General features: G+C 43.6%; 3 protein-coding genes and 1 non-coding gene across 7 annotated transcripts in view; all 4 read right to left on the reverse strand.

Moving 5' to 3' along the window:
* Positions 1-2,360: 2,360 nt before the first annotated feature.
* Positions 2,361-18,762, reverse strand: lrp3 (low density lipoprotein receptor-related protein 3). Of its 2 annotated transcripts, none has more exons than XM_061765216.1 (7): positions 18,504-18,762; positions 16,758-16,893; positions 16,370-16,593; positions 12,543-13,159; positions 11,081-11,289; positions 7,756-8,155; positions 2,361-7,049 (listed from the first exon to the last, which is right to left on the reverse strand). In XM_061765216.1, the coding sequence occupies exons 1-7, from the start codon at positions 18,571-18,573 to the stop codon at positions 6,369-6,371; spliced, it is 2,337 nt and encodes a 778-aa protein (XP_061621200.1). In that variant the 5' UTR covers positions 18,574-18,762; the 3' UTR covers positions 2,361-6,368. The 2 variants fall into 2 exon arrangements, with proteins under 2 accessions (XP_061621200.1, XP_061621199.1); XM_061765215.1 differs by having other exon boundaries at positions 16,758-16,896.
* A 541-nt stretch (positions 18,763-19,303) lies between these two features.
* On the reverse strand, positions 19,304-19,377 carry trnat-agu (transfer RNA threonine (anticodon AGU)). Its single transcript has one exon. It is a non-coding gene; the product is annotated as a tRNA-Thr (tRNA).
* A 530-nt stretch (positions 19,378-19,907) lies between these two features.
* On the reverse strand, positions 19,908-46,957 carry dnaja2a (DnaJ heat shock protein family (Hsp40) member A2a). The gene is made up of 9 exons (XM_061765218.1): positions 46,780-46,957; positions 45,627-45,686; positions 36,683-36,912; positions 35,361-35,441; positions 35,148-35,281; positions 33,317-33,513; positions 21,247-21,391; positions 21,036-21,163; positions 19,908-20,725 (listed from the first exon to the last, which is right to left on the reverse strand). Exons 1-9 carry the CDS (start codon positions 46,855-46,857, stop codon positions 20,537-20,539), a joined length of 1,242 nt encoding a protein of 413 aa, XP_061621202.1. The 5' UTR covers positions 46,858-46,957; the 3' UTR covers positions 19,908-20,536.
* Positions 46,958-55,206: 8,249 nt separating this feature from the next.
* The window catches only part of LOC133473632 (neuropilin and tolloid-like protein 2), a 24,460-nt gene continuing 7,577 nt past the window's right edge, over positions 55,207-72,089 (reverse strand). The window contains exons 4-10 of one of the 3 annotated variants that reach the window (XM_061765237.1): positions 70,294-70,542; positions 69,505-69,552; positions 69,280-69,407; positions 62,584-62,812; positions 61,574-61,687; positions 59,218-59,348; positions 55,207-58,725 (exon numbers count right to left, since the gene is read on the reverse strand). In XM_061765237.1, coding sequence (XP_061621221.1) covers positions 58,039-58,725; positions 59,218-59,348; positions 61,574-61,687; positions 62,584-62,812; positions 69,280-69,407; positions 69,505-69,552; positions 70,294-70,542 — 1,586 coding nt within the window. In that variant the 3' untranslated portion in view covers positions 55,207-58,038. Of the gene's footprint in view, positions 58,726-59,217; positions 59,349-61,573; positions 61,688-62,583; positions 62,813-69,279; positions 69,408-69,504; positions 69,553-70,293; positions 71,259-72,089 lie in introns of all 3 variants that reach the window. The other 2 variants (XM_061765243.1, XM_061765245.1) reach the window with 2 other exon arrangements.

The following is a 72,089-nucleotide window of genomic DNA, read 5'->3' on the forward strand; positions in this document are numbered from 1 at the left end:
ACACACATTGAATTTCCGAAAGCAACGTAATTGTCTAGTCCTGTCCTGCCTCAAAGCCAACATGCTAACATGCTAGCACATTGAGTTAATGTGGTGAACATCCATCCATCCATTTTCTTTACCGCTTATCCTCACTAGGGTCGCGGGCTGCTGGAGCCTATCCCACCCATCTTCGGGCGGGAGGCGGGGTACACCCTGAACCGGTCACCAGCCAATCGCGGGACACAAACAACCATTGTGGTGAACATTGTTTCGTAAATAATAAGGGTGGGACTTTAATGCATTAATCGCAATTCATTCATTACAAATTAATTAGTTTAAAAAATTAACACATTGGAATCACATTTTGTATGTGGAATTGGATGAAATAGCGTTGCTCAGACATATGGGGGGCAAATTTCATAAAAGGAAAGGAAAAAAAACAAAACCTGATAAAGCCTTGATATAAGCATGGTTTTGTGCAATTTGGTCAAAGAGGAGTTTTCATACCACTGAAGCACTTCAACCCGCCGACGTGATCCAACTTTTCAACTGCCACGCAGAAACTATTTCATGCAGGGATGTCAAACTCATTTTTGTCAGAGGCCACATTGTAGTTATGTCACGTACGTGGTTAGGGCGAAGGCGAGGAACGCAAGGCAAGAACATGGTGGACCCAATTGCAGGGAGGCAAGGCAGGAGTGCGGGAGTCTCAAAATAATATTTAATCTTCAAAAAAAGGAAAACAAGGATATTGGATAAAGCAAAACTGAACGAAGTCCCACAACAGATAACAACCAAACCAAAGTAACAAAGAAACACTTGAATATCTAAAACTGGAAACAAACTATGACCTGTGAGTAAGACGTGGAATAGATAGGGAAAATGACACCTGACAATGACATACCACAATGATAAAGACAACTGGCGACTATGACAACTGGCGGCTATGACATGGCAAAGACATGTGACAACGACAAGAACTGAAAAAAAAAAAAAACAGGGAACTAAATACAAACAAATTGACGAGGCAACGAGGAACACCTGGACAAGACACGAGTGGCTGGAGAGAGCTGATTGGTCGACACAAAGTAGACGAGAACAGGTGGACATAACAACCTAATGAGCACACGACAAACATGGAACACAGAAAAACATGGAACAAAACAAAACACAACCCAAACCAAAACACAGACCATGACAAGTTATGGTTTCCCTCAGAGGGCTTTTATGACTGTGATAAATATATAGTATATACAGTATTCATATAAAATGTATAATATAGATATATAATCCCCTCATCATGTAATTACATATACATTTGAACCTTGGTTTTCGTATGCCCTAGTTTTTGTATGATTCAGTTTTTTATGTTTTTTTTCTCCAAAATTTTGTCCCAGTTTTTGTACATCTGCTTGGTTTACGGACACCTTGAAAATGGTCCAAAGTCCAATCGTGAAACGCATCTGCCTGCCCACATCACTCCTTTCTTATTTTAAAATGCTTGCAATTTTCAACGTTATTATAAGTGATGACAATTTGAAATCTTTGTGGGCCGGCCACTCCTGGGAAGGTTTACCACTGTTCCATGTTTTTTTTATGTAAGGATAATGGCTCTCCCTATGGTTCGCTGGAATCCTAAAGCTTTAGAAAAGGCTTTTGTACCCTTTCCACACCAATAGATGTCAATTACTCTATTTCTTGACTGTTCTGGAATTTCTTTGGATGGTGTCATTTTGTTGCAGATTTTTTAGATCTTTTGTCCGACTTGATTTTGTCGGGACAGATTCTGTTTAAGTGATTTCTTGATTGAACAGGTCTGGAGGTCTTGTGTGGGATCAGTGAAAATTAACCAAAAATTGTGATTAGCCACAATTAATTTATGATTTAACAAGGGGGTAATTACTTTTTCACACAGTGCCAGGTACCTTTGAATTTTTTTTTCTTAATAAATGAAATCACCATTTTAAAAAAAAGAAAAAAAAGGATTTAAAGTTCACTTGGGTTATATTTGTCTGATATTTACATTTGATTATCTTAAACATTAAAGTGGGGAAACTGCAAAAATATAATAATTTGAGAAGGTGGCCATTACTTTTTCACGGCACTGTACCTGTCTGTATCAATTATTTCATTCAGTCTTCCACTTAAATTCATCTAAATTAAACCATGTTGCTTTTTAGGACAAAAATTGTTTCACGATTAAAATGTGATTGAGAATAATTACAAAACTTCTAATTAATTAGATTTTTTTTTTAATTGAGTCCCACCCCTAGTAAAAAAAAATAACCAACCAAAAGTCCCCTCTGTAATATTACATGATAAGACAAATATTATTTGCTAAATATTGTATCGTTTAAGTTAAAAAATATCCTGTCAAAAAAGGTTCAAAATGTTCACTTTATTTATCCCAGGCACAGAAACAAAAGGCTAATCAACAATAACATTGTATTTTTTACAACAATCCAACAAACCCATGAGTAAATGATCATAGCTTAACTCTTTCAGCCCAAATATAGAAATATATCTATCATGTATTATTTATACTCTTCCAACACCATCACAGTGTGTTTATTTACCTGTTTGCTAACACTACTAAACAATCCCAAGTCTGTTAGTTTGTGCTGCATTCCATAAAACTGGGAAATCAGAAAAGTCATGGGGGAAAGTGCTTTTGAACTTTGAAGTACAATCACGCAACAAGTTATTTTACATCCACTTTGGAGGACACATTTTGTCCCGACATTTACGAATGGACAATGTTTTTTTTTCGGAGATACAGTTTTAAAAACAACATTTTTAAATGACGTTTGCCTCGGGGCTTTGAAGTTGTCAACTGTGACATTTCAAAGTTGCATAATTCCCAGTTTTATTGAATGCAGCATAACAAACATCCCCCTGAGTGGAGAGATGTCATCTCTCCTACACGTTTTTATGGTGACAACAGTCAGGAAAAGAAGCATTTAAGGCATTTTCGGGGATACCCAAACTACTAGAAGAGCAACGTAAACATCAAAAGACAAGGCAAAGCATGGAAAGGTGGTTCACCATTTGATATCCCTGCTATGCATTTTAAGGTCCATGTACTAGTATGCCCTTCGTCCTCACTAGTCAGACAACTTTGGCAAACAGTGAACCCCTGCTATTTGCAGGGAACAGAGACTGAGCCCTGCCGCGAATAGCTGAAATCCGCGTGTAATTGACGTCCTCCCAAAAGGTTTTTAATTGGCTATTAGATGCCACAAGATGGTGGCAAAGGACTTTTTTTACAATGAGATAAACGAAATGAAGCTCCTCCCCTCACTTCAAAATAGTGGGTTGACCCCAAGTGGACACAAGATGGTGCCAAAGCAATATTTTTCTATTAGACATGGCTGTGGCCTGAGCATAAATACAGCAAATATGTGAGTTTTTCAGCAAATAACAGTATAACTTTGTTCCTATATATTTAAAAAAAAAAAAAACAACACATGAATGGGTGAATTTGAGAATGGCCAACTGTGAATATGTGGGGGTTAACTGTACTACTAGGAGGCAAAAGTGCACTATTTGACAACTGAGTGCCACTAGTACGACTAATGACGTTGAATAGTTTCTCCGAGTTACCATCTCGGCCTTCACTTGTAGTAGTGCATAGAAGTCTACTTGTGGAGAATTTGGCCAAAGCTGACCGAGTAGTGTGCAAAAATGTGATGTAGTAGCGGAAGGCAATAGTGGATAATTGTTACTTGCGAGACAGTTCTACTCGTGTGCCCGTTCTTTTACTCGTGGGTTAAATTGTCATTTTAGTGAGAACAAAGAGTATACTAATACTGTACATCGGAATCCTTTTTATTTGCCAAGTATGTCAAAAACTCACACGGAATTTACATCGACCTAAAGCTCAATATTTGAGTTTGAATAAATGCTCAAATGGCTTTCTAGCAAAGAGCTTGAAGTATAGACACGAAATAAGAACTCATGGCACATAGTAGGCATCTCTAATGGTGGCACAGTGCGTAAAATGTCCGCCGACGCTAATGATAATTTAAGATAGTTAAATGTACAGTACAGGCTATTTGTCAAAAATACATAGCACACTTACATGTAAAAAAAAATTCTTAATAAGTAGTAAGCAAGCTAATTGCTGGTTAATGGACGATGACATGAATTGGACTCGACCGTTTATACTTTTGAAGGAGGTGGTTGTTCCATCACGACTGAAATGTCAAAAAGAGAAATTACACAAACAAAAGTAGAAAAAACTACAGTGACCTGGAAGCAGCCTGCTCACAATTTTTTAAGTTGTTCCCCCCCCCCTTTTTTTTCTTTACAAGGAAGTGTCCTGTATGTGTATTTTGTGGTGAGCATACTTTATTTCGTATGACTGTTGGTAGGATCAGTTTACTTTCTGGTTCATGGATGATTAGACAACTGAGAGTGGGGGGACAGTTCCATCATGACTGTAACGCCGACAAAGTCTGTGTGAAAAGTGTGCTTTGTTTATTTGGTAGCAAGCTGGCAGGCTACTTTCTGGTCCGTGAATGATTAGAACAATGGGACACTACCATTTTGCATTCACTCAAAATAGTACAATTCCCCCCCAGCTGAATGCAAATGGTAAAGTCACATCTAAACCAGGAAGTAGGACCTACTAATAGCAAAAGAACGTACAAACTAAAATACGACACACTAAAATTATTGAATGTATTTTCTCTGGGGGGAGTCGCAAAGAAACTGCCCTCCCCCATGCAAAATTAAAATGGTATAGTCCCATCAAAGCCACGACGTTGGACCTACTAGCTAACAAACAAACCGTAGAAACAAAAATATGATGCTCTAGGTTTTACAAATCAATCTCTTTTAGATATTTGAGTCACAACATGACACTTCACCGTGCACCAGAATGTAAATGGTAGAACCAGGAAGTAGCCTGCTAAAACCTACAAAAACAGGGCGCGCTAACCTTTTTTTCTCCACATTTTTAGCATCATTAATTTTCCCTTTACACCATTTTGATTTTTCACCATTCTAAAGCCCCTTTTCCATTGTACCAGTTCTACCCCCAACCAGCCTGGTTCCGCCCTGGGTGGTTGCTTTTCCATTACACTTTTTCGAGGCCGGGCGGTGACAATGGCACTGTTCCTCAAAACCTCCTCCAACCTGGTTCTAAAACACAGGCCGAGGAGGGCCGTGACGTCACTGTCATCTGATGGGCCAATACATATAGGCATTTCTTTAACGTGACGTCACTCCCATTCGATTGGCCAATGGATGTTTGCACTTCTGAGCGCAGTTTTCATCCCCCCAAAAAATGAAACAGAGAACTTGTCACTTTCACAATTATGGTGTCTAAAGCAGCTTTTGTTCCGCGGTCGACTGAGGAGGTGCGGGCATTTTTGTCCGTATTGGCAGAAGATGAAATACACCGAGATGAAAGGCGCATTACTAGTTGTACATAATGCAATACTTATTACTTGCTACTATTACATTAATTTGTTACATAAAAATACACAAACACAACAGCTGTGTTTTCTTGTCTTTTTTAGTGAATAAACGAAGATTAATGAAAATTTTACGGAAACATTGGCAGGAAATTACTTTATCGTCACCGCAATCTGGCACTTACAAGAAGTAAATATTTGCGCAGATTTTAACAGTTGTACCGACTAATATATTAAATTCCACCCCATTACATTACTTCAAGTAAATTGCCCAACATGTTTTTCTTACAGCGAATTAGGCACTACTAACTTACTCGGATGGGTTGTCTCCTTCAAAGCCCCATTTCATCTTTGGCAGCGTACTGCTTCACGACCTCAAACAATTTTCGATACTTTTCAACGGTATTCCGCCTCACTGCTTGTAAAATTATTTGCTTTCTTTGCCTCTCCTCATTCCTACGCTTGTTGAAAAGCCAAAGAAAAAGGAATAAATACATCACTGTCCCCGCAATGCACCTTCTTCACCGCACCCCCCCAAATCCCTCCCACTTCTGATTGGTGCCTTTTGTAATGGAAAAGCAACGGAGGCCAGTTCAGACCAAGCGAGCCCGGGGCAGAGCGGGGCCAGGCCCTTCTGGAACTTGTAATGGAAAAGTGCTATAAAATGGTACAGTCAAAGTTCAAAATCAAAAATAGTATGATCAACTTCCCTAAAGACAAAAAATGTCTGCTTCCCCAATTATAAAACAATGATATCTTAACAACGAGCATTAAATACACTGGCGCTACTGTAAGTAGCGACTCAAAGGCGGCCATGGAGTCACAACCTGTTAGCATTTAGCTTGTTAAAATAGTTTGAATAGTTTGTATTGAACTCCTGGGTGTTTGCAATCAGCTAGAATTGACATAAGGGGGCACGGGACTCAAGGACACTTTGTTGCCGGGTGGATTAACGGGCATCACCCGTCAGCAAGGCGTTGTTTGTTGACCCAAAGGGTCGTCGCCAAACCTCCTCTTCCTCCTCCTCCTCTTCCTCTTCTCCCGACATCTCATCTCTGCCGTCCGACTGTCGGCATCGCCTTCCGAAGACGAAGACGATGGGGGCACGCTCCCTAGGGGGTGGGGCAGGGTGGCTGTCGCTAGGGAATTGGCTGGCGAGAGAGACCCGAGCGGGGAGTAGCGTCTAAGTGAGACCCCTTTCAGGTTTAGCGCCAGATCCAGAACCAGTTTTCTAGAGGAGCGAGGGTGGGGCCCAGTAAGAGGGGGCGGCCCTGACACGTCACTCGGACCAGGCACCTCCGGAGACAGTGCCGTGCCCTCTGGGCTGTCGCCTGATTGGAAGGAGAGAGGAGAGGCGGGACTCTCCGACGTGCACCCTGGGTCAGTGCCCTCCGAGTTGCCCCGGTCAGGTTCAACATCCACGTTTCCCCCCCCTGTTTGGTAGCTGTGGAGCCCCAGGTTGACGTGGGTGCTGACCGGTGGGTCCAGAAGTGGGACATGGCCTCTGGGGCGGCCTTCGCGGCGGAACAGACGATGCCACAAGTGCCCGAAGGGGCGCCGCAATGATGAGGAACCTAAAGAGCGCCGGCTTGTGTGTCGTCTGAGTTGTCGGCTCATGGCCAAGCGGATGTTCTGTAACACAGAGGCCTGAAAAAGAGGTGGGAGAAACAACTAGAATCTTAGCGAAGACATTTTTATGTTCCGATACACAGACAGTGACCATTTTCGTAAATTCCACAACTCAAAATAATCAAGATGTCGTGTACGGTTTTTTTTCTCTCACTAAATTGTGAGAATTTTTAACGAATTAAGTTTATTGTGGACTTGGGGTTACTCTTAGTCAGTGTTGTTGACCACTAACTTTAGTCAGTGAACTGATAGAACTGAATTTTTTGAGTCAACTGTGTTTCCGAAGAGTCAGTCACCGAATTCAACTGAATGATCTGAGTGTGCGGTGTTTCCGGTGTGTTCGCTAATTTGAATCAGTGAACCCATACAACTGAATCATCAAAGTCTGCGGTGTTTCCGGCAAGACCTTAAACTTCTTCGGTGAACCCATTCAACGGAGTCAACCGGGTGCGTTGTTTTTCTGGTGACCCAGCTAACTTTAGGCAGTCACCCATTTTAAATGAATGAACTGACTCTGCGGTGTCTCCAGTGAATCTGCTCACTTGAGTCAGTAAACCGATACAACCAACTCATCCACGGCTAATCCAATGTGTTTCCGAAGAGTCCACCAACTCGAATCAGTCACCTGATTTAACAGTTTCGAATTTGTGGTGTTTTCCAGTGTGTCTGCTAACCTGAATCAGTGAAATAAATAGTCTGCATTGTTTGTGTGTATGAGAGTTACCTGTGTGGGATTGTAGGCGGGGAAGTCCTCCACAGGCGGAATTAGTCCCTGTGCTATGAGCTGCCCATAAGACGGTGGCGCCTCCCTCTGTACAAACTCAGCCTCCATGCGCGACATCTGCGTCTCGAAGGCTCTGTACTCGTGGCCACGCAGAGCGTGCAGCTTGAGGGCGCAGCCGAGTGCCACCACCAGCAGCAGGCCGCACACTAGGCTGCCGATCAGCGCCGCCGTGATCACTTTGCGTGGCACTGCGGTGGGGCAGTCGTGCTCGTCGCTGCCGTCCGGACAGTCCTCTTGGCCATCGCAGCGCCACGTCTCGAAAATGCACAGGTTGTCACCGCAGTGGAAGTTGCCCGGCTGGCAGTCATAGCAGTTGTTCTCGTCGGAACCGTCCAGGCACCTTTCGCAATTGCAGTAGTGGGAAAGTAACAAATGACAATTGCAATTAAACCTATTGGAGAAGTAGTCTTTGTCTCGCCGCCTATTTGTGATTCCCTGCCCACGAATTCACCTATGAGCAGATTTTTTGGGGGGGAGGATCCTTTGACTATACATATATGTTTATATTAGTGGTGTAACAATTCATTCATTGTATCGATGTATCGATTTATATTCCTAATATTCAACTGGATCGATCTGTGCTCAAGAAGTTAGCCTTCCGGACATAAAGACAGCGATTTTAATCATTTTCAAAGGTAATCAATCGATTGTATCAATACTAGGAAATAACGCACCGGATTTACGCACGGGGGGCTTTATATGGAGTACGTGTTGTATTTCCAAGAAAAAAGTTTGTAATTCCTTTGACTTTTCAGTTAAAACACAGCATTTAGCACTGTCACGGCTACTTTCTTCTTCCTTTTCTTTTCTACGCCACACTTCTAGTCACTCCGTAGTTCCTCGTGGTTGGATGAGACACCACAGTATGTGTGGATGTGTTCTATTTTAAGCACTTTTTTTTTTTTTTTTTAAAGACGTCCATCTGTCTGGTGGATGGCAGATGAGGACGAGGCTGGCGAGAAATTACCATTAATGATGTCTGTGTGTGACTTGCAGCAAATCGTCATACACTTTGAAGCCTTTCAATCTGCTTAGCTTAGCTTAGTTTGCTAGCCGCTAACAACGATAGCAAAGTACCCTCGAGGGGAAACAGGCGTACGAGAGGAGAACCACCGACAATGTCAACTAGTGGTGACATTTTTCCAACAACCCCATCAAAATTCTAACACCAATTAAACATCTTTCTTTGGAAAGAAATATGGCAAAACAATAAAATCATAGCTGAAAGAATATAAATAGCAATAAGTTGCTGTTTCCCCCTTTGTTTTCATTGCAAAGCTATACAATCAATCAATTAACTTCTATTAAGCAGACTCATAGTCCAATAGAAAACACACACAGTACAATACAGTACACAATAAGACACATAAAAGTAAAGTACATCAGGAAAATCTATATATTCAATGACCATAATTAGTTTTTACCCGAGAAACAACAAGAATCTAAGAAATTTGACCTGCACTGTCCAGTTTGCAGGTATTCAGTCTGGATGCATTTTTGGCTAAAAAGGTACTCAATCGATTTCCAGCAACTGAATATTTTCCGATCGTGTCGTTCCAAATGAACCAATATCCTGAACCGAATCGGCAACCATGAATAATGATACAAATTCATCACTGCTAAAACTAATCGTTACACCCCTAAAAGTTATAGACAAGCACGTTAAAGGTACAGGCTGTAAGACCATCTCCGAGCATCTTGATGTTCCTGTGATGACAGTTGCACATATTTTCCAGAAATTTAAGATCCACGGGACTGTAGCCAACCTCCCTGGATGTGGTTGCAGTTGGAAAATTTATGACAAATTGGAGACATGGATAATACCAGTGGTAACAAAAGAGACCAGAACAACTTACTGAGAAATTAAAGGTGAACTCCAAGGTCAAGGTACATCTGTGTCAGATTGCACCCTCCGTCATTGTTTGAGCCAAAGTGGACAACAACAAGAATCCAAGAAATTTCACCTGCACTGTCCAGGATGCAGGCATTAATTTCAGTGCCACACTGGATGATTGTTTTTTTACTAAATAGGTACTGAATCGATTTCCAACCAGTGTCGGATCGTATTGTTCTAAATGAACCAATATCGTCCATGAATCAAATATATATACTGTACTTCAGGTACCGAAGTTTTGTGGGTTGGATCTGTGACTTTAAGGGACGTGGCCTCGTGAGTTATGTCAGGAGCTGGACTTGGTTAGTCTGTGTGCGTGAGTGTCTGGGCGTGAGTTGTGGCTTCCAGCAGCTATTGGTAAGTGTTCTTTTTTTTCTATTTGTGTGTTTGACTGTTTGTCCCTTTCAATAAAGGGTTGAAAGGGCATTGGCAACTGTGACTCTCCTACGTACGTACGAGGGCATTGCAGTACCTTAGTTGCTGTCCTTTTTTGTCACCTAACACCAGCGGCATCGTATCTGGCTCGGAACACAAAGTAAAAAAATCAACCAAGCGACGGCTAGTATCTCAAAAAACTTGTACGCTATGGCACACGTAAATCAAGGTACCAGTGTATTTATAAATTTGGCGGCACTTGACATTTTCCAAGTAAAATCTGTATTTCTACAACCCCTATTCCAATGAAGTTGGGATGTTGTGTTAAACATAAATAAAAACAAAATACAATTATTTGCAAATCATGTGTCAACCTATATTTCATTGAATACACTACAAAGACAAAATATTTAATGTTCAAACTGATAAACTTGATTGTTTTTAGGAAATAATCATTAACTTAGACTTGTATGGCTGCAACACGTTCCAGAAAAGCTGGGACAGGTGGCGAAAAAGACAGAGAAAGTTGAGGAATGCTCATCAAACACCTGTTTGGAACATCTCACAGGTGAACAAGCTAATTGGGAACAGGTTGGTGCCATGATTGGGTATAAAATGAGCTTCCCTGAATTGCTCAGTCATTCACAAGCAAAGATGGGGCGAGGTTCACCTCTTTGTAAACAAATGCGTGAGAAAATAGTCGAACAGTTTAAGGACAATGTTCCACCAACGTACAATTGCAAGGAATTTAGGGATTTCATCATCTACGGTCCATAATATCATCAAAAGGTTCAGAGAATCTGGAAAAATCACTGCATGTAAAAACAATAAAGTCAGTTATCAGTTTGAACATTAAATATCTTGTCTTTGTAGCGTATTCAATTAAATATAGGTTGAACATGATATGCAAATCATTGTATTCTGTTTTTATTTGTTTAACACAACGTTCCTATTTCATTGGAATTGGGGTTGTAAGTTGATTGTAGTAGACTGTACCTCTTCTGGTTGTTGCAGCGCTCTGACGGTGGGTAGCAGGCGTCTGCCACGTCGCCACCACACGGGAACTCACCGTCAGGACACGCCGGACAGGATGCCTCGTCCCGGCCAGACGGACAATGCCAGTAGCCATCACAGCGCTGACGTTCTGAGTAGCAACCCTGCTCACTGCCGCAGGGACGCTCGCCGGGGAAGCAGTAGCCTTTCACCTGTAGGACCACAGCACAAATATGGAGATCTTTAATGCATTTTAATTTGAAAAACAAAAACGTGTTTTCATTTAAAAAAAAAAAAAAAAAAAAAGACTTAGCTGAGCCTGCTAACTCGAGTCAGAGGACTGAATCATTTGAGTCTGTGGCGTTCTTGGTTCGTCAGCTAACTCAAGTCAGAGAACAGAATTATCCGAGTCCTAAATGTTTCCAGTCAGTCCACTAACGTCAGTCAGTGAACCAATACAACTAAATCAACTGATTCCCAGTGTTTCAGGTGAGTCCGCTAACTGGAGTCAGTGACCTGATTCAATAGAATCATTTGAATCTGTGGTGTTTTCAGTTTAGTCTGCTAACTCAAGTCAGTGAGTCTAATAATCTGTGTCGGTGGTGTTCCCAGTGAACCGAATCCTCTGAGTGAAGTTTTTCCAGCTAGTCTGCAAACTTGAGTCGCTGCCCATCAAAGCTGCCTTTTACCATGTGAATCTTCTGTATGAAAGGTGCTGATATGGAATAGTCTTGATCCTTTTCAGGCTGGGATAACTGCTATGTAAATGGGAACAGCAGAAAAAAAAAGTTTCACACTGCCTGCCAGGCTGCCACAGCTGGCACTTTTCCATGGTGCTATTTTTCTCCCCAACAATCTTTTTTGGTGTATATTTTCCATCAATTTTTTTCACCCCTCATCTTTAGGTGTTTCCCCGCGAATTTATTTTCAGGCATAATTTTTTATGCTAATTTTATCCCCGCCAAAATGTACAGACTGTGTAAACCACAGATATATGCAAGTAGATACGACACGCCCATTTTGAGCTCTGTGCCGATGTCAATGCTAAGCTAGGGAGGTCAAAATCGTCACTGCATTCTATGTGTGTTCTCAGCAAGAAAATGCCCGTACATTGTGCTGCACACGGTTGCGTAATGCGGATGCAGTACAATTAGGGAAAAGGGAAGTGGGAGTCCCTTTCACATATAAAACTATTTTTTGGGGGGCTTTTTTTCAAATGTTATGTTTTGATACCACCTGCATAGGTTACTGTGCGTAAAACTGTTCCAGCATTAAAGGGAAACAGATCCTCCTTTCTGTGTAACCTAACAACCGAACAGGACAAAAAAAAAGAAAATGCACTATATGAATACATTTGCTTTGCTTTTTTTCCAGAAAATTATTTTTGTGCCCCCACCCACCCTTTTTCAGGCACAATTTCTCCCCAATTTTTCAGGCATATTTTAACCCACCAAATAGATGTTACCTGGTAGGTGGCGTTGAACCCGTGTCCAGGACTTTGCAGTTTTGCCGTGTAGAGGACGCTCATCTGTCCGCGACTAGACTCCAGCAAGGTGGGCCGACGGTTGTTATGGTAGGACAGCACCTGCAGGAGGTTTTCAGCCCTATGGAGGGTGCCGTCATACACATGCAGCGCATCGCCGGGCCCCAGCCGCAGGTCCAACCGCAGCAGGATGGGTTTGGGGTCCCGCGTGTCCACCACCCACGAGCACCGCAGTTCGGCCACTGACTCCGGAGTGGAGCTGAAAAAATCGGGCGATGCGAAGGAGCCATAGAAGTGACCCAGATGTTTTCCACACGCTGTGTCGGGGCAACCAAGCTCGTCACTGCCGTCTGGGCAGTCCTGAGAGTGGTCGCAGCGCAAGGCGGCGGCGAGGCAGCGGGTGGACCGCCCTGAAGCGCAGGGGAGTGTGCCGCGCGGGCACGGGCCTGGTGGGGCCTCAGTGAGTGGCGGCGAACAGCCTCGCTCGTCAGTGGCGTCACCGCACTCATCCTGGCCATTACACTTCCAAGAATGCGGCACACATTTGCCGTTACCGCACAGGAACTCGTCCGGCTGACAGCTGCTCTGACCCAAGTGACCTGCACATGATACACGAAATTAAACAAAAATTTGAGGCAAACCTATTCCCCCATTTTTTTTTTTTTCACCATACGCTGCCACACCCAAATTTTACGTGTATTCTCCAACCCCCCCACAACCCCCACCGCCACCCCACTCTCCCCAAATTTTGATCTGTATTGTCCCACAATTTTTAGGCATATTTTCCTAAATTTATTTTGTACAAAACACTTTTGAAGCATATTACCACCCACCCCCATTTTTTCTGACATTAAATCAGACTAAAATGTTCCTACATTAGATCAATTAGGATTACCCAAATTATGCATACAGTGGAACCTCGATTTACCAGACCCCGATTTAATGGCTATCAGAAGTAACATCTAGACACTACATGTGTCCAAAAATAGTTTTCAGTTGTCACTTAAAGCAGCGTTGACAGACTGTTAGTTCCAGAATTGGCCGCTGTTGTTTACTGGTGCTGTGGCACAATATAGGCAGAGACTCGGACACACGTATTTCCAGGTCACAGATATACAATATGACTTTTGATCTAACCGGTAGAAGTGCCTCCCGTGCCTATGTGATGGCCATGTTGTATGTGGCGACATTCCATCAAAGGCAATGCATTGACATTTGGTGGCCATGTTGAATGTTGAACATTTGCAGGTCATGTGTTGATGTGGCGGCCATGATGGTAGGAGTTCTCTCTGTTATTGCATAGAAGTCTGCGCAAAGAGAGAGAGGCATGGCGGCGGTGTTAACTTTAAGAGGACTACGAAAACACAAGGAGTCTGGAAAATGCTACAGTAAATTTTTTTTTTGTCAAACTGTTCGTCTATGGCAATAGATTTGGAACTAGGAAGTACACTAATTCCTCGTGCCTCATGAAAGCCACCCGCCTTGACTTGCCTATGAGTACGTCAACAATGTCACCATCAAGCACACCTGTGTTGTAAATTTGGATTTAAAAAAAAAAAAAAGTACACAACAATAATTTTGTACTGTACAGGAATATGGGTGCATATGGCCACAAAAAAGTGCTTCAATATAATTCTCCCCCCGCCGCTGTTAGTCCATTAAAATGACGTGCCACTGTATTTGCTAAATACCAATATAATGAGAGAAGGATCTTTTAAGACAGTTTTTCATTACTTTCTTCAAAGTCAGAAGTTTGCATAAAGTAAGACTGCTATGCCTTTAAACATTTTATGAATACCCAGATGATGATGTCATGTCTTTAGAAGCTTCTGATAGGTTTGACAACATTTGAGTTAATTAGAGACATAACTGTGGATGTATTCGACGGCACACCTGGAACGCCAGGCCACACCTGGAACACGCTGCTTCTTTGTGTAACATCGTGGAAATAAAGTCAACCAAAATCAAATCAGCCAAGATATCAGGAAGATACAGTAATTGTGGACTTGCACAAGTGTGGTTCATCCTTGGGTGCAATTTCCAGATGCCTGAAGGTGCCACGTTCATCTGTTCAAACAATTATACAACCCTAAGTATAAACACCATGGGAATGTCCAGCTCTCATACCACTCAGAAAGGAGAAGGATTCTGTGTCCCATAGATGAATGTGATTTGGGCTGAAATGTGCATATCAACCCAAGAACAAAAGCAGAAGACCTTGTGAAGATGCAGGCTAAAGCCAGTAAGAGTGTGTCATTGTCCACAGTGAAACAAGTACCGTACTGACATGGGCTGAAAGGCCACTCTGCCAGGAGGAAGTCATTACTCCAAAAGAAACATTAAAAAAATCCAGATTAAAGTTTACAAATGCATACAGGGACAAAGATGCCCTGCAGTCTGACAAAACTCAGATGGAACTGTTTGGCCATAATGAGCATCGTTACGTTTGAAGGACAAAGGGGGAACTTGCAAGCCTGAGAATACACTCCCAACATTTGAAATAGTAGAACCAAACTGACCAAAAATATGTCTTGTAAATTTGACGCATCACAGAAAAGTCAGAGAATCAATGAAAGAATAAAAAAATGAAATCAGCCTTCAAAGTGATCAAGATCTGAGACATTTTTTCAGCTTGCTGACGCCGTGGGCATGTCGCTGAATGCTCTGAAAGCCCCGCCTCTCCGGAACGTTCAGCTGTCAATAAAACACATATCTCCTTTCACGGCTCCTAAAAGGAGAGAGGAGAATTCCCAGCGACTGACTTACACATGCTATCGCGGACTGTAGAGAAGCAGCTTCTGAGCCAGCATAATGACCAGCAGCTGAAATTCCCTCCTTTGAAATTCCTGTTGTAGGATTGTTTTGGTGCTGTTGGGACAAGAGCACTTCACAAAACGTGTGGAATGTGGAAATGTGGAATTGCTGAAGGAACATTACAAGACATCAGCCAGGAAGTTAAGGCTTGTGTGCAAATGGGCCTTCCAAAAGGACAATGACCCGAAGCATACTTCCAAATTGGTTACAAAGTGGTTTAAGGATTACAAAGTCAATGTTTTGAAGTGGCCATCACTAAGCCAAGACCTCAATTCTATTGAACATTTACGGGCAGACCTGAAAAGGCATGTGCGAGCAAGGTGGCCCACCAACTCAGCTCTGTTACTCCAATTCTTTCAGGAGGAATGGGTCAAAATTCCTGTCAAATATTGTGAGAAGCTAGTGGAAGGATTTCAAAACGTTTGATCCAAGTCATACAGTTGAAAGGTAATGGTATCAAATACTCATAAAATGTATGTAAATGTCTGAATTTGAAGAAAGTAATGAAAAACTCTGAAAACCCCTTCTGTCATTATTATGGGATTTAGCTAATAGAAATAATTTTGGTAATTCTAATTGATCTAAAACAGGAAATGTTTAGTCTGATTTCATATCAAACTGAGGGAAAAATGGCGTATGTGTCTTTTTATATAGTGTATGTAAACATCTGGTTTCAACTGTACATAGATATATCCATCTATCCATTTTCTGTACCGCTTATCCCCACTAGGGTCGCGGGCGTGCTGGAGCCTATGCCAGCTATCTTCAGGCGAGAGGCGGGGGTACATCCTGAACTGGTCGCCAGCCAATCGTAGGGCACATAGAAACAAACAACCATTCGCACTCACATTCACACCTACGGGGAATTTAGAGTCTTCAGTCAAGCTACCATGCATGTTTTTGGGATGTGGGAAGAAACCGGAGTACCCGGAGAAAACCCACGCAGGCACAGGGAGAACATGCAAACTCCACTCATACATTATACGACTCTTTACCTTTGATGTAGGACATGTGGAAGCCTTGAGCTTGACCTGAGCCGTTAACTTTTGAGTGGAAGAAGAGCCAAGCGCGCCCCCTGCTGGTAATGAATGGTGGCGGCCGCGTTGACCCGCACAGGCGCTGCGAGTCCTGACCCCCGCTGCCCCACCCGGATGATGTCATCAGCAGCCAATCACCAGACTCACAGCTCCCCGGCCCGCCAACATCAAACACCCGGAAACTGGAATGTGCGACATCGTTAGTGTGTTTGTGTGCGTGTTTGTCTGTCTGTCCTGTGTGTGTTTTGCGCTTTTTTTATGTGGGCTCTGTGTGTGTCTGTCCTGAGTGTGTGTGTGTCTTGTGTCTGTCCTGTGTGGCCTCTGTGTCTGTCTGTCCGCACATTACCTGATGGTGATGATCTCTCCGTGGCCCGCCTGGATGGTCCAGCTGCAGTTGAGTCCGACAGGGTAGTTTAAAGGCCAGGAGGGGCTAAAGATAACACCCCTGCGCTCCATGTGGACCTCCACCCGCTCACCGCAGCCTGCTGCACGCACACACACAGAGATGAGGCTGAGCTCACACTATACTGTAGACTCAAAAGTGTAAACTTTTTTAAACCCTAATGTAAAAAAAATAATAATAATAACTACACAGAGGTGCCATAAGATACAAGTGGCTCTATTTAACATTTTTTTTACGGTACGAGCCGTCGTTGGACCATTTTTGGCTTTTACTTGTGAGCGCTGTATGATGGCATGTGACTCAACTGACTGCACAACAAGTGGCAGTTTGACGGATACAATTAGGGAAGAATTGTTCCAAAAAAACAGGCCTCAAGCTGTTTATTGCCAATCCCAGTTGAAGTTTACAGTCAACCTAAACATACAACGAAGAGAATTACACCTTGTGGATAAAACAATCACATAGCTTAGCCTTTTCAGTCTGATAGCTTAATGCTAATCATAAATAGCATCTATGTTGTAATGCTGTAACCCATCCATCCATCCATTTTCTACCGCTTATCCGAGGTCGGGTCGTGGGGGCAGTAGCTGTAACCCTTTAAGCAAAATTTCCAGTCTCCTCAGATCTGCTAAGATGACTGGATCCTTACACAATTCAAACATCTCTCACCACTTAAATGTGTGCAGATATTTGGCATTTGGGCGCATAGCCGACGGGCGATAACTTAATACTGGGTTATTCTGGCTCTGATGCAGCCGCGGCGAGCCTCTCTGTCTGTGACTTCTCTCTCCAGCATTGTCCCACCCACAGCACCATCTGATTGGTTAACCATGCACAACCACTGCATGGGTTACAGCCAGTCAGCACGCAGTAAAAGTTGTGCAATATATGCACAACGCTCTCAGTCTCACACACACGGGACCGAGAAAAGACTGTTTTACCAAAAGGAGACTGTCCAGGGAGCAAATATAGGTTTCAAAGGTCAGTTAAGGCAGCAGACTCTACATAAATCTTATAAGACACGTCCCTGCAGACGTGCCTGTTAGTTTTAATCGCATGAATTTGCTTACGGTAAATGTTGTACTTTCAATTCTGTAAAGCACAAGAGGTTAGCGCGCAGGCTAAACCCTTGCTCCAATGTGTATGTGGATACTCATGTAGCACAGGTGAGAGTCTGCACTTTAAGCCCATATTGATTATATAATTTTATCATGAATATGTTTTCATAAACAGCTAAAATAACAAAACCTGTTTCACTGTCCAAATATTTTTGGGCCTGTGTGCGTGTGTGTGTATAATTTAGTTAGATAGTCAGTGCGGGTGACGGCAGCACTCCATCACTAGCGTGCGTGTGAGCGCGTGTGTGTCTACGCTGTAGTGATGTAATGCTGATATACTGTAGCTGCATCCGAGCGGTGAAAGGCCAACCCGTGTTTCCACACTGACTGATCATTTAGCCACCGCAGATCGATACAGCAGCGTGTGTGTGTGTGTGTGTGTGTGTGGTGACGTCACCCAAACAAAACCCTCATATTCTTTGTGAGGAGCCCCCAGGGCTGAATAAAACGACCACCACGACACCATGACAATAATGGGTTTTATATATGTGATCATGAACATCACTCGTAGGTTCATAGTTGCATTTTAGATCCATTGCATTGCACAGATGCTTTGCATTGTTTTGCTCACCTGAACGCAGCACGGCGGTGCAGCTCAGCACCAGCACCACCAGCATCCCTAACCGCACCGTCTCCCCCATCGCTCCCCTTGCATCGAGATTGGGCCTCCTATCTCGGCCACGACCACCACACCCCCGCCGGCAGGACTTCCATCGGTTTTCAGTGGAGCGAAGCCGACATATTGAGCGGTTTTAAAAAGGCATTGTGTGTCCTTTACCAGTCTACGGCACCCGGGTGACACTAAATGCAAGCTACCAAACATCCGGTTAGTAGCTTCAAATTAAAGCTCAGTTTGTTGAGAAGGAAGACGGGTTATAAACCACTCGGTGCAATCGTGATAATACATTAAGTGAATATTTATTTGAGTACCGGTCACCTTAGATTGGATTAATTTGGGTTAAGCACGGATACGCTTCTCGCTCTTATTTTGAAGACAACACCGTCTCGTTTCCGCTACAATGGTCTCGCTTTGTGTTAAGCAACCCCAACCGCAACCAAATTGAGCAAAATGAAAAAGGTCCATAATTGTCTGGTGTGCAAAAAATAAAAAAAAATCTAAAATATTATGCGCCCGGATTACACAAAGTACATTGACGACGGCGATATTAAAGGATTTCTAGAAAAACAGCAATGTTTCCCGACGAACTTCCTTCATTCCTTCCCTCTGCTTATTCTTTTTATAAGGTGTAAATTGTATTTCGGTAACACGTTTTATTGTGGCGTATATCGTGATTTTATGACGTTTTTCTACAGTAATTATTGAGCTACGAAATAAACATAGCTATATAAAACTGAAACAAGACAGGGAAAAGGCACCGCTGGGATTCGAACCCAGGATCTCCTGTTTACTAGACAGGCGCTTTAACCAACTAAGCCACGGCGCCATATAACGACGACAAGGAAACTTACGCATAGGATTATAGGAAAACCTGGGCCCAAAACAGAAAAAACCTGGGCCCACAAAAAACTTAACCTTTAAAAATGAAAAAACTAAAGCGGGAAAATCCCACCATTTCCACTTTAAGAAACTGGCAAAATAGCCACATGGATGATACACCTTAACTTAAAAACACTAAACTTTTATTTTTTAATCCCCAAAACCTAAACTATTTTAAAACTAAAATCTTTTCTCATGGGAAATGTTTCACATGTCCAACAAATACTGAAATCTGTCAAAACAGCCGTTTTGATGCTGCTTTACTTCCTAAACTTTATAACCTATTTTTAAAACAAAACTTTTTAAAACTTAAACACTCTTGAGAACTCTTGCTTTTAACCCCAAAACTTGAGTAAATCAGTTTTGAGGGGGAGTCACACCTGGCAACCAAATACTTTTACAGCCTGCAAATTGGCCACATTGTCAAGACTAGAATTGGCTCCGCTAATGTTTAAAGAAACTGACAAAAATGAAAAGTGGTGAATAACGCATTTTTTTGCACTTTTAATCATGATAATGAGGCTATAACAGGATTCTTCAACAATTTATTCAACAACTTAAACATTTTTTTAAGTGTCTTCACGAGACTGCGGTACAAGTGCTGGAACCAAAACCTTAATATTGTCATTTTTAATAGAAAAACACTTTTATATATATTTTTTTTTACATGCACATGGTCTCAGCATAGATGCAGGCTATCATCTTTTGTGTGTGCGCGTCAATTCTGTCATTATTATACTTTTTTTTTATTTTTTATATATATATCATCACATACCGCTTTTGAATACAGGTGACAACGACCAGTTGAATGATATACACAATCTGGATTTAAAAATATAAAGAGAAGGAGGGGAAAAAAACAAGTAAAAAGCTACCAACAAAAAAAACCCTGTAAAAATCAGAAAAATCTTCTGCGAAAACAACGCATGTGAATGTGTCCAACTGTTAAATTATTGTAAATTCTATGAAAAACAAAAGCAACACTCAAACAAGAGATATTCTGTGCCTCAGAGGGGGTAACGGCGGGATGTTTACAGTGGGGCAGCCACCTCTTTTAAATAAACAAAGTCTATTTTTGCCACCCCGCCCGCCTCAGCCCCTCTGGGCTACTGGTGGGCGCACTGGACCCCTGGGCCGTGGTGGCCACCTTCCTCGTCCGAGCTGTCATTGTAGGCCTCCCGGCGGCCCCCCGACGACGAGCCCTGGCTCACGTCGTAGTCCTGGAGGTCCACCTCCTCCGTGTCGCCCGTGATGAGCGGCGCCTCCGATCGCGACGGAAGCATGTCCTCCAGCTCCTGTCAGACAACACATTCAAGGGTATGGATGACATTTGAAATATGATAGTGGCAACGAGTGTAGAATATTTGCTTGTAAAAGAAATATTTGATTCAGGCATTTTTAGCACCTTGTCCGGCTGCTGGGGCCATATGTTCATTATAAGAAGAATTTGATATATTCTAAATGTATAGGCCGGGCAGGGGGTGCCAGTGGTTTTGCAAACTAAAAAAGGTATTTTCAGTGGCACATAACCACATTTTTCTAATCAATTTTTCAGATACTGAAAAAATTATTAAAAAATATTAAATAACACAAAAATAGCAGTACCGGCAGTTTCTCAGGACTGATCCAGTTGCTGGTGGGGAACTGCACGTCGAACTTGACGTACAGGTCTCCCTTCTCAAAGGGGTTGCGGTACTGCGGCATACCCTCCCCTCGCACCACCCTCACCGAGCCTAAAGAAAAACAATACATTTAGAATTCACTCCTTTATGGTGCCAGACGAGTTTGGTGCAGAAAAGCGGAGGGGGAGCAGTACCCGGCTCGATAACCTTGCCAGCGGGATGCTTGACCACAATCTGTCTGCCGTCTAAATGTTTCAGCATGAACTGGAAGCCGCACAGCGCCTCCACCAGGCCGATCTTGTGGTTCATGAACAGGTCGTTGCCGTCTCGCCGGAATGTCTGCGTGTGCAAAAAATACGGTTAAACACCACAGATACTCATGTTTTACTTCCCTAAAAGGAAGACTGTGTTGTTGCCCATTTCAAAAAGTATTGATGTAATAAAAACAAAACAAAACGCTGCACTTTCCCATAAACAAGTGCTACTGATGTACTTCACTAAAAAAAAGAAATTATTGATGTTGTACCTTCCTAAAAAGACAGGTGTTGCATTTATTTAAAAAGTAAGACATTATTGATGTTGCACATTTTGAAAAACTGTTGATGGTGCCATTTTCTGTAAAGGACTACTGTCCATCCATCCATTTTCTGAGCTGCTTCTCCTCACTAGGGTCTCGGGCGTGCTGGAGCCTATCCCAGCTGTCATCGGGCAGGAGGCGGGGTACACCCTGAACTGGTTGCCAGCCAATCGCAGGGCACATACAAACAAACAACCATTCACACTCACAGTCACACCTACGGGCAATTTGGAGTCTCCAATTTATGCATGTTTTTGGGATGTGGGAGGAAACCGGAGAAAACCCACGCAGGCATGGGGAGAACATGCAAACTCCACACAGGCGGGGCCGGGGATGAACCCGGGTCCTCAGAACTGCGAGGCTGACGCTCTAACCAGTCGGCCACCGTGCCGCCTAAAGGACTATTGATGTAGCAATTTTCTAAAAAGAAGACAAATGTTGCACTCTTAAAAATAAGAAATACCATTAATGTAGCACTATCCTCAAAGAAAACAATTTGTGGGTGCACTTTCCTAAAAAGAAAAGGTGTTGACGTTGCACTTATTTAAAAAGTAAGACATTACTGATGTTACACTTTCCTAAAAAGACTTACTACTAATGCTGCACTTTCCTAAAAAGAAGAGAAACTATTAATGTCACACTAATCCAGGGCTTCTCAATTTTGTTCTGTTACAACCCCCCAAGGAAGAAAAAAATTTGCGACTCCCCCACCTGCAGCCCCCGCGAGTACACCTCTATACAACGTTGCATATAAAGGATAATCTATTTGGAAAAAAACTAACAAAATACAGATAATACTTCATGTTTTGATGATATGGGTAGAAGCAGAATCATGCATTGTAAAATGCATTATACATGGGTAGAAGGTTTTTCCAGAATTTTGGTCAGTTTAGGGGGTGCGTATTATACATGGGTGAGCATTATACACGAGAAATTACGGTAATCTAATCCTTATAAACATTGAAGAAAGTACAAAAGAAAGATATAGACTGCCATCTACTGCAGTGGATGTGCAATGACACTTTATTCTAGTACGGCAAATCGTGTTCTTCTGGGTCTCAGACCCCCCCCATGGCATCGCAACGCGACCCCCGCGCCCCACTATTTGAGAAGAAGTGCACTAATCTAACTCATGTGGTATGGAAGCAGGTGCGAAAGTGCTTGCTCGGCCTGTTCGAGCAGCTTTTGTCTTGTTCAATGCAACAATTAAACGCAACATGCTGGAATTAAGTTTCATGACAATCACAACACTTCTGATGAAAGGCACATTTTATGGCTGCACAATGAATACAATTTTCATTATGATCACAATTTTGGCTGCCACCATTAAATGAGCCTGATTGTCGGCGATTTTTTACATTTAAAATATGCAGGCACTGATGCATATGAAAATTCTTCATTTGCAGCAGTGCAAGCAACCTAGTCAGCCAGCCACCATGGGGCGAACATATGGTTAAGGCTTTATTAAGGGCCAACGCAGTCCATGGCCAACTTCAAAATAAAAGCCTAAAATTGGGACTGATGTCCAATGTAAGGTTTTATTTTGAAGGTAGCCTTCTCCGCACGTTGGCAGAGAGGCAACTTGTCTCTTTAAGACACTTTTTTGGGGTCCTATTTGACTGCTAGGTCAAGCAGAAAAGAAGATACGTATCCCTTAAATGACAGAACAATTTTACTGCGTCACAGTGGACTTTTTAAGCTGCCACTGTGGTCTCTTTGTATTCTGATGGATACTGAGAATTAGTCGTTCAGCCGAACAGAACAAAGTTTTTAAAGGGGACTGACAGAAAAAAGAAAGGAGAGAGTGTGAAAATGTAACTAAATAATGTACTGCAGGAAAGGATGACAAAAGACAAAGCACTAGCTCTAAACAAGGGGAGAGTAAAGCATTATATAACTAATACAATGACATTGGATTCAAGTGTTGTATCGGTCAGTAGTGCTACACCCTGTGAGGGAAGGACAGGACAATATAGGACAGGGACAGGAGGGGAAGCATGCAGGACAAGGGTCGTGGACCCGGCTGTACAACTGAAGTGTGGTGGGAGTGGCTATGTAAATTATAAACATCTGTAGGACCAGAGTGTGAGTGAGGGGATACCAAAGAAATTTCCAGTTATTTGTTGCAATAAATGAGTGGCCCCACACCCAGCGAATAAGTCCAAGGGGTGTGTGTCTGCAGACACATGTAAGTGAATTAACACTGTTTCGCATGCACAATAACCGTCAGAAGTGTCCTGTAATTGCTGTGCCTGCACCCACCCCACCCCATCGAGAGGAGGGGTCGGGTCCAGGAATCCACCCGAGAGCGGCCTGGTGGACGGGACACATCCCACACTAAGGTATCCAGGGTGGTCCACCTGCCCCACAGAGGCACCACGAAAACCAGCCACCTGGAAAGGCCGCACAACCAAACGCCACCCCCCTCTTTTGGCCCCATGAGCCCTGTGAACACTGCCCCCCAACCCTACCCGCACCAACCCACTAGGCCTACAATTTAGCCAGTCCCCGCCGAGGCCGAAGGAAAGACGGTGTCCCGTTGGGTGGAAAGGAGGGTGGATAGGGGCACCCGACAAAGGAACGATAAGGGGGTGACACGGAGAGTAGCCAGAGGGCATGAGAGAGGAGCCCCCACACCAACCAGCCATCCCGCCAGAGGGGCCTGGCCCCAGGAGCGCCGCCATAAGCCTATTGAGAACCCACCTCCCGCCATTACTATGACCGCCAGGTCCCTGACTGGTAGGGTTGGGTATGGAGAACCGATTGGAACCGGGACTATCATTCCGGTTCTCTCAAAACCGTCTGCCTAGAGTCCTCCCACCACAAAGAAGTGGCGAACATCAACAAAGAAGAAAACCAACGAAAAAACACGCACGAAGACTTGCTTGTTCCCAACAGCGGCGGTGAACAAAAGTGTGTCTTAACTTTGTTAAAATGAATGATCAGTCGCCTCAGTGCAACACTTGGAATAAGATTATATTGTGTAAAGGAGGCTTTCACGATGTGTAGCGTCTGATGCGGTCCGAGCCTCAGCCTACACCGCGTGGAGCTTCAGTGAACTCTCAGTCAACTGGGTGAGTGAAATAATAAAATACATCTATGCCAACATTGAGACAGCTAACAAGGTAAACGGTTACTTGCACTTTTGCACTGATGGTTTTTAGCGTTTGTCTTCAAACCAACATAAGCACCGATGACGAAAAGAAAGCTTAACATTGGGCTAAAACTTCACCGTAGTTACTTTACATTACAATAAATTGGGGCAAAATTCACATAAATGTCTCACAGTATCACAAACACTAACCTTGTGCCTCATCGGTGGGTAGGGAAAGGAACCAGCGTTTTATAGCATTTGGTTCAATCCATTTAAAAACAAATAAAATGAAAAAATAAAAATTAAATATCACCAGTGCCGTATGAAGTTACTTTTCATGGCAAAATGCTGAGTTCCGGTGCGTACCCTTCAAAATAAAGGGCTACAAGCTTAAAAAAGGAAGTCAAGTTAAAACATGCATATATAAACCATTTGATGTGACAAAAACAGTCCCAAATAAACATTTTAACAATGCTATATTTAACTTTTAGCTGAAACATTAAGTCAATTGGGTTAGTTCCACACACATTGCCTTGAAGTTCATAGGTTTGATATTGATGCTCGTTATAAAAAACCTCGAGTCAAATGTTCATTTTAGTCTATGCTGCGGGCTGCTATGAAAATTGATGTTCATAATATGGACACGCTTTATTTAAAGCATGCAAACTTTTTGGTCCCAGCCCCCTTAAATGAATCTGAATCGAGAATCGTTTGGATCTGGAATCAAAATAAAGAACCGGAATCGCTCAAATTCAAACAATGCCCAACCCTAATCATGTACTTACTGCCATCTGGGGGAACATAATTTAATTTGTTTTGCTTGTTAATAAAGTTGCTGGCATAAATGGATGAACTAGGATATAATTGTCTTTGTATCAGCATTACCACACTACTGGTAGCCTTTCATTGCTCAGCGACTCTCTGAACTTGTATTTTTATGTACTAAATATACAGACATGTTAGTATGGGGTAGAGCCCTTTCCTTTTTTTTGGCTGCTGCATCACCTCCTCCTCCTCAAAATAAGCAAAGCCAGGGCTTTCTTTTGCAACAATGAAAAATACTGCCGAGTATCAGTCACCTACGAAGACACGCTTACGAAGCACAGTTTAAATCGCAAGCTGTCAGTTACGGAGAACATGGGAATCGAGCAGCCGCGAGAGCATTCAAGAACAACAAATCCATGGTTCGCAAGTGGAGGAAGCAGGAAAATGAGCTTCGCCAAGTCAAGAAGACGAAGCTGAGCTTCCGCGGAAAAGAAAAAGAAAAACTAAGCGCGGAAACAAGGCGAGGTGGCCCGAGTTGGAAGACCAACTTGAGCAATGGATTAATGAGCAACCAACAGCCGGGAGAAGCGTCTCTACGTTCACCATTCGACTGAGTGCACTAACTCGGGGTTTGCCATCATTCCGGGAGGCTTGACGAACCGCTGGACATCCGTGTAAACAGGGCGCTCAAAGTGAAGTGAGCGGCGTGGGAGCCATGGATGACAGATGGTGAACACATCTTTACTAAGACAAGGAGGCAGCGCCGGGCGAGTTACGCCACAATTTGTGACTGGATTGTGGATGCTTGTTCAAGCTTTCGCACGGCAACGAGACTGACTCAAACCTGGCGTGTTTGTTGGAGAACTTGCCCAGCTGTTCATTTCGGATACAGAAGATGAGGACTTTGATGGATTTGTGGATGAGGATTGATAGGCGGTTTGAGTTTGAGCCTGCGCGCGGGAACTTGCAGCTCTTCTGTCTGGATGAACTCGAAGTGTCGGTTTCCTCTTCGAAGAGCACAACCCATCGCCCAGGTGTGAGGGAACCGGCCGGTGCGGCGGACCTTTTGGCGAGGCAGCGAAGTCCGCCGATGTGAAACGCGTCCTCCTCTTTCTAGTTGGCTAACCTCGCTAGCCGCCGAGCTAACGTGCCGCCAGCTAGTTGGTCACACCGCGGCGGAGGGAGCTCCTCGTCGGCGGCGCACGAAGGACGAAGTGACTGAATCTGCCGGCTCCGTCGAAGACTAAGCCCAGCCGCGCACAGGCAAGGTAAACTTTCTGGTGTTTGGACGCCATTCTGTATTTGGGAACTTGTCGACAGTCAGCCAGCCAATTGGGCTTTTCTTGGTCCTCGCAAAAGTCGCAACTTCTTCAACTGCTTTCTTGTCAAAATGGCTCAATATTGGGCGTATGATTCCAAACAACCTTTTTGACGCGGTTTCTTCTTGTCTTGCTGTGTTATCATGTGTGCCAATGGGCCTCCACCTCTGACGGCTGGGCCTCCACCACCACCGACGGCTGGGCCTCCTCCACCACCGACGGCTGGGCTTCCACCACCACCACCGACGGCTGGGCTTCCACCACCACCACCGACGGCTGGGCCTCCACCACCACCACCACCGACGGCTGGGCCTCCACCACCACCACCACCGACGGCTGGGCCTCCACCACCACCACCACCGACGGCTGGGCCTCCACCACCACCACCACCGACGGCTGGGCCTCCACCACCACCACCACCGACGGCTGGGCCTCCACCACCACCACCACCGACGGCTGGGCCTCCACCACCACCACCACCGACGGCTGGGCCTCCACCACCACCACCACCGACGGCTGGGCCTCCACCACCACCACCACCGACGGCTGGGCCTCCACCACCACCACCACCACCGACGGCTGGGCCTCCACCACCACCGACGGCTGGGCCTCCACCACCACCACCACCAACGGCTGGGCCTCCACCACCACCACCACCGACGGCTGGGCCTCCACCACCACCACCACCGACGGCTGGGCCTCCACCACCACCACCACCGACGGCTGGGCCTCCACCACCACCACCACCGATGGCTGGGCCTCCACCACCACCACCACCACCGACGGCTGGGCCTCCACCACCACCGACGGCTGGGCCTCCACCACCACCACCACCGACGGCTGATGCGGAAGCTGGCAGCGTAAAGCTATATGCAAACATTGCCAATAAAAGAAACAGGGGGCTGCCAAACCCCGCAATACTAAAGCACCGGAAATGGAGGGCGTTCCAAACCGTTACTAACTCTAAATTAATATTGGACTCAACACGTAAACCAAAAGGCATTCTTTGTGCACACTTAAATATACGAAGCATTTTAACGAAAAGTGATCAGGTCAATCACCTTCTCACTGACTCAAATATTGACTTCCTCTGCCTATCTGAGACATGGCTCCAAGAATCTTCGCCCTCAGCAATACTATCTGTACCTGGTTATAAAATGTTTAGAAACGACAGACAGGGTTCTAAGGGAGGAGGTGTTATGATTTATGCCAAGGACACTTTTAATTGTAATGAAATACATGTTACAGATGAGAATGGATTAGAATTTCTTGGACTAACTGTTTCTTTGTCACAGCAAATGTCTTATTCTTGTAGTTATTTATAGGCCTCCCTCATCAAATGCCGCTTTCTATGAAAAGCTGGAAATGTTACTGAAACAACTCAATCTTGCAAAAGAGGTGATAATAATGGGTGACCTAAATGTTAATTGGGAAGTTAACAAAGTTAGGAAAAAATTGAAAAGGGTTATGGATGATATGGATATGACTCAGGTTATTAATGGCCCTACGAGAATTACAAACTCCACCCGAACTCAGATTGATCTAGCCTTTACTAATAGGCCAGAAAGGATCTTGAAGCCATACAATATGCTCACAGGATTGTCTGATCACAATCTTATAATGGTTTCAAGAAAATTAAATAAAAAGCGCTTCAAACCCTTGGCCACCACTGAATCCAATAGGATACCAAAACATGAACAACAAAATTTCCAAGATTCCATCCAAGAAGTAAACTGGGATGTATTACTCGCTGGTAAAAATTTAGATGAGGATTGTTCTAAATTTGCCAACAAAATACAAGAAATTATTATACAATTTACACGGATAATTAAACTAAAAGCTAGAAAGAATGGCCTGCCTTGGTTAAACACATTTATTCTGAAACTGATGAAAGAACGCGATCATTCCTTGAAGTTGTCAGTCAAATCAGGATACAATAGACAGCACTTTATCTCACTGAGAAATAGGGTAATGAAAGAAATAAGAAAATCTAAAGCTGACTTTTTCATTACTGCTCTGAATAGTGCGAGGGGAAATTCAAAAATAACCTGGAATTATATACAAAAAACTATTGGGTGATACACAAAATAACAAAACAAAACTAATGCAAATTCAATTAAATGGAAACATCCTGACGGAACCTCAAGTGATGGCTGATGCTTTTAACAACTACTTCATTGAATCTGTGTCAGAAATCTCTTCTAAGTTTGCAGTAAAACAAATGAAGGAATACCCTGCATTGTCTACAACGCAGTACTGCGTTCTTTCTTCTTTACTATTACAAATATTACTGAGACCAAAGTTATCGATTTAATTCATTCACTCAAACCATCTAAGGCAAAGGATGTTTTTGGAATGGACACGAGCATGCTCAAAGATCTAGGTTCAACTCTTGCTCCTCCTATTGCCTCAATCATTAATCTTTCAATTTCATCTGGTCACTTTCCAAGGGCCTGGAAATCTGCTATTGTTACCCCTGTCTTTAAATCCGGTGACTCAACTTCTCTGAATAACTACCGACCTATAAGCATTCTTCCGGTCATTTCCAAAGTTGCAGAAAAATGGGTGTCAGAGCAGATTGTCCATTATTTAATCAGCAGCTCCCCCTCTCTCCACGCCATGCAGTTTGGTTTCAGATCCAAGCATTCCACTGAAATGGCTACATGCCTCCTCATTGAGAAAATAAAATCTTCTCTCGACAAGGGTGGAGTTGTAGGGGCGGTGTTCTTGGACCTCAGGAGAGCTTTTGATACAGTAAATCACTCTGTTCTTCTTACCAAGCTCTCAAAATTTAACTTCTCTCGCAAAGCTGTGAGCTGGATTGAATCATATCTGCATGATCGAACACAATCTGTATCAGTTAACAACTGCAGATCAGAGTCTCTTAGGCTAACCTCTGGAGTCCCTCAGGGATCAATATTGGGCCCCCTTTTATTTAGTCTTTATATCAACGATTTGCCCACTGTTTGCTCTGAAGCAGAGTGCGTAATGTATGCAGACGACACAGGTTTCTTTGTTCATGGTCGCTCCAAAGATACTGTTGCTGCTAAACTCACTAATACAATGTCCTGTGTCACAACTTGGTTGCAGGAGTGCTGTCTACAGCTAAACGTTTCTAAAACTGTAGGCATGTATTTCACTAAAACAAATAGAGTATCACCTGACCCCGACATACTTGTTAATGGAGAAAAAATGCAAATTGTCAGCCAATACAAATATCTTGGGTTAATAATAGATTCACAGCTTTCCTTTAAAGCCCATATTGACAAATTGTGTAAAAATATCAAATTAAACCTCGCAAATTTTCGTGCAATTCGGAATGAAATGTCAACTGAAGCTGCAAAAATTTACCTGCATTCGATGATTCTTAGTCACTTTAACTATTGCATAACCAGTTGGTCCCAGGCTGGTCAGAATGCAAAAAAAACATTGGAAGTTTTGTACAAACAAGTAATTAAAGTGATGGATAAAAAACCAAGGCACTATCATCACTGTGCAATTTAAAAAAAATACAGTCTTTTAAACTGGGACAGTCTTCACATATTTGCAGATTTAAATTTGATTTATAAAGTACTGCATGATTTGGCCCCAGCTCCTCTGGCTGAGTTCATCAGCCAAAGAAACAGCTCTGAGCGTGTCACTCGAGGCTCTGTCCGAGGTGACTGTCTCATTCCTCTGCGCAGGAGCACTTTCAGTAAGTCAGCCTGGTCAGTGAGGAGCGCTGGTGAGTGGAACTCAGTACCTGAGGAGGTTAAACTGCTTACAACATACAAGGCCTTCACAAAAAAACTGAAAATGTGGCTAGTTAACACCTATAGCTGCCAACACTAAAAGACAAGTATGTTATGTTGTCTTTTTGTTATGATCAAAAAAATTATGGTTTTATTCTCTCTTAATAGTATAGTTTGATTATGTATCCTGTATTATATTGTCTTGTAGATGTATTTTACTGCTTTTTTACATCATGGCCAGGGGACTACAGATGAAAACTAGCCTTCTGGCTAATTCTGGCTTTTTTAACCATGTGTATTTCATGTGTTTTATGAAATTGCATTGTCCCCTTTCAAAAATAAACTGATAAACTTGAAAAAAAAAAAACATGAGGACATTGTTAAATACTTCAATGAAGTACAACCGAACTCAGTTTTGCTCCCGCTGCCTTTTTAAAAACATTGTTTTAGCGTGCATGCATGCTACCGTATGTTTTACCATGCCTGCGCCCAATAATACGGTGCGCCTTATGTATGTGTTAAATACAGAAATAGACCCCGTAACTGAGACTGCGCCTTTTAATACGGTGCGTCCTATGGTCGTGAAAATACGGTACTTGGCTAATTCAGATGATTCGGATATTATTTGTAGTAAATGAACCATTTTCAGAACAATTAAGTGACATTCGATAATTTCTCCCTGCAGCACAGCTAATTATCTCTCACGGCACAGCACAGTGGTTAGGAATCACCATCAATCATCCTCAATCTCAAAGGACCGTGATGGCGGTACCAATGCATTTTGTCCTATCTGAGCCTCTGTAGAGGCTCTGGTTCGGATGAAAAGCGACCCGTCAAGACAATGTGCTGCTGACGAAGTCGAACCGGTCTGAAGTTGCCCACCAACTGATGATGTTGCCAACGTTTACAATGCAAATGTGAACAGAGCAGTGTTTTTTTATGAGTAGCTCATAGGGCTGTCAAGACAAACTGCCTTGGCTTACTCATGTGCCTGAAGAAATTTCCACAACACACCAATTACCATAATTTCTTGTGTATAATGTGCACTCATGTATAACACGCACCCCCAAAGTTGACCTCAAAATTCTGGAAAACCCTTCTACTTATGTAAAATGCATTTTTTTTTTTACAATGCATGATTTTGCTTCTACCCATATGATCAAAACAACGTACTATCTGTATATTGTTAGTTTTTTTTCAAAGAATTATTCTGAAGTGAAGCACTTGTACTTGGTTTGAACACGTAACCCTTTTTTAAATTACTTGCTCTTATTTTGAAATTCACAGCCCTACTTTTATTTAGTAAATTGTGTATAAGTGTATAATGCGCACCGTTGACTTTTGACAATTTTTTTTGGGGGGGGTGCGCATTATACACGAGAAATTACAGGAGTACAAAAAAAAAAAAGACGTACAGTGGAACCTTGGTTTATGAACAACACAGTTTATAAACTTTTTTTCCCTGGTTCACACACTATTTTTAGTTCCTAACAGCCGTGGCACGACCACAGAAGTTTAATTGTGCTTCTTCCTCACAGAGCGTAAACATCATTGGCTCCATGCATCATATGGCAGGTATCTGTTTTTCTTGCTCTAAATTAGCCCTCAGTATGGCTCCAAGGAAAGAGAACATGGTGTACGTGTAATAATGATAATAAAATTGTACCGCACTTTTCTGAAAACCTAAAGACAAACATTGGTACACACAAACAAAGTTAAAAAAAATAAAAACCTGATCCTCTACGAATGCAGCCAAGTCGGAAGCCCTAAACGGAAGGAGGAGCAACTAGCTAGCACTGGTCCTAGTCAGCAAGTATTAACCGCAACAAGAGAGGTGAAAGTCTGCCTGGGTCCTACGTTCAGCCTCAGTACAAGAGCTCAATGGTGAAAGGGTTAGCAAGGTTTAATGGTCAAATGTCCAATAACGCCTCTTCTCTTTCCTGCATTTAACACATGCTCTCTTTCACTGCGCGACTACACAGCCTTGTTTATGTTCACTACAGCTACCACTAGCCCAAAATGGCCACTACATCCCTCAATGCAACATGGTCCCCAACGCATGTAGTACTCCTGTCGAAACCCATGGTGGGACAAACCTAAAGGCGCGGCAACATGCAAAGAGGCTCAAGGCCTTTTCACAGTGCACTTGGCAACGCGGCACCGACTTTCCCATTCATTGTGTATGTGCTGAGGAGGCGGCACCACAGAACGCCATGTCGCAGCAAGTGCAGATGGCGGTTGACGCTGCGTGGCGCGCCATCAAACAGAAACATTTTCTATTCTAGAGGGATTTCTTCAAAATACGTTTTCCCAAAAAATAAAAGCACTACGGTAAGAAACAGTGTTGCTCGATCCTCTATTCAGTCTGAACTGCTGGAAAGCCCCTCCATGTGCTCGAGATGCCCAATTCTCGTCAAGGGACAGTAAATAAAATGTACCGCTCTCCTAATAGGAAACACATGATCATGAAACACCGTCAATCATTTTCACTAATTACTATAACTTAAACAGAACAGCATTATTTAAACCTGCAATATCTAGCTTTTTTGATTATTATAATTTTTTTCACCCCAGCCACTACTAGGAGTCACACAATGCTTAAGGCTCCTCTAACATATTGCTGTATTTTTCAGTACAGCAATATAGGGGTCCCTGGACTTTGCCCTAACACCCACCACCTACTGATGCCACCTTACAATACAAAAGCACATGTAAAACAAAAAAAACAGGTGTGCTGCTGTAAACAAAGGACGAACAATACTAAAGATGTCCGCCTACCTCGTGCTCTTTCTCCTGCAGCACCAGGACGATGTCGCCCGGCTCCACGCTGGGCGCCTGATCCGCCTCTCCGCCGAAAGTGATCTTCTGGCCGTGCTTCATGCCTTTGTCGACGTGCACCTCCAGGATCTTCACTTCCTTCACCACCTTCTTGCCCTCACACTTTTTACAGCGGTCTTTCTCGCTGATCACCTCACCTAAGAGCGCAGAATCGCCTGTGTCAAAACTCAAAAGCCCTTCCTGATAAGGAAGTGAGCCCGCTCATTCTGCCGTGTGTGAACGGTGTTAATGGTTTATAGTCCCCCCGACCCCTTTTCGTAAAATGCGTCAATCTTCTGTCCAGCCAATGGTGGCTACACAGTCGGGCTCACAGGCTTCCCCAGCTGCGGGGAGCGGCACAACAGGGAAGACAAGGCCCGATGCTGCTTGGCGCCCAACTGAAGCATGCATATATTTATTACCGTGATGTAGGATAGAAGTGTCGATGGTCAATGTGTCCTACAATTTACATTAGTTCTCGCAGCTAGCTAGCTGCCTTCGTCAATGCATGAGCCGCTAATCCCAATTGGGCAGTCATGCCAAGAGGCGGCAGCGGCGCTGGCTCGAAGCAGGGCCCCATGTAATCTCGCTAGTCATTTGAGGGCCCACGACAAACAGTCATAGGGCCATGTGGTTTGTTTTTTCCATCGTACTTATTAGTTTTGGGTAGCTTACACAAATGAGGCTGATGTTGCTCAATACTGAAAAAAAATGCTGCTATTTCTAGCTTGCAAGTTAATGTCTTATTTTACATCTTAACATAAATTTCATTTTTGATACCTTTAAAACCTAACCCTTTATCCAGGTGAGGCAGTTGAGAACTGATTCTCATTTGCAATGCCAACCTGACTGCAGACAGTCTTTGGTGTATGGAGTTTTATTAAAAATAGGTACATTCCTAGAAATGTTAACATATTTATTCTATTTTATTGAGATGACAATACATGTGATATATCAGCTGGAAAATGCAAAAAGGGCATGAGCCTGAAACCTTACAGTTTTACTACAAATTTGAGAACAATAAATCACATCAAAAGTCCTCTGCAGGCTTCTAACATTTATTTATATATTTATTCAAAAGGTTTTTGAAGTTTTTCCCTTATTCCTTTGCATTCAGGCGATTACATTTTCTCAGTTCTCCAGCTTGAGAGAAAATCCGATCACATGCCTTTGTGCTATGATGTAATATTTAACTTGTTACCACAGTCTCCTCCAAAGGTATTGGAACGGCAAGGTCAGATCCTTTGCTTTTGTGCACTGAAGACATTTGGGTTTCAGATCAAAAGATGAATGAGACCGAAGTTCAGAATTCCAGCTTTTATTTCATGGTATTTACATCTAGATGTGTTGAACAACACAGGATAGGACCCTTTGTTTGAAACCACCCACTTTTCAAGTGAGCAAACGTATTGGAACAGACATTCAATTACCTTAAAGTGAATAACATTTAATATTTGGTGGCATTTTGGCTCATATTCATCTTTTGATCTGAAACCTAAATATCTAATGTATACAACAAAAACAAAGGAATTGACCTTGCCATTCCTATACTTTTGGAGGGGACTGTGTGTGTATAGGTATACGTATAGTACGTAAATGTGGAGAATTTGCATATCGTAATTGTGTATGTATGTATTTCAGTTTTCACTTCTTCATGAATAATTTATCTTGGGTTATGGTAAAGAGGAGGTTTTCCTTTTCAGACAGGCAGTACACATTTCAGTATGGGATATTTAAATTCAAAAGTTTTTTCTTCATGCTCAAAATAAACACAAAAAAAATGGTTCGTTACCTTCTCCGTTGCAGTCGGTGCAGACGGACTGCATCTGTTGCACCATGCCCGGTGCCAGCTGTCTGATCATGATGCGCATGCCACGCCCTCGGCAGGTGGCGCACTTCTGTACAGCTCCTGTCTTGCCCCCCTGCCTGCAACGTACCACCACAACACATTAAACTGACTGCTCTAAACATACATCGGAAGACAACTGAGGCCAATAAAACATACCCATTACAAGTACTACACAGTACATTCTTGCTAAGTTGTAGTTTGGTGGTCTTGCCATTGTAAAGGTCCTCCAGTGATACTCTGCAAGGAAAGAAAAAATGTTTTTTTTGTTAAAATGAGACATATGCCAATTTTCCCACACATTAAACCAGTTCCAAGTCACATTATTTCAGGTGGGCTTTCCTGTCTCATGCAAAATGAGCCACTGCTCACTTTGCACCCCTAAAACTGCAAACTCTGAGCCCCCGTGTGTCCGGGATTATTTAAATTAGTCCCATTGTGACATCACAGTCCCTCGTAAATTAGGCAAAGCATTGGCTATGTTAGCAGTCTGCAAACTACAGCTCCAGAGATGCATGTGGCTCTTTCATCCTTCTACTGTGGCTCACTGTAAACAGGGACTCATTTGATGTGCGTCCAAGCCGCACATTGCATACCTACGTATGTGTGCAGGGCGTTCTCACCTCGCACTTTGTGGGTCAAAATTCACATTTTTGTGCATCAAAAAAACTTTTGATTTTGACAATTTTTTCTTGCATTCAAAATTGCTCTTTAACCAAGCAAAAATAAAGTTCATCCAAAGAATCGATTGTTTGATAGAATTTTCAGTAGGATACTCGAGTACTAAAATATTTGTTAACTGAAGCTCTTCTCCCCGGATTGCTCAGTTTGGCCATCTTAAAGGATTATGGCGGCCACTTAAGAACCTTAAGTGCACCAAAAAAAAAATTGTAACCATGGACATATCTGTGCCTTGCCACAATTCTGTCTCTTGAGCTCTTCAGGCAGTTCCTTTGACCTCATGATTCTCATTTGCTCTGACATGCACTGTGAGCTGTAAGGTCTTATATAGACAGGTGTGTGGCTTTCCCATCAAGTCCAATCAGTATAATCAAACACAGCTGGACTCCAATAAAGATGTAGAACAATCTCAAGGATCATCAGAAGAAATGGACAGCACCCAAGTTAAATATATGAATGTCACAGCAGAGTCTGAATACTTATGGATGTCTGATATTTCAGTATTTCCTTTTTAATCTGCAAAAAATTTAAACAATTCTGTCAATATGGGTTGCTGTGTGTACATTGAGGAAAAAAATTAACTGAAATTATTTTAGCAAATAGCTGCAATATAACAGAGTGAAAAATTTAAGGGGGTCTGAATGCTTTCCGTACCCATGGCAAATCCAATCAGGGCGATGCGTGAAAGTAGTTCTACCTTGCCAAAATCCAACATGGTTGCGCTCATTACGATCTCTGTTAGGCTACATATTTAGATTGATAATTAAGGCCACCATTTTCTCGGGCTTTTGGGGTCGTACTTGAGCGGATGCACCATGTCCTCGCCTCTCCGCCGGCCGCCATTGCGCGAGCGTCCGCCCTGGCTGCCCATGAAGCCGAAGAGCCCGCCGCCGAAGATGTGTGAGAAGATGTCGTCCATGCCGGGACCGCCACCACCGCCCTCCCGCAGGCCCTGTTCGCCATACCGGTCATAAAGCTCCTTCTTTTCAGGGTTGGTCAGCACCTCATAGGCGAAGCTGATTTCCTTGAACTGAAGCAGAATCAGGAGAGGGTTAAGGAGGAACTCGACATGCCAACACCACCACATCAAAACCAGGGGTTCACGAACTGGGCTAGGTGACCCCGTGGGGTCCGCAAGCCGTAGCTTGGGGAGCAGCAAAGTAATTTTTTTAAAAAGTATGTGGTATTGTTTTTAAAAAGCACATACCCATGTTTGACACTAGGGCTGCAACAAGTACTCGAATGTTTGAGTATTTCGAGTAGAAACAAATGCTCCATGATTTTTTTTTTCTTCCTTCGGGGAGCCGCTTATTTAACTCATTCACTACCAGACTTCCCAGTTTGATACAATTGGTACATGGAGTAGCTGCCTGTTAATGGCAGAAAAGAGTTAAATTTTAAAGCAGACCCATTATCGCAACGTGGTTACGTCAATGCAAGCGAAGGTGGTGGAAGTGGAGTGTACGCGTTTTCAAAGAGCGCAAAATTACGTGGTAGTTTGCAAGCCGCCGTGTAACAACAAAAGAAGGAGAAGATGGCGGCGACATGAGAGAAGACAAATGCGAGAAAAGTGTGGGATCATTTCAGACTGAGCAGAAAGGCAAACACTGGTGACATTGCTCAAGCAAGACACAACGTGGTGGAAAAGCCAAGATGAACATCGTGCAAATCGGTGAGTTTAACGGTAATGCAACTTACTAGTGTAGCGTTAGCCCTATGGCGGGCTAAGGTTTCTATTCATTAACGTCGAATTTGTGACCTTTTTATTACCATGGTGATAAGTAGAGTATGTGTGCGACTATAACGTGACTTCATTCAGGGGGCTTTCTTGTCAAGGTATAGTTTTGCTCAGTCATTTAAGCACTGTGAGCTACATGGTCAGTGTCCAAGCATCATATATGCAAGTGTTTACATTTTGAGTCAAGTACTGTAGGTGAATAAAATCAGTGGCAAAGTTTGTCAAATAAAATATTAGTGTTTCCTATAAATGTGTCTTCATTGTCATTTTAGTTTAGTCTGGTCTAAGCTCTTAAACGCACACCCACAAACCTACTGTATCATGCTGTCACATCTGAAAACGCTAGTGGAGTTGAACAACAGGCTCCTTATGCCTTTTTTTTTTATTTTTTATGAATAACGTTTATATATTTACAAGAAATGCTAAGAAGAAGAAAAATGCTAAGTTTAAACTTAAATTTGTTTTATTTATTTGTATTTGATTGAAACTGTCGCACTGACAATATTTCTAGACAAGAAAATACAGTTTGCTTCTCAATGTGAATTTAAGAAATAAAACAGTTGATTATCTCCAAAAAGTAAAAAATGGTCGTTCTTTTTTAGTGAAATTGCTTAATTGTTCTTGTGTATTCGTAATTGCTCTTTAAGCAAAAAAATATTTTTTACGAATATCCAATTATTAGATAAAAAATTTGGTAGGGTACTCAAATACTAAAATATTCGATAGTTGCATCCCTATTTGACACTAATGTGATGAAAGTCAACTAATCGCTGATGACCTCATTGATATTTCTCTAGTACAGTACAATAATTAAAAAAAAAAATACAAATCACAGAAGGGAATCCTTTGCAATCTAAATTCACCAACAGTGAACAGCTCATACAACAAATATATACAAAACATACAGTGGTGTTTGCCCCCTTCCCGATTTCTTATTTTTTTGCACGTTTGTCACACTTAAATGTTTCACATCAACAAACAAACTTAAATATTAGTCAAAGACAAAAGTGAACACAAAATGCTTTTGATTATTAAGGGAGGGAAAAAAATCCAAACCTACATGGCCCTGTGTGAAAAAGTGATTGCCCCCGCTGTTAAAACATAACTGTGGTTCATCATACCAGAGTTCAATTTCTCTAGCCACACCCAGGCCTGATACTGCCACACCTGTTCTCAATCATTAAGAAATCACTTAACTAATTTAGTGCCAGCCGTTTTCAGAAAAGAAAACCCCCGGGTGCCAGCCGTTTTGAGCGACTTTTAAAGGCTTACGGAATATTTTGTTCGATGATTATAGTCATACCAAATTAAAGGATGAACTCTCTTTCAGCAGCAAAACAAAAAGCTAGATCCTGCCCTTTTCTGTTATTTAGTTATGTGCAGTGAAACATGGGTAAATAAGTGTTTTGGTCATGTCTCAGATAAAATCTGTAACTTCAATGCTTGTATATTTTTTTGCTTTTTGTCACGTTACGCGTTTTCATTGCATAATCCAGCTAAAACAACATTTAGGAATGGCTCTTGATTGCAAAATAATCAAGTAATTAGCTATAACGCGCTGTGAGTGACGCAAACTCACCGGATATCACGTCAGTCATGGCGCTTCGTATTGTTTCTTGGCTGTTGACATGGCGACTGTCATCCTCTTCAGATTTCAGTTATAACATTTCTGACAAAAACACAATTGTGCTAACGACCACAACACATATTCTGCGATTACTTTACATATACTTTTGTCTCTGAGTGTAAAAATGCTTCAGCTCGTCCGACTTCCAGCCTTTCCACGCTGCTCAACAGCGCATGTCAGGCTACAGTGCTGTGTGTGAAATCTAAAAATTGTGCATCGCTGCCGTCTGTTGGCGGTTTTGCTATTGGGAGGCTATTGAATCTGTGTGGGGAGGTACATCAAGGTGTCCGCTACCACTTCCCATGAAGAAACGGAAACTACGTCTTAATACGTGTTCGGCACCCAATGGATGGGTCTAAAACTACGTATTAATACGTGTTAGGCACTAAACGAGGTAAATAGGCCCTATCTGACAAAGTGAAGTAGACCAAAAGATCCTCAAAAGCTAGACATCATGCCGAGAGCTAAAGAAATTCAGGAACAAATGAGAAACAAAGTAATTGAGATCTATCAGCTTTATAACTATTTCTAAAGCTTTATGACTCCAGCGAAACACAGTGAGAGCCATTATCCACAAATGGCGAAGATATACAGTACAGCATGAAGGCAACTGTGTGTGTGTGTGTGCGCGTAAGTCAACGTGAAAGTGAGTGACTGACACACACACAAACACACACAAAACCATTGCTCCCACAACAGTAATTTTGATGCGAAGAGCGAGAAAACTTTTACGCTCCAAGTGAGTTTAACCAGCTCTTTAAAAAGCAAAGCTGTGGGTGATTGAAGGGGCGGGGGATTTGGGGGGGGAGAAGCATTTACTACGTGAGGTCAGCCATGCAGCGCGTTAAATCAGCTCACAGTCCGGACTCCAAAGTTGAAAGATCTCACTTTTCATTGTGAGTATATTTAAGTTGAGTATTGTTAAGTCCTTCAGTGAGTCCGTCCTTACCCACCATGACAGATTTATGACTGTGCACCTTGGTATGAATAATTAACCCACAATGCATTGCACGTGTAACACGCCAGTAAGACTGTATTCTTAATGTGTAAATAAAAAAGTAATCATATACACGTTTTACTTTTTCCTCTCAGTGTGCTTACTGCCAGGCAGCCAGGTAACGTGTGCACAACTTGGTCAAACGGTCCACCACAGTAGCGTGTTCTATATGGTGGGAATTTGAGGCATTTGCAAATACAATTGACCCCTGCATAGTCACGGTTCGGCACGTCAACTATTCACAGATTTTCGCTAATCGCAGTCGGGCCTGGTCCCCATACCCCTCCACAGTAATCACGGACCTCTTCGGTGCGATACAGTAATTCCCCGCTATTTTTCCAATTTGATAGTGTGATTTTTTCAAAATCCTGCTTGAGTCTGCCCCCCCTCCCATCCTTGCTGCTTCTCCCTCACCAAACATAGCTTAGCATTTATAAATGGCAGACAATTTGAATAAAGTAAATGACTAATATCATACAGCAAGCTCATCCGTTTCTGCAAGTGAAAAATATGTGATTAGTAGCGTTCGGCATCAAGAATTGATTGGAACAGGGACTAACGTTCCGGTTCTCCCGGAATCGTTCAAACTTTAAAATTATGGTTCCCAGTTTCGATGCCTAGTCCGCCGGCCCCGAAGAAGTAATGGCAAAAACGCACACGAAGACGTGCTTGTGCCCAACGGCGGCGAACAAAGGTTTGTCTAAACTTTTAAATTAAAATGAATGACCAGTTGCCTCAGTGCAACACTTGGAATAAGATTATATTGTGCAAAGGAGGTTTTCACGATGTATGCCATCTGACGCACTACGAGCCTCAGCCTACACCATGCAGAGCTTCAGTAAAGTCAACTCTCAGTGAATTGGGTGAGTGAAACAATAAAATACATCTATGCCAACAATGAGACAGCTAACAAGTTAAAGTCTTAGTCTTTAGACCAACATAAGAGCGATGACAGAAAAAAAGCTTAACAGTGAACTAAAACTCAATGAATTGGGACACATTTCAAATAACAGTATCACAAACACAAACCTTGTCTCATCGGTGAAACTCGGGAAAGGAAGCAGTGTTTTATTAGCATTTGGTTCCATCCGTTAAAAAAATAAAATCTAAATAAATCACTGGTGCCATGTGAAGTTACTTTTCGTGTCAAAATGCTGAGTTCCGGAGCGTACCCTTCAAAACAAAAAGGCTACAAGCTTAAAACAGGAAGTCAAGTTAAAATTTGCACATATAAACCATTTGACGTGATAAAACAGTCCCAAAATAAAAAAAATACCAATGCTATATTTAACTTTTAGCTGAAACAATTAATAAATATTAAGCTCCACACAAATTGCCTTTTAGTTCATCGGTTTGATTTTGATACTGGTTATAAAAAAACAAGAGTCAAATGTTCATTTTAGTCTATGCTGCGGTCTGCTAAGAAAATAGATTTTCATAATTTAGACAATTTATTAAAACCACGCAAACCTTTTTTTACCCCAGTCCCCTAAAAGAATCGGAATCGAGAATCGTTTGGAACCAGAATCAAAATAAGGAACCGGAATCAGGACCGGAATTGCTCAAATTCACACGATGCCCAACCCTAGTGATTCGGGAGTCATATTTGTCCTTTCAAAGAGCGCAATTTCTCTTTAAGGTGCAGGTAGACGGCTACAGCTGAGTCTTGACCTGAAGAGTTGGCCCTTACAGTGGTGCAAAAAATTATTTAGTCAGCCACCACTTGTGCAAGTTCTCACACTTAAAAAGATGAAAGAGGCCTATCATTTTCAACATAGGTATACCTCATATATGAGACAAAATGAGAAAAGAAAAAAAATCCAGAAAATCACATTTGATTTTTAAAGAATTTATTAGCAAATTATGGGGAAATATATAAATGTTTGGTCACCTACAAACAAGCAAGATTTCTGGCTCTCAGAGACCTGCAACTTCTTAAGAGGCTCCTCTGTCCTTCACTCGTTACCTGTATTAATGGCACCTGTTTGAACTCATCAGTATAAAAGACACCTGCCCACAACCTCAAACAGTCACACTCCAAACTCCACGATGGTCAAGACCAAAGAGCTGTCAAAGGACACTAGAAACAAAAATGTCGACCTGCACCAGGCACAGAAGACTGAATCTAGAATAGGTAAGCACCTTGGTGTGAAGAAATCAACTGTGGGAGCAATTATTACAAAATGTAAGAGATACAACGTCCCTCGATCTGTGGTTCCACGCAAGATCTCACCACGTGGGGTCAAAATGATCACAAGAACGGTGAGCAAAAAGAGAGAGCATTTGGATGATCCAGAAGAGGGTTGGGAGAATGTCATATGGTCAGATGAAACCAAAATAGAACTTTTTGGTTAAAAACTCAACTTGTTGTGTTTGGAGGAGAAAGAATGCTGAGTTGCATCCAAAGAACACCATACATACTGTGAAGCATGGGGGTGGAAACAACATGTTTTGGGGCTGTTTTTCTGCAAAGGGACTAGGACGACTATCGTGTAAAGAAAAGAATGAATGAGGCCATGTATCGTGATATTTTGAGTGAAAACCTTCCATTGAAGATGAAACGTGGCTGGATCTTTCAGCAAGACAATGATACCAAACACACCGCCCGGGCAACGAAGGACTGGCTTCGTAAGAAGCATTTCAAGGTCCTGGAATGGCCTAGCCAGTCTCCAGATCTCAAGCCCATCAAAGATCTTTGGAGGGAGTTGAAAGTCCATGTTGCCCAGCGACAGCCCCAAAACATCACTGCTCTAGAGGATATCTGCGTGGAGGAATGGGCCAAAATACCAGCAACAGTGTGTGAAAACCTTGAAGACTTACAGAAAATGACTGACCTCTGTCATTGCCAACAAAAGGTATATAACAAAGTATTGAGATGAACCTTTGTTATTGACCAAATACTTACTTTCCACTGTAATTTGGTAATAAATTCTTTAAAAATCAAGAGTGATTTTCTGGATTATTTTTTTTCTCATTTGGTCTCTCATAGATGAGGTATACCTATGATGAAAATTACAGGCCTCATATCGTTTTAAGTGGGAGAACTTGCACAATTGGTGGCTGACTAAATTTTTTATTTTTTTGCCCCACTATGTGTTTTCCGGTAAATAATTTTTTTTGCCCCACTGTGTTTTCCGGCACAGTGAAAGAATGGTTAGCACATCTGCCTCACAGTTCTGAGGACCCGGGTTCAATCCCTGGCCCCGCCTGTGTGGAGTTTGCATGTTCTCCCCGTGCCTGCGTGGGTTTTCACCGGGCACTCCGGTTTCCTCCCACATCCCAAAAACATGCATTAATTGAAGACTCTAAATTGCCTGTAGCTGTGACTGTGAGTGCGAATGGTTGTTTGTTTGTTTGTGCCCTGCGATTGGCTGGCAACCAGTTCAGGGTGTACCCCGCCTCCTGCCCGATGATAGCTGGGATAGGCTCCAGCACGCCCGCGACCCTTGTGAGGAGAAGCGGCTTAGAAAATGGATGGATGGATGAAGTTCTCTATAGAAAAATGTTGCTTCACACGATTAATTTTCTTCAGGAGATATTCCACATTTAGCACTTGAACTTCATGGGTGCCAAAAATGCTGAGCAGGACAGTAAGTACACAAATTTACCTCCACTATAGTACAACTGAACACACATCACATATTTTACATACAATAAACAGACAAATTGCCATTTGCAAACTAATAATTTTCTGTAGAATAGAAGTAAAACTATTTGTCGAAAATGCACATATCCCCTTATTTTTGTGGTCTTTGTACAACACCCTAAAATTCCGCCCAAATGCCCTGCTCCTTCTAAGACAAAACTGTAGTTATCGACAAAGCAGGTTTATTTATGTTTAAGTGTAATGTGGTAAAATTAGTTTTAAATTATATTAAACTGCTTTGGGATTATAGTTTGGTGTATATTTAGGGTTTAAACCAGTGGTTCTCAACTGTTATCACCAAGGAGCCACATTTTTCTGTTGTCGCAGACACGATCCACTTTTATAGAAGAACAAGGAAATGTATTGCTAAAAAAAAGCCTTTGAAAACATGTATGAAAATTTACAAGCCAATTGCATGTACAAAAGTGAACAGAGTTAAATTGAATATCACAATTGCAGAAAATATGCCCACAAAATGTCACTTAGTTCTTGGCACTGATCTCTTCTTTCTAGGAAAGTAACTTACCCAATGCGTTTCCACGGCAACGCTATATGGTACAAAGCTACCACTGTATGGGGACCAGCACACCAATAAAACAATCCATTACTCCTCCCTATTATCTTTCATGGAATGCTTTGTTATGATGACATTATTACAGGGATAAAGTCCTACTTTATACGACAACAAAAGGCTTATTTTTGAGAATGGTAACTTGGCTTACGAGTTTGTTCGTGACCATGCTACACCTACATCAAATAAATTTCCCAGTCTAAATTCAATCATTCCGTTCCATTCGTTTCTCTAGAAAATGGACAACTTTCTCGAACCTTTTACACCACTCACCACCTCAAAAAATATTTAGCTCTCCAAGTACCATCATAATGGCCGCCGACATTAAAAGTCATAAATATACAGATGCTGCGATTTTAGTCCTAAAAAGTACATTTAGCACTGTACTTGAGTTAAATACAACTCAACTATACTCAGACAAATGTACTGTACTTGACAAATTAAAGAAAAATAATAAATACAATGAATGAAAAGGGGTGGCACGGTGGCCGACTGGTTAGAGCGTCAGCCTCACAGTTCTGAGGTGTGGGGTTCAATCCCCGTCCCCGCCTGTGTGGAGTTTGCATGTTCTCCCCGTGCCTGCATGGGTTTTCTCTGGGCACTCCGGTTTCCTCCCACATCCCAAAAACATGCATTAATTGGAGACTCTAAATTGCCCGTAGGCATGACTGTGAGTGCGAATGGTTGTTAGTTTCTATGTGCCCTGCGATTGGCTGGCAACCAGTTCAGGGTGTACCCCGCCTCCTGCCTGCTGACAGCTGGGATAGGCTCCAGCACGCCCGCGACCCGAGTGAGGAGAAGCGGCTCAGAAAATGGATGGATGGATGAATGAATGAAAAGTTTAAAAAATAAATAAAAACTGGATTTTAAAAAAAAACAAGTTTAAATACGCTGTTGCATAGCTATAAGCTTCATTGTAATGTTTGATTGCATTTCATGTTCTAAATGTTGTACATTTTAGTTGTATTTGATTCAGTGATTCCTTTGCGTACCACACTTTGAGAATCACTGTCCTATGGTATTTAGGGTATACAGGGTAGCTACATTTAATTGCCGTTAAGATTATTAGGGGTATCTGAAAACATTCCTCCCCTGTAAGGGTAGCCTGGACCCCAAACATTTTGAGAACCCCTGCACTAAAGTCTGCCATTTCCTGTTTTTTTACCTTGTCGCCAGCGTTGGGGTTCTTGTCTGGGTGGTACTCTTTGGCCAGCTTCCTGTATGCCTGAGGAGATAACAACAGCAACCACTATGACTCCACCAGCACGTACGCGTCGTCAACACTGACGTCATGGTCTCTGCTGATGACGCAATAACACGTGAAGTAAGTGAAAGATTAGAACGGCTGGTTTACATAAGACGAGGTCAAAAGGGGTAGTTACTCTATCAAGTTAGTTTACCCACGCTTGGCTTTTCGTATAAAACTGCGACAATTGGTCATGGGTAATAGAAAGACTGTTAGCCTCGTGGGCAAGCGACAGCTACAACGACTGTTTTTTTTTGTCGATGTCTTTTATGTCTCAAAAGTCTTCGCTGTCAATTGACTGTTGTCGTACTAGAGTGGCTCCAACTACCGGAGACAAATTCCTTGTTTTTTGGACATTCTTGGCAAATAAAGATGATTCTGATTCTGATGTAAACTCATTCCAGTTGATTAAAATAATGTTGCTGCCAATTACTACAGCAACCACCGTACGCTTACGACATAAAAGGTGGACATTTTGGACTATTCACGAGATTTGAAATTAACGACCGAATCGACACAAAAAAAAAGCCGTGACACGACATAAAAGGTGGACATTTTGGACTATTCACGAGACTTGAAATTAACGACCGAATCGACAAAAAAAAGACGAGACGGCAGGTCGCTCGATTCACTTTATTTGTTCCATTCCCTCCACAGAATGTGTCTATCTAGAATATGATTTATAATCACTATAGCCATGTCGAGGCTCTTGACAGACTTGGCTTCACTACCACCTGTACGGTTACTGCGGGAGAGGTCAACTGCTAAAGATCACACATTCCTCAAATAAAGTCAAATAATCGTTAATCTGTAGTATTTGAAAACGTTTGGAAGGCGTACCGGCCGCCTTTGACGCGCTTATGGCGTTTCCATCCGCCTCGTCACACACACACGATCATCCAAGACAGTTAGCATGACGAGCTAACATTAGCTCGCCATGCTATCGATGGTCTTCCTGATTACCTTATTTATTTATTTATTTGTTTATTTAACATGCGCCCCGGCTCATAAAAAGGCAACCGGGGCGTCTGGTGCCGTTCGTCGGCTTTATAGCAAGGCCTGCGTGCTTTACCTTTTTCAGTTCGTTCTCGGAGGCAGACGGCGACACGCCGAGGATGTCGTAGAGCTTCGTGTCAGCGACATTGGCCATGGTTGTCGCTGCAGATGTTGCTTTCAGCGCGGAGGTGGACGGACAAAGAGACGGCGCCGGCCGGGTGGAAAATGTTTCTCGCCTTCCGCGCCTTCACTTCCTGCGTGGTCAGGCGCTCTGGGCGTCCGCTGTCGCCCCCTTCAGTCGGAGGACTGACATTACAGCCACAAGTCATAAACTGATATCCAGCCACAGAGTCACTGCCAGTGGGCCAGCAAGGCATTCTTTGTTGGCTGAGGCACTATCAGTAGCACTGACCTACAACCCATCCATCCATCCATTTTCCGTACCGCTATTTTCGGGCGAGAGGCGGGGTACACCTTGAACCGGTCGCCAGGCAATCGCAGTAAACTATAACCTATCCATCCATCCATTTTCAACACCGCTTATCCTGGTTAGGATCGCAGGGCGCTGGAGCCTACCTCAGCTGACTTCGGGCGAAAGGCGGACTACACCCTGAGCTGGTCACCAGTCAGTCGCAGGGCACATATAGACACGGACAACCATTCGCACTCACATTCACACCATCACTGAGTGGGAACTGAACCCACGCTGCCCGCACCAAAGTCAGGCGAGTGCACCACTACACCATCAGTGACCCTGACCTATAACCTACATTTTTATTTTAGTTCTGCGATATTTTATTAATTTATTACCAACAGTCTATTCTCTTCATAATGTTGTATTTCTCTTGGCTGCGTGGTCTTCAGAGTCAGTCATGCTGGCCGATGTAACAAACTACACGAGCAATGAGAACATTTCTTTAAGCGATCAGATTTCAAATTTTTCTCAGAAAACCAGTGAGTATGATGTACTTTATTTAAGTTTTAAACATGTTTTTATTAGACAAATATTGATTATGAACTACTCCAGATGATGTAATTGACACAGTTGCATGCTGTTGTATTGTGTTGTATAGCAGTGATGGTTTCTATAATTGTGAATAGTGTGTGAGTGATGTTTATTATTTTTTGCAAATATTTACTCATGTTGAATTTGATGCCTGCAACACATTCCAGGAAACCTGGGACAGGGGCAACAATACTGGGAAAGTTGAGGAAGGCTAAGAAAAAAAAACACTTGATTGTAACATTCCACAGGTGAACAGGTTAATTGGAAACAGATGAGTGTCATGATTGGGTATGAAAGGAGCATGCCCGAAAGGCTCAGTTGTTCACAAACAAGGACGGGACAAGGGTCACCAATTTTTGAACAACTGCGTGAAAAAATAGTCCAACAGTTTAAGAACAAAGCTTAACATACAATTGTGAGGAATTTAGGGATTTCATCATCTATTATTATGGACTGTTCCATATTATCATCCAAAGATTCAGAGAATCTGGAGAAACCTCTGCACATAAGCAGCAAGTCCGAAAATTGAATCCCTTTGACCTTCGATCTCTAAGGTGGCACTGTGTTAAAAACAAGCATCATTGTGCAAAGGATATTGCCACGTGGTCTCAGGAACACTTGAGAAAACCATTGTCAGTTAACACAGCTGGTCGTTACGTCTACAAATACAAGTTAAAACTCTACCATGCAAAATGAGTTGGAAAATGTATTTTTTATATATACCAAATATTACTTCTATTAGTTTTATACAACCTTCACATGCTTTATTGTTCCATTGTGACTACTAGCTCTTTTCCGGCCATGCTGTGCGTACTAGTTGTTCCCAGCCATGTTGTGACTACTAGCTGTTTTTTGATAAAGATAAGTTGAGTGCAGTGGACAAAGCTAATTGTTTTGCTTTCCTTTTCTTCTCTGTCTCTCTCACTTCTGTAAAACGGAGGTGATTGTTTGCTTGGACTTCAGAAAGGGGTGACAATTCGTAAGACTTGTACCTTTTCCTCTTTGCAAAGACTTTGCGGTGTTGATGTATAGCTTTTGCTTTTGTTTTGGCAAATATTTTACTGACAGAATAAGTAAGGAACCAATCTTCTCTTTGTGGGTTTTTAATTACAAGGAAAAAAGAAAAGCTATACATCAACACCCAGAAACGCCGCTTGCGTCTCTGGGCTCGAGCTCATCTTAGATGAAGTGACGAAAAGTAGAGAAGTGTGGTGTGGTCTGACGAGTGCACATTTCTAATTGTTTTTGGAAATCATGGATGTCGTGTCATCTGGGGCAAAGAGGAAAAGGACCATTGGGATTATTATCAGCGCAAAGTTCAAAAGTCAGCATTTGTGATGGTATGTGGGTGTGTTAGTGCTCATGCCATGGCTAACTTGCACACCTGTGAAGGCACCATGCTGAAAGGTACATACAGGTTTTGGAGCAACACAGGCTGCCATGCAAGCAATGTCTTTTTCAGGACATCCCTGCATACTGTATTTCAGCAAGACAATGCCAAACCACATTCTGCACATGTTGCAACAGCATGGCTTCGAAGTAAAAGAGTGCGAGTGCTAGACAGGCCTGCCAGCAGCCAAGATCTGTCTCTCATTAAAAATGTATGGCGCCTTATGAAGTGCAAAATACGACAACGGAGACCACGGACTGTTGAGAAACTGAAGTTGTTCATCAAGCAAGATTGGGAAATAATTCCACCTGCAAAGCTTCAATAATTTGTGTCCTCAGTTCCCAATTTCTTATTGAGTGTTGTTAAAAGCAAATCAGGGTCCAACATTAACGGTGGCCCGATGGCCCGTGGCCACGATTTCACCGCGTCGGGCCATCACCTACGTATTGACGCTAGCCCGCTCCGGCCAGTGAAAATTTCTAAGTCACATAAAATTTTCCCCAGCTGAAAATGGCCCAAAAGTAAATTTTCAGTTGTGGCCAGAACGACTTTTATCACTCAAACATCCTGTCCGAGATAGAATGTGATGACGGGCAGCAACACAAAGTGACGCTTCATTGACAGATTATTTTGTCCAATAATGTGCGACAAAACTTTATTCATCATAGAAGTAAGACAACGCACACCAAAACATCATGCCACTTTACGGCACAGGTGTCAAACTCAAGGTATGGGGTCTAATCCGGCTCGCGAAAGCAAATCATGTGCATCAAGTTCTATGATTCTTGCCATAATCTGTAACAAAATTTCAAATTGTCTTATATGTAATAAATAATAATGTTGGGATATTGCAAGCATTTTTTGTTACCGAACCCTTTTTTTACAGTAACTTGAACAATAGTTCAGCAATCTATTATCCTTGACGTCGGATTTCCAAACGAGTTATCCGTTTGTTGTGTATCTATAATAATATGATGAGGCGATTAAACATTTATTTGGTTTCACAGTCATAACAACCCTCTGAGGGAAACCGTAACTATAATGTGGCCTGCGACAAAAATGAGTTTGACACCCCTGCTTTACGGCACCGTCGTAACACTTGACCGGCATACGGCCGGTTCTGTGTAAATCATAGGTCTTCACATGAAAATTCTCAGTAGCGCTAAAAGGTTTGGGGAACACTGCCTTTATATGCATAAAAAATATATGAACTGGTCGCCAGCCAATCACAGTGCACATATAGACAAACAACCATTTGCACTCACATTCACACCTACGGGCCATTTAGAGTCTTCAATCAACCTACGAAGTATGTTTTTGGAATGTGGGAGGAAACCGGGGTACCGGGACTTTAATTCATATTTCATGTTTACTGAGACAATAGAGACATAGAGACAATATTACATCCCAAAATACTAGAAAAAATTTTGGTTTGGCAAAATACAGTATGTCCCCTTCAAGGAAAAAAAATACTGCATTCCAAAACTAATTTATCTAGTTCCACTTGTTTGTTGTACATTCTTTAAACGGATGACTGTTGAAGCCAGTGGCAGTGTCTGGCATGTGCAATGTGTGGCGGCAAAGGCCAGCATGGTTCGGTTGGTTGGCCGAGATAGCCAACCGAGTATACTGCAGTAGACTGAAGTGTTGTTTATTATGCCACTCCTCATCTTCTGCACACTCACAGTATAGCAAGCAAGGAGGGACATTGGGAAACAGCTACAGAAACAAAAGGCGATTCCACAATCCATTACAATGTCAATCATTGGCGTTGATATGGGAAGTTTGCGCCCCCTTGTGGAGTCACCCTCTTGACTGGTCTCAAAATTGCTCTCATTCTTGTTGCAGAGGAACCTTTCAAAGCTCAAGTCAATAAAAAGGTACATGAGGTCAACATTGTCCCAAGAACATGGTGCTCAGGGTGGGGGTGGTGTGTGCCAAATAGGGGTGCTAAATTGTTGCAGCTTGACGTTGCATTTATATGAATAGACGATGGAGAAAGAGTATATATTTAGCCAAGCATGGCATATTTATTAAGAAGGTGTTCTCTCACCAGTCTCACAGAGACAACAGCCATCAAAGAACAGTGCTGACATACAGAAAAAAAGCATACTGTAAAATGCGTACTGACACAGGCATGCGTACTATAGGATGTGTCCTAGCACCTCACTGTGGCAATATGGCGCATCCACTGAGGACATTAAGGTAGATAGAGTGTCTCTCAACAGGGGGTCTTGCACAGGGTGCCATTCAAGCTAGGACCACCACTGGTGGAAGCATTTACTAAAATGGGCACATCCTAGAATTTGTTGATGACTTATTGTCATTCTACTCCACGAAAACAAATCACAGCATGGAGCAGTGGTGGATCATTGGAACAGTCATTGACAGCAAGCTGAGATCTAAGGCAAACGCTGAGGCCATCTACAGGAAGGGAGAGCAACTTCTGTACTTCCTGAGGAAACTAAATCATTCATTCTAATGTGGACAGTAAACAATTGAAAAAAAAATCCCCATTTTATTAATGCTTTTTACAGTCTGAAAATGGGTGACAGGAAAAAAAGGCACATGGCTCAGATCGGAAGGAAGCTGGAGAACTCATTAGTGTCCCACAGACCCATCTGTCTATCTCCGAAAAGCAGGTCTTCAAAAATGCCAAAGCCATAGTGATCTGGGAAGGAAATCCTCTTCACCACAGCTTTGAGGTTCTTGCCTTCAGCTGCAGATTGAGAGTCGCCTTATGTATACAAGACAAATAGGACTGCATACTTCTTTGTCCCCAGAGCAATACAATTGCAAAATTTGCACAATGCCACGAACAGTTAAAGAATAACTGGTGCATCAGTCATTGTGTCTTTGTTTTCATCTGTCAACTATCTTCGTCTTGTTTTGGACCTAAATGTCTTTTACCTTGTCTGCAAGACAAGTTTCCAATCAGAATCAAAATCCTCTTTATTTGCCAAGTATGTCAAAAACACACAAGGAATTTGTCTCCGGTAGTTGGAAGCGCTCTAGTACGAAAATAGACAAGGCATTTTGACAAAAAATACTTTTGAGACATAAAAACACACTACGGAAAGTCACTTAGGCTCTAACAATTTCATGACGAGAGGGAAGAAGCTGGTGGAATGTCTGCTAGTTGTAGTTTGCAGTGTTCAATAGCGCCTACCTGAGGGAAGGAGCTGAAAGAGGTGGTGACCAGGATGTGGAGGGTCCAAGAGGATTTTGCATGCCCTTGTCTTAGTTCTGGCAGCGTGCAAGTCCTAAAGGGTGGGTAGGGGGTACCGACAATTTTTTCCGGCAGTCCTAATTGTCTGTTGCAGTCGGAGTTTGTCCTTTTTTGCGGCAGCACGAACCGCTGTTACCAAACATCCATGCATTCATTTTAGCGCGAGACCTCTAAGGTCACGGACCCGGGGGTGAGATTGAGCCTATTACAACTGACTTTTGGATAATACACGGACATCCTGGACTGGTTGGCAACCAATCGCAGGGCACATGTAAAGAATCATGCATTCACACTCACATTCACTGGAGAGCCTTCCGTGACTGTGTGTGCGCCATGCAAGGCAAGAACACACAAATTCTGAGCTGTGAGGCAGATGTGCTAACCACTTACTCACCGTGCCTCGTTTGTGACTTTGAGATTTAAATATGGCAATACAGTGAACCTGCACTATTTGTGGAGGTTAGGGACGATGACGGCCCAGTACGAAATGGATACCCACCCTCTAAATATGTTGCCTTATATTAATAGTTTAAACCTTAAATGTATCCTAAAAATATAATATTCAAACTAACAACTTTACCATTCAAAATAAATGCTTCAATGATTATTAGGCATTTTACAGGGTACATCCTGAACCGGTTGCCAGCCAATCGCAGGGCATATAAACAAACAACCATTCGCTCTCACATTCACACCTACGGACGGCAATTTCGAGTCTTCAATCAACCTACAACGCATGTTTTTGGGATGTGGGAGGAAACCCACACATGCAAACTCCACACAGGAGTTTGAGGCAGATCTGCTAACCAGTCGCCCACCGTGCCGCCAATATTAGATATATTTATATTATTTATTTACTATCTTTGTTCATCTATCGATGCCAGTGACGTATACTGATAGGCACTAGATGGCAGAAGTTTCAATTAACCTGTGTAGCCACCTGTTGCCATACAACAGAATTACATGTGGCACAGAGTAAGTACATTTGTGAGTAAATAGAGACATGACCACCATTATTACGGCATATATAATTTTTGGGACACTATTGTTTGGTGGCATGTCCTAAGATTTTTCTAATGTCAAATACTGTATGTGCCTTGGCTCAATAAAGCTTGGGATGCAGTCTTAGACAGATGGGCGATGCTAATTTGCCAAGCTTTGTTGCCTACGCCATCTAACATGGGTGAAAAATGGCATCAAAGTTTTATGATCATTTCGAGGATTGGCCATGGAAAAGGGTGCGTGAGGGTAAGTTCATCGCTGCTTGCAAATGGAATTATTTAGATTATGAGTGAAGATGATACATGTCAATAAACTTGATGTTTACATTACAACAAGTCACTGTGATGATCTTTCATGTCTTGGCAGACAGGATAGTATTTTTCTATTTATGGCTGCATGTGCGTCAAAACAAGCGAGACAGTACATCTGAGCAAAGACTAACGTGTTTGTGAAGGTGACATGTTTAAGAGAGGCGCCCGGAGCACTGGAGAGGACAAATTCATGATGGCAGGCGGCGAAGGGAAGGCAGAGTGCAAATTTGTCAGCGAGCAGCAGCCTGACTAAAGCAGCTGTCCGTGTGTGCATGTGTGTGTATGCCGTAAACGTCCTGCCCAATGCCCTTAACTCACATCAAAGTCAAAGAGGAAAAATACAAAATACATTTTGTATTAAATCATAATTATAATCTTCACATCATGGGTTTAAAATATGTTTATCATTTCAAAATCAACCAATTAAACATTAAAATCAAAGTCAGTCTTGTGGCTCATTTTTAATTTCATATTTTTGATCTGAACCCAAATGGAATTTTTTTTGTTAGATTTAAAAACACATCTGAACAATGACTCGCTTTTTCATTTTTGCATTGGAAAACAATATTTGATACATATTGTTTCTTACCTGTTTTCCTTGAGATCTCTGTTTCTTTAATTTCCCACTGTAGTGGCAAGGGGCTTTTATTTCCTCAACTGCAGAGAGTACCAGGCATCTATCAGGGCTAAGTCTAGCCTTTATTCGTACAAACAAGTTTTTATCATGAAATTCAATATTCTATATGATATATAATGTTCCCATGAATATACAGTATGATGAAATGATGCTTATATATTTCAATATAGCATATTGTCAAAACATAAATGCCTCCCTCAAATGGACACATCCAAGTAAGTGTAATTTTCTTTTGGTAAATAGACAAGGACATTCAATTGTTAACTGCTGGGCCTATTTGAACTCTGTTGCTAACAAAAATAGCAGCATCTACCAAGGTGATAGACCATCTTTATTACTCTCCTGGGAACTACAGAAGTCCCCACATTAATTCGTCAGAGAGACTGATTATGTGCTCCTGTCGTGCTGCAGTTTTGGTAAGTAACAAACCTAGCCCCGTGACTGTGGCCTGTGGTAGTATCAGTCACCTGAAAAAAGGAAGGTATTATTTGGTTCTTATCTGTCACAGGTGGCCACCGCACTGAGGAATTGGGGCACGGTGGCCATGATTAGGCAACAAAGAAAACAGGTTGATATCAAGTGGGCAGGATTGCAGAGGAAAAGAGTACTCCCAGCAACTGAACGGTTGCTGGTTCATATCCTGCCCGAAAGCGTGTCCTTGTTGTGTCCCTGGGCAAGACACCTAACCCACATTGCCCATGAATGAATGTGGTAGGACGTTTTGCCTTGTGATTGGCTGGGATATGCTCCAGCACACCCGCGATCCTGGTGAGGATAAACAACAGGCTGCTGCTTTGTTAGCAACATACAGTGACACGGTGGCATGACACAATTTCTGAAGGGAAAAAAATAGGCTCCTATTTTGGGTGAGGCATTTCTTTTACACTTTTTAAAACACTGTAAAATAAAGCTACAATATACCACAGGCTGGTGAGTAGGTTTTCTTTTAATCCAACAGAATGAAATCATACATAGTGGTTAAATTATCATCATCATTTTCTTTTTAGGGGAAGTGAGTTGTGCTTGTTTTACATTTCACAAGAATTAAAAATAAAAACACTTTCCTCTTACCAAAACAAGAGTCTCTTGGTGTGCTCTTCCCCTGGAGAGATGGAGCTATAGGCGTTATGTCTGCATGTGTGTGTGTGTGTGTGTGTGCATGTGTGCATGCGTGTGTGAGCACACGTGTGTGTGTGTGTGTGTGTGGTAAGCAGGACTGCTATTTCAACAAAGGCCAAAGCATGTCATACTCCATCACGAGTGCTGTCATGACCTTAATGGGTTCAACGAGTCCAGTGCAGCACTGCTAAAAGGTGCAAGAGGCTACTCGCACGTCTTGTAATGCCACTCTGTTCCTTAGGAGGCACCAGTGAGTCACAGCACTGCAAAACCAGCCAAAACAGACAGTTTGAGCGTGCTTCCACACGGGTTTATAGACTGATAATCGTTCTCCAGTTCGTTTCCCCCGTGGGGCAGTTTGTGAACAAAACCAGTGTGCTTTGGCAGTGCGGCTGGTGTAGACCAAACCAACCGGATTACTTCTTCTGAGGGTTCTCTTCCATTGTACAGTACTTCCCCTCTTGTGCAGTTCATTCTGTCAGGTGTGGACATGGTACCCATATTCAGGTATGGATCACACTAAACAGACTACCACTCCTTCAGGGGTTTTCACACTTTGGTCCATGTTAAATGAACTCCAGTTTGTTTTCCATCCTGGTGCGGTACGTTCAGTCAGGTGTAAACACAATAATCAAACATGGCGCAGGTCAAACCAACCGGATTACAGGTAACTTTGTACCTTTTTAGACTGTTTTAATTGTACTCTAATTTAATTCCCCCCTTAGTGTGGTGATTCATTTGGTCAAGTGTGGATACACAAACTGAACTCCGCAGACCAAACCAACTGTACTACCTTTTCTAGTGGTGCTTTCACGCTTTGGTCTATTTTAATCTAACTGAAGTATGTTTTCCTTCTTGTGCAATTTATTTTGTCAGGTGTAAGGTTGCTTCCATTATAATGCAACTGCAGTTGGTTTTCCCACTTGGTGCAGTTCATTTATTCAGTATTTAACACAAAAATGTAACTTAGGTGTGGGTGAAATCAGACGGGCAACCTTTTTTAGGGGTGCGTTCGCATTTTATTTCATTTAACACCTCGGTCCTATTAGTGGGATCAGGTATGACTTTACCTAAATTCTGGTTAATGAACAATATAATCAAATTTGAACTGAAAAAAAAAGAATTCTTCAAGCCAAACCTGAGACCACCTAGAACTAACTGATTGGTTCTAAATTAACTCAGCGAAGTCCAGTATCTGAATGTGGGTGCAGACCAATACAACCACACAACAACTAACCACACACTATCTCTTCTGTGATGTGTGAACACAGTAATGGAAAATGGTCTGTGGACAAAACTGGTCACTTAGAACTAACTGAACAGTTCAGAATAAAAATTGTAATGGTCCGGTGTGACCCAACTAGGATTGGAGAGCCTAAACATTATAATGGTAAAGTAGACTACAGACTACAAACAACCACCCGAGACCTCCCAGATTAAACTGGATGGTTCGGAATTAACTTGGGCATAGTCTGTTTGTGAAACAGTCAGGTTTGGAAACCCTTAATATCATAATGGTGATGCAGACTTCAGAGTCAAAACAAGTGACCGCTGACTTACTGATCAAGTCTTTGCTTTAGCCACCCTAAAGTGCACTTGGCTATTTTCTGGTGTGCTACTGCAGATTGACCAGCAGTACCTTATGGCCAAAACCTCTTCCTGTTTACATTACTGTGACCAATAAGAGAAAAGAGTGACGTCGCATGGTTTGTTGTGACACATCCCAACCAAGGGAAACGGACTAGGGGATTGTGACTGGGACCAGATAAATCGAACTATTGCTGTGTGAAAGCGTCTTTGGACTGATCTACTTGGACAAAACCAAAAGACAGACCTGCTCACAACTTTGGGGTTCCATCAAATCCCACCATGTCACAAAGTCGATGGATCCTAGTTGTGAAAGTGAGGGAACACGCACCGAAACAAAACAAAACATCCATCCATCCATTTATTTTCTACACCGCTTATTCTCACTAGGGTAATGGGTATGCTGGAGCCTATCCCAGCTAATTGCGGGGAGGAGGCGGGGTACACCCTGAACTGGTTGCCACCCAATCGCAGGGCACATATAAACAAACACCTACGGACAATTTAGAGTCATCAATTAACCTACCGTGCATGTTTTTGGGACGGGGAAGGAAATTGGAGTACCTGGAGAAAACCCACACAGGCACGGGGAGAACATGCAAACTCCAGAAAGGCGAGACTGGATTTGAACCCCGGTCCTCAGAACACTGAGGCGAATGCGCTAACCAGTCGTCCACCGTGCCGCCCAAAACAAAACAAAATCCACCCCCCCCCAAAAAAATAAAATAAATAAATAAAATAATATATATATACTGTACTACACACACACACGCATGACAGGTGAACGATTCACAAAGTCTCTTGATGCGTTCTTCTCTCTGGCTAGTTTCTTGGTCCAACCGAGAGTCTGCATGCAGGTCTGAATTTGAATCCTCTCTTGGTTACACCAGTTGTTCTGGTTCCTTGATCCCTGTTTAGCCATCCCATGGAGAGACAAAAAGATTCTTCTTCTAGAAGTCCATGGAAATGGAGCGCTGTTGGTGGTGGACCAATGAGGTTCTGTTCTCGTTGCTTGATCCTGGTTTTCCAACCCCACAGAGAGAAGATTCTTCTTCTAAAAGTCCATGGACATGGAGCGCTGTTGGGGGTCCACCACTGAAGCACTGTTCCGGGCGCTGTTGCCACGGATGGTGAGGGTGCCGCAGGCTCCCCCCATCCCACCGCCAATTCCACCGGCGATGCCACTGGGCCCAGCCATGGCCACTCCCCCCGTCATACCCATGCCCCCGGCCATGGCCACTCCCCCCGTGATGCCCACCGCCCCTCCGATGCCCATGCCACCCGTGGCCCCGCCGCCTCGGCTGTAGATCTCACAGGGTATCTCCTCAGTGACACGGTCCTCGATGACCTGCTGGTCGCAGTCATGAGTCTGGGCATGCTGCTTGTAGCCGTAGCAGCTCTTCTTGAAAGTGCCAGTGGAGTTGAAGGTCTTCATGGGAGGCGGCTTAGAGAAGTCGTTGTGGTAGGACAGCTCCATGGAGCTCAGCGTGGTGCGGCTGTGCTTAATGCTGCCTCCGCCGCCCGTCCCCACAGACCCCTGCGAGCCACAGTGGTGCTCGTGTACGCAACGTGACATGGTGGACGAGCGCCGCACCTTGTGAAAGCTGTCTAACTCCTCGGACAGGTCGGCCAGGTCCGACGACATCTCCTTCTCACGCAGTGAGAAGAGCTCATAGTGTGGCGGGTCGAAGACCTCTTGGAGACCCGCTTTGTTGAAGACACCTGGCCGACGGGCGACCACCTGAACAAAACACATGACAACTGTTTACATCTTCTGTTCAGGGACATCGGTGAGTTGGATTATCTGAGTCCATAGACTCGTGTCAGGGAACCAAATCATCTGAGTCTGCAGTAATTCCAGTAAATCTGATAATTTGAGTCAGTGAACTGATAAAACTGAATCATCTGAGTCTGCAGTGTCTCCAGTAGTCTGCTAACTCAGTAGTCAGTCACCCAATTCAATTGAATCAGCTGTGCCCGCAGTGTTTTCGGTGAGTCTCTTGACTTGAGTCAGAAAAACAAAGCATCTGAGTCCACATGGTTTATGGTAAATCCTCTAACTTCAGTCATTGAACTGATACAATCCAATCATCTGAGTCTGTGATCCTGGCTCACCTAAACTGGTACCCTGTGATTTTTGTGTATGTTGCAGGGCTACAGTGCCCACTCGTGGTCTGGCATGCACACTACAGCCTCATTTGTCAACTTTGAGAAACCTGCTTGTCCCGTTCACCTTTTTCCGGGGCTGCTTCATCTGGACCAGGATGGAAATGATGAGAAGAACCAGAACAATCCCAGATGAGACACCGATGACCGTGCCGTGGGTCTTGGTGATCTGGTGAAAGAGACCCCTGGATCTCTTCTCTAGATGTGTAGGGGAAACACCAATGATCAGAAATGGGAGTAAGTCATATGTACATGTCATAGTTCTCAAGTCTTAACCTTAAAGTTTCAAGCAACTCCCAAGTTACTGTGGAAAAAAAATCAAGAAACTAAAATTGAGAGCCCGCTAAAGTCAAGTCGAATCAAGTCTTTACTTGGGTTAAGCAAGCCATAAATCAAGTCAAACAAGCTTACAGAGTCACAACACATCACTTTGCACTCAGTATTTGCACCTGTGTTAGTTACTGTAGTTGTAGTAACACATTCACAATCAGCGTTTTATGAGGTCCCAAACCAGTCTTTCTTGTCTTCTCCATTAAACGGATAAACGACATGAAGCTTAGTTCATATTTGACCAGCTATCAGTGAGCTTAAGTGTGAAATTACTGTCGTTTTCAAGGAATTTGTCATACCAGCACACATTTCCACGATATGTCACAAAATACGATACCCGAGGTCCCAGATTAGCCCAATAAGTCCCGAGACTTGTGAAATACAAATAGAATAAAAAAATAAGATAAAATAAAAATAAAGATGAAAAAGATAAAATACTTATCTACAAATGGATGCAGCAGAAATACAAATGCGTGAACTGCACATATTTACATAGTCATTTGAATTTGAACAAGAAAAAAGTGTTCCTTGTGCAGGGATCAGTAGGCATGGGGGGTGCTGATGTTACAGCTACAGAGCACTCTTTGAGTTAAACAGTCTAACAGCTTCCGGAAAGAACCTGTTCCTCAGCCTCGTGGTCCTGCACCAGATGCTCCATAGCCTCTGGCCTGATGGGAGAGGATGGAAGAGTGCATGTGTCGGGTGGGTGGAGTCTTTGATGATGCAGAGAGCCCCGCCCACAATCTTCTGAGCAGCCTTTATCGCTTGCTCTCTGCTGCTGAGCAGCTGCTTTGCCACACCGTGATGCTGGTTCTGAGGACGCTCTCCACCACATATCTGTAGAAACTCCTCAAGACACCCTCCCCAGTCCGGCACATCACAGCTTTCGGAGGAAGTATCGATGTTGCTGTGCGTTCTTTAGCAGATAGGAAGTGCTTCGGCTCCAGGTGAAGTCCTTGGAAAAGAGGACCCGAAGGTACTTGTAGCTGGAGACCACTTCCACTGCTGCTCCTCCGATGTGCAGGGGTTGAGGGTGGCGTCTGTCCCTTCTGAATTCCACCGCCTTCTCCTTGGTCTTCTTCACATTGATGCAAAGGTTGTTATCCATGCACCAGTCCACCAGTTGTTCTACCGCCTCCCTGTACTCAAAGTCATTGCTGTTCCAGGGCTCAGCACATAGCCCTGGGGGAGAGCTATTGCTGAGGGTGATAGAGGAGGAGACGGTGTTGTGGATCCTGACAGTTTGTGATCTGTTGGTCAAGAAGTCCAGGACCCAGTTTTCCAGTGATGAACTCAATCCTAGAATGTCCAACTTTTGCACTAGGGTTTGTGGGATGACAGTGTTGAAGGCGGAGGTGAAATCAAGGAAAAGCAGGTGGACGTAGGAATTCTTGCTCTCCAGGTGGTTGAGGGCTTTATCTGTCTTAGTTATTTTATAGTGACTAATGAAGTTACTGTAGATGCTGTAATTTTTGAGTCTTTTATCTTTAAGTTGCAAATCTAACATGTTGCCAAGTCAAGTTCATTTGTATAGCCCTTAATCACAAAAGAGTCTCAAAGAGCCTCCGAGGCCCACAGTTGATAATGATTAATGACATCCACTAATCTAAACCAACTAGTCGAGAGAGAAAAATTCAAACCCCATTTAGGGAAAACAAGAAGCCTTGAGAAGGGATCGCAAATGCGGGGATCCCCCATTCCGGATGGAACAGGTTGCAATGGATGGTGAATGGGCAACATTTATCACATAGTCTGGTGCTGTTGCCATTCTCTTTTTACAATTTTGATCAAAAAACATAATCTGAATTCAATAATCTTCTGCTCTTCCTCAGATACTTGGTTTATAAAGTGGCATTTGCACTCCATATTATAGCCTTCGGGTGGGTTGCCATGTTTGGGCACAGTACACAAAAAATGAATTTTCTTTCAAAAACCCAAAAAATGACACCTTTAAAATGCAGATGTAAACAGACAAGAATTGTTAAGTTATGTAGTTGAAGTCAAATTATGTTTTCAGCCAAGCATGTCCCAAGTCTTAAAATTGGCGACTTAAGTCTGACTCGAGTCAAGTGGTGGACCTTTTATTATGTTACCTTTGCAGTGATTTTCATCCCAAGGGTAGACGCAGTTCTGGACACCATTACACACCAGCGAGTTGTTGATGCACATGTTGCTATGGCAGAAGAAGGTGTTGGCTGAGCAAGGGGCTGCAGGTGAGAGACAGAAACGAGATAAGAATAACATACCCACAGTGGGAAAAGGGCCGGAAGCCATTTTGACAGTAATAATAATACAATCGCAAACACTGGAGGTCTAATAGAAAGCACACAAACAGTCACCTAGCAGCTGCGAGGCTAACATAACTAAGTTCACAAAAGTACAGTTTTCAGTAAGCATCAAAGGATGAACTCTGGCTTCTTCTGGCTTAAAAATTATCCATCCATTTTCTGTACCGCTTATCCTCACTAGGGTCGTGGGTGTGCTGGAGCCTATCCCAGCTATCTTTGGGCCAGAGATGGGGTACACCCTGAACTGGTCGCCAGCCAATCGCAGGGCACATACAAAGAAACAACCATCCGCACTCACATTCACACCTACGGGCAATTTAGAGTCTCCAATTAATGCATGTTTTTGGGACGGGGAAGGAAATTGGAGTACCTGGAGAAAACCCACACAGGCACAGGGAGAACATGCAAACTCCACACAGGCGAGGCCGGGATTTGAACCCCAGTCCTCAGAACTGTTAGGCAGATGTGCTAACCAGTTTTCCACCATGCCACCTATGGAAAATGAATGAATGAATATTCCTTAGCTTTTCAGGATAATTATTGTTTTATTCTACGTTGTACTTTATTTCATTTATTTTTATTCATCTAAAAAAATACATATATATATATATATTTTAATGGTCATTTATATTTTATTGTATTTTACTTCCTTTTATTTTGTTCAAATTTAACTTGGGAAAAAATAAATAATTAAATAAAGAAGTATCCCTTCATTCTTAGTTATGCTGGCGCTTTTTTTCTTGAATTCCAACTTACTAAAAAAGTATCCAAATCAATCAATCAATGACGAGTACGAGAAGATGGGCGTGACTCACGGTCCACAAAGGAGGTGAAGAGCATGCGGAAGCGGCTGAGTCGGCTCTTCTCATCGGCCCACATGCGCACGACGCCCACACCGTTCTCCAGCATGACGTCATTGGCCACCGTGCTGCAGAACTTGGCCTTCAGGTTCTCGATGGCGCTGCTTCCATCGTAGATGGCCACAAAGTTCTTCTTGCACTCGTTGGAGTGCTCCATCTGGTACTCCATAAAGCGCAAGTAGATCTGGACACACACACACACACATACACGCACACACAGATGACAGATGAGAGGTCACTAGGACCTTGTCTCAACTCGAACAGTCGAGGTAGATGGCCGCCTCATACTGAGTCCTGGTTCTTTACATTTTTACTTTGGACAAAGGGCTCAGAAATTTACATCATTGTTCAAGTTTACATGATGTGAATGATGGGATTATGCAAATAGACCAAAATGGTTCCATTTTGTATGTGAATAGACATTTACAATGCATGTGAATGGACAGATGTTAGAATTTTCCGTGGATGGATAAACATACATTGTGTGAATGCACAAACATTTTCATTTCATGTGAATGGACATGCACGTGTTAGCATTATGTGTGTATGTGAATGGGCAAACTGATGATACAGGGGCTGTCAGGGGTAAATGCCCTGCAAACGGCCATATTGTCACGATTGGTGCCCTGCAGTTCCTCTTTTGGAGCTTAGGTGGCGCTTTGTGCCTCGCTCTCCCCTCTCTCCGCCCCCCCACCCCTCTCTCTCTCTCTCTCTCCCCCCCCAGCAATTACCACGCCTGCGCACCTGTTTCCAATCAGCACTCATCACTGCCAGGGATCCGGCGCCAGAGTATTCTCGCTACCACGCAGTACAACGGCCTACACATTGCGCCTCGACAGTAAGATTGATTCGCTGATTCCTGTGCTTGTACTTCCCGTTGTTTCTCCTCCTTCAGTGTCCTCCTGTGTTTCCTGCCATGATGCTCACTCTGGCTGTTTTGCACTCACCTGCTCACACCCCAGCCCTCCGCACGCTCCCTGCTCCTACGGACCACCATCACGCCTTGGAATTGCTGACATTGCGCTTATCCCAAATAAACCATTACCAACTGCTTCCTCTGTCTGCTTTTGGGTCCAGTCCAAAAACCGTTTGATACAAACCAAGAAACAATACTCTGGCCCTATGGATCCAGCGACACCGGAAGCACTCAGGGAAGCGCTCGCTCAACAAGGCGCCCACATCGGGCGGCAGGACAAGATTCGCCGAGAAATCATGGACTCATTTATCAACCTAACACAGCAAGTATCTCTCCTATCCTCTCAGATGCACTCTGGCAACCCCCACCTCCTCGAACACCCCGTGAGTATTCCTCCCAGGCCCGCTGCCTCCAACCAACCTCCCCACCCTTACAAAGAACCTCACGCTCCTCCTCCCGAACCTTACCGAACCTTCAGCTATCCCTCGAACCCCTCCCATCCCTAAAAAGGTTACGACCCTGGACAGGCGACTAATCTCACCTGTTACCCACCACCAGACGGCACCGCTCACTCTTCTCATCACAGGAAATCACAATGAAACCCTCCAGCTGTTTGTCATTCCCTCCCCGGAGACTCCAGACTCTTGGTATCCCTTGGGTCAAGAAACACAACCCTGCCATAGATTGGACCCACCTGTCAATCACTGGTTGGAGTTACTTCTGCCACTCCCACTGTCTTCTTTCGGCCGTCCCGACCTCAAGCAAACCTTAGCCACCAGTTACTTCAATCGACCTCTCCCCTGTTTTCAGTCAGGATCTTGCCTTCTCTCTTCCCCCCCACCGCCCCTATGACTACGCCATTGACCTCCTGCCGGGAGCCCCTCTCCCCTCCAGTCGCCTCTTTAACCTTTCCCGTCCTGAAAATAGTGCTATGGAACACTATATCCATGACTCCTTTGCCTCTGGACTTATTCGGCCCTCCTCTTGCCCCCTGCGGGCTGGGTTCTTCTTTGTCAAGAAGAAGGATACCACTCTCCGCCCCTGCATTGACTTCCGTCGTCTCAATGAGATCACTGTTAAGAATAAAGCCCTGCTGCCTCTCATCGACCGTTCGATTAAACACCTTTGCAACGCCCAGATCTTCACCAAGTTGGACCTGCGCAACGCATATCATATACCGGTTTGTCTTTGTCTACTTAGACGACATCCTCATCTTTTCCCGCTCACTGGAAGAACATCGTCAACATGTCCGCCAAGCCCTTCAGCGCCAACTCGAGAACCGCCTGTTTGTGAAACCCGAAAAGTGTGAATTCCACCTCCCCTCTGTACACTCTCTGGGATACATCATTGCCAAGGGACAACTACAACCTCACCCGGCAAACATCCAGGCAGTCGTCAACTGCCCCATTCCCTCCACTTGCAAAGAGCTGAAACGTTTCCTAGGTTTCGGAAACCTTTAGCGCAGATTCATTCGGGACTACAGTAAAATGGCCGTTCCTCTCACCAGTCTCATTTCCACCAACTCCCCATTTCATTGGACCCTGGCTGCATCCCAACCCTTTAAACGCCTGAAAGAACTATTCACCAGAGCCCCATCCTGAGACACTCTGACCCCTCCCTCCAGTTCTTTGTCGAGGTTGACGCCTCATACACTGGAGCTGGGGCCGTCCACTCCCAGTGGGATCCCAAAACCCAGAAACTACATTCCTGTGCCTTCTTCTCCCGTCGCCTGTCACCATCCGAACGTAATTACGACATAGGAAATCATGAGCTGCTGGCCATCGTTTGGGCTCTGGAGGAATGGAGGCACTGGCTGGAGGGTACCGGAACTCCTTTCATCATGTGGAAAGACCACAAGAACCTCCGCTCTGCTAAGCACCTTAATCCCCGGCAGGCTCGGTAGGCCTTGTTCCTCAGCCGAATCAACTTCAGTCTCTCCTTCCGCCCTGGGTCTCATAACAGCAAGCCTGACGCCATCTCTCGCCTCTACTCACCCCCCTGCAGCTCTGTTGAACCGCATCTCATCCTTCCATCCTCCTGCTTTGTTTGGGCTGCCACCTGGAAGATCGAACAAGTGGTTAAGAAGGCTCAAAGAACCCAACCTGACCACAAGACCGGACCTACGGAACAGCTCTTCGTGCCCGATTCAGCCCGCTCTGAAGGTGTTCAGTGGGCACATAAATCCCAGCTCACCTGTTATTCCAGAATCACCCAAACCATCCAATTCATCCAACAACACTTCTGGTGGCCCAGTCTGGCTAAAGACACTCGTGAGTTCGTCCTAGCCTGCTCCGTCTGTGCCTGAGGAAAAACATCGCATCTTCCCCCAGCTGGTCTACTGCATCCATCCCGAGCTGCCCCTGGTCCAACATTGCTTTGGACTTTGTCAACGGCTAACCCCCCTCTGAAGATAACACTGTCATTCTTATCGTAATAGATCGTTTCTCCAAGTGTGTCCACGACGTACCCCTTCCTAAGTTACCCTCTGCATTCGATACCGCTAACCTTCTAGTCCTTCACGTGTTCAAACTTTACGGTATCCCCATAGACATTGTCTCAGACCGAGGTCCTCAGTTCTCCTTGCAGGTTTGGAAGGAGTTCTGCAAGGCGGTGGGCACAGCAGCGAGTCTGTCTTCTGGCTACCATCCACAGTCCAACGGCCAGACAGAGCGGGCAAACCAAAATCTGGAGTCCGCTCTTTGCTGCGTTACCGCACGCAATCCCGCCTCCTGGAGCACCTTTCTCCTGTGGGTCAAATATGCCCACAACTCCCTCACCAGCTCTGCCACACGTATGTCTCCCTTCATGGCATGCTATGGTTTCCAACCCCCTCCATTTAAGGAACAGGAGCATCATGTGGCGGTCCCGTCGGTGGTGGAGCACCTGTGGCGGATCCAAACTATTTGGAAGGACGCCAGGGCAGCCTTGAATTGGTCGGTTGAAAGAAACAAGCGGTTGGTGGATCTTCATCGCTCTCCAACACCGGAATACAAGGTGGGTCAGATGGTGTGGCTCTCCTCCCGTGACCTCCCTCTCCAAACCGACCTTTTCATTGGACCTTTTCTGATCACCAAAGCATCAGTCCCACCTCTGTACAGTTGAAGCTTCCCCAATCTCTCAAGATCCATCTCACATTTCATGTATCTCTGCTCAAGGCTGTCTCCACTCCTCTCTCCCTCTTCCCAGTAATTACTAATTACCACCTCCTCACCTGCGCACCTGTTCCCAATCAGCACCCATCACTGCCTGTATTTAAGCCTGCCTGACCCAAGGATCCGGCGCCAGAGTATTCTCGCTCCCACGCGGTAGTTTTAGTCATCAGGCTGGCAGGAATCTGATCTCTCTGCCCACTCTGCCCCCTCTACCTCTTCTGGCCTCTGCCCACATGAACTCTGAACTCTGACGCCCCACATACATGCACACACACATCAATACACACAGACAAACACCAGACTCAGGGTCGCACCAGCCACTTTAGCACCATTGGGGTTTTGTCATCTAATTTATTATTATTTCTTATTTGCCTTGGTTCTCTGACCTTGACTATGTTGCATACGTCACCTGATCTTTGATATTTGCACATTCAATTAATACTTTTTATACTGTATATACCATAGTTTTATTTAGGTTTTTATATTGATGTTATTTGTCTTTTGTAGCACCGCGGGCCCTTGAGTACCATAATTTTAATCCTCTGTATGTGACATTGCGCTTATCCCAAATAAACCATTACCAACTGCTTCCTCCGCCTCTGTCTGCTTTTGGGTCTTGTCCAAAAACCGTTTGAGACAAACCATGACACATATGCTGCATAGCAGGAATGACACGAGATGAAAAACACTCAAGCACATAAAAATCCTGCATAAGAAAAATGCTGCAAGATAAAAATGCTGCAATCACAAAAAAAAACAGCAAAAGAAAAATGCTGCAAACACACGCACACAAAAAACACACACAAACAAATTCCAAAACAACTGCAAGAGAGAAATGCTGCAAGTTCACGCCACACAACGGAAGCCCTCCAGACCACTAGGGGACGCCCCTCACGCGACCTCTGGGACGGACCAGTCCTGTGAGACCCGAGGCAGGCACCACAGGTACTGTATGTATACAGTAGGTAGATACGACACACCCATTTTGAGCTCCATGCCGAAGGTGACGCTAAACTAGGGCGGTCAAAGTCGTCAGCACATTCCACGTGTGTTGACAGTGAGAAAACCAAAAGACCAAGGCTGACGGCACATTTTGGGGCATACGGTTGAACGGCATACAATTACGACAAGGAAACTGGGAGTCCGATTCACATATAATTTTGTTGTTGTTGTTACTTTTTATCAAATGTTGCGTATTGATAGCATACGCTTTGGCGTTGACAAAACAGTAACCCTCGTGAAAATCGGTTGAGAAATTAGCTAATTTCAGTGTCCATGCATTGCCTTCTATGGGAACGACGACCTCCCCAACTTGGCCGCCACGTAGGCAGGTTGGTTAGTCGGGGTGCTACAGGACGCTGGCTTTTCTATGTAGTATCTGTGAAAGGCATTCCTTGGTCTCACAGGACTGGTCCGTCCTGGAGGTCACACCCCCTAGTGCCCTGGCAGACTTCCTTTGTTTGGCGTGAACGTGCCGCATTTCTCTCGCAGTTATTTTGGGATTTGTGTGTTTCGTTGTGTTTGCAGCATTTTTCCCTGCAGTTGTTTTCTGTGATTGAAGGATTTTTATATTGCAGCATTTTGCCTTTGCATTTGTTTAAGTGCTTGTGCGTTTTTTGGTTTTGTGTCATTCCTGCATTTCCAGATTCCCGTTTGCAGCGCATTTGCCTTTGTTGGCCACCGTATGATGTGCATATTATGTGTGTGGATGTAATCTAGGGCACATTATTTACAACTAATATCAGCAGTAGATAAGATTCTTATATAATGAATGACAATGATTCCATGATGATGATTACATAAATGAACTCACAATGACGCGCCAACAGCCATTTGGAGCCCACGCATAAACATGACAAACATGGCGTGTGACCACTCATGTAACTTAATCAGATGTGCATGAATTTATGTCGTCGCCATGTTGTGGCGGAGGCCAGCCCGTGACTCATTTAGTCTGGGGGTGGCGGCAGCGGCGCAAGTCTCGCCCGTGAGTCACGGTTGTCATTTTTTTACATCCTGTCACATGTAAGTGAATTTAAAAAATGAAAACCTACCAAATGTAAGAGATGCGAAGTCATTAATGTTTAAAGGAAAATCACCCTGCATCAGACAGATTTTGTTATTATGTGTCAATGTACAGACATTTCCATTATGGGCTCTCTTTTCATGGAGGCGGGCTCGACTCGGTGTTGGTAATTTCATAGACCAGTGTACCCGAGCGCATATGCTGCGCTGATGTCTGCGCCATTGTGGGCGTGGACACAGCCCACTTCATTTGCCACCAATCTAAGCGGCTCCTCTCATTCCCTTGAAATGCGGCGCAACAATTTTTCGAATGGAGACGTCTCTGTGCGAGTCCTGGGTGACTGCAGCATTGTCACTTGGCCAGTGTGGCAACAGACGACGTGATTAAATCCAGTATGAGCTGCAGGTGATAACTGCTGGCGACTTACATATGTTCCCACACCCGATCGTTTCATGGACAGACAGGTCCGGGGTGGGCAGTGGCCCTGGATCCCACTACTAGATGCAGTCCTGCTGATGATTACTGTGGAAAGCCACATTAATGACGTGCGTACGGACCTTGGACTGAGGGGGGGCCCTGATGGTCCAGATGCAGTCCAGGGCGTCTCCGGGCTTCACCCGCTTGGCTTCGTCCACCTGACTGGAGCGAATGATCCCATCAAAGCCGCCCAGCTCAAACTGACAGTCTGGAGAACGACCAGGAGGATGAAGAAGAGAAGAGGATGATGAGGACGTCCTTGTGGCATCCTTTTATTTCCAAATCAAAAGCAATGAGAAGCTTACCCGGGATTGGGTTTAACAGTCCGCCCACATGCAGATGGAAGTCAGGGTCTGAAAACACAACAACAAAATACTGTAAACAGCTCCATTCTCATCATCCTTCTACCAATATACTCACTCTCTCTCCTCTGGACGTGTCCGAACCATCCAAGTCTGCTCTCTCTAACTTTGTCTCCAAAACATCGAACCTTGGATTTCCCTCTGATGAGCTCATTTCTAATTTGATCCAACCTGGTCACTCCGAGAGCAAACCTCAACATCTTCATTTCTGCCACCTCCAGCTCGGTTTCCTGTTGTCTCTTCAGTGCCACTGTCTCTAATCCGTACATCATGGCTGGCCTCACCACTGTCTCATAAACTTTGCCCTTCATCCTAGCAGAGACTCTTCTGTCACATAACACACCTGACACCTTCCTCCACCCGTTCCAACCTGCTTGAACTCGTTTCTTCACTTCCTTACAACACTCACCATTGCTCTGGACTGTTGAGCCCAAGTATTTCAAGTCCTCCACCCTCGCTATCTCTTCTCGCTGCAGCCTCACTCTTCCCCCTCCACCCATATGTATTACTATTATTGTCTTACTTTGACTAATCTTTATTCCTCTCCTTTCCAGTGCATGCCTCCACCTTTCTAACTGTTCCTCCACCTGCTCCCTGCTTTCACTGCAGATCACTATGTCATCTGCGGACATCATGGGGCACGAGGACTCCAGTCTAACCTCATCTGTCAGCCTATCCATCACCACTGCAAAGAGGAAGTATTGCAAAGTTGCAGTTGTTGTATGTTCTGACCTGCAACAAACGTGTACTTGATGCGGAATCCGAGGCCCTCCAGCTCCTCGTCGCTGGTGAACTTGATCCACATGAAGCGTCCGGTGGAGGTGACTAGTGCCGGGGTCTTGCCTCCACACACCCGGTCGATTAGCGGCGAGAAGCCAAAGGGCCCGTCGCGGATCTCGATGTGGTCGAAGCGGCACTCGAAGGACGGCTCAATGTAGTAATTCTTGTCAAACACAAGCTGAATCCTCTGCCTGGGCAAAGCTGTTTGGTCATGGACATGAACGGTCATGTTAGAGCACCACCCGGAACACATTCATTACTTTTTGGGAACTTGAACATGAGATTATTAAGTGGTCAGTCGGCTTGTTTTCTTTAGCTTCACCGGGACTCAGTTTCTGTTTAAAGGAGACATTTTAAAACAGTTCCCACGTATCTTAATAATCTTTGACATGCTTCTCAAAATGCCCTTAGGATCAAGAACCATGAGTGAATGAACAAAAAAATGGCATGTGAAATCAGGCTTTAAAATGGTCAACAATTGAGAAGTTCTTGCAGCTTTCGGACGCTGTCAGCGTATCATTGAATGCTCTAAAAAAAATTGCACTCTCTTACGGCTCAAGTGGGGAGAGAATCACCAGCGACGCGCAATGCGCACGCTCTTACGGGCTGCAGAGAGGCAGCCGCTGAGCCGGCATAATGACCAGCAGCACGCCACCGGGACAATTTCCCTTCTGGTTTGCCTCTGTTGAAATCAAGCGGGACAGGGCGGTGCTGTGGCCACCGAGGAGCGCAGCATAAGCGGCCACAGCAGAACGACGTACACCGGTCCCCCTGGATGACTCTTTTCCCCTCCTCTTCCTCACCCCATGACATCGTGGCCGGCAACTGTGTGGCTGATGACGCCATTGCGCCGGACCTCCAGTTGCTCCCCTAACCGCTGGAAGGGTGGCAAGGGGCCGTGGGGGAGTGAATCCCATCTGCAATCATTTGTGCATCACTCTTAATAGGTCAGTCCATTTGTGAAAATAACAGCCAATGAGAGCATCCATCGACCGGATGAAGACAAGATTAGTAACTGTAATGCCTTTTTCGGCCTACTGGGGGGAGCAATGAGCCATCTGTGGACGGGAAGGAAAGGAACGTCTTCCGGGTGACGTCACCATCTCGTGCGTGGAAAAATGAGCAGCAAAGTTGAGCTGCTGCATGCTACACAGATTTTAGGATTTTATACAATCAGGATTTTATTTTGCTTGTAATAGTACAACATTTCATTTATTTGACATTTTATTTTACTCATAAGTGTATGATTTATTCCTGAATAATCAATACTTTTTTCTTCATCATAAAATGACAGATTGTTTTTAATTACACGTTTTTACTCAGAATTTTATGATTTTATGCTTGAAAGTTTACAACTTTTTCTTGTAAAACGATTTTTCCCCCAAATGATTAAATGTATTCATAATTTTATTATATATTCTGGAATTATCAAGACTTTTTTCCCTCATATTATTATTATTTTTTTCCCAACCTAAGATTACAACATTATTCAGGTCATATGTATGTTTTTTTGGCACAAGATTACAATGTTTTCCCCTGTAACACGACAACTCAGTTCCCTTAACTAACCTGCGTGGCATAATGTTATGCTTGAGTTCTCATATTATTACAAATTAGTTCTGGTAGGATGATGATGATGAGTTTCACAACATTTTTTTCTTCTTCTCGTCCACATTATGACTTCATTTTTATTGTTTTTGGCATAACATAATTGACATACATTTTTCTTGTGATACTACGGCTTTATC

The sequence above is a fragment of the Phyllopteryx taeniolatus genome, chromosome 2 (genome assembly GCF_024500385.1).
Source record: "Phyllopteryx taeniolatus isolate TA_2022b chromosome 2, UOR_Ptae_1.2, whole genome shotgun sequence".
Taxonomy (NCBI): domain Eukaryota; kingdom Metazoa; phylum Chordata; class Actinopteri; order Syngnathiformes; family Syngnathidae; genus Phyllopteryx; species Phyllopteryx taeniolatus.

Excerpts from the sequence above, each read along its gene's own strand:
- lrp3 (XM_061765215.1), bottom strand. The coding sequence starts at position 18,573 with ATGGGGGAGACGGTGCGGTTAGGGATGCTGGTGGTGCTGGTGCTGAGC. Across the intron at positions 8,156-11,080 it reads CGCTGCAACAACCAGAAGAG|GTGCCTGGACGGTTCCGACG; the intron begins GTACAGTCTACT and ends CAATTGCGAAAG. Across the intron at positions 7,050-7,755 it reads CCGCCTACAATCCCACACAG|GCCTCTGTGTTACAGAACAT; the intron begins GTAACTCTCATA and ends CCTCTTTTTCAG.
- dnaja2a (XM_061765218.1), bottom strand. The coding sequence starts at position 46,857 with ATGGCCAATGTCGCTGACACGAAGCTCTACGACATCCTCGGCGTGTCG. Across the intron at positions 35,442-36,682 it reads GACATGGTGCATCCGCTCAA|AGTATCACTGGAGGACCTTT; the intron begins GTACGACCCCAA and ends CTTTCCTTGCAG. Across the intron at positions 33,514-35,147 it reads CACCGACTGCAACGGAGAAG|GTGAGGTGATCAGCGAGAAA; the intron begins GTAACGAACCAT and ends CTGCGCTCTTAG.